The sequence below is a fragment of the Lepisma saccharinum genome, chromosome 14, assembly GCF_977018435.1.
Source record: "Lepisma saccharinum chromosome 14, izLepSacc3.1, whole genome shotgun sequence".
Classification (NCBI taxonomy): domain Eukaryota; kingdom Metazoa; phylum Arthropoda; class Insecta; order Zygentoma; family Lepismatidae; genus Lepisma; species Lepisma saccharinum.
Genome location: NC_139242.1, coordinates 13,876,870 through 13,948,958, shown reverse-complemented (window position 1 = coordinate 13,948,958; position 72,089 = coordinate 13,876,870). Strand labels below are relative to the sequence as shown.

The following is a 72,089-nucleotide window of genomic DNA, read 5'->3' as shown; positions in this document are numbered from 1 at the left end:
TCTGGAATTTATATAATGAACGAAATCTTGCATTTTGGTTCAATGATCGAGTGGATGGGGCCCGAAAAGTAACAACCGGAATACCACAGGGGTCCCCCCTCAGCCCCCTACTATTCAATATATATACACATCACATCCACCAATTAGATCTCGCTGAATTTAAAGTATTTACAATACGCCGACGATTTATGCTATTATTAACAAACTTCTGATGCCACTCAAGGCATACTTGCTCTAAAAAGAGCAATCACTGTATTTCGGGATAACCTCTGGAGTATTGGACTAACCTTCTCACCCTCCAAATCAAAAATCCTAATTTTCAATTACCGACAACCCTTTACTTATCCAAACAATATCCCAAGTATCCAAAATATACCTCTTGTAGACTCCTATAAATATCTCAGAGGTTTTTTTTTTTTTGACAGAAAACTAACGTGGAGACCCCCACATTGAATACTTCAAAGTAAAATGGGAAAAAATAACATATTACGAAGCATATCCACCACTAAGTGGGGGAGTCATCCATACATCATGCTCTTATTTTATAAAATTTGTTTTAGATCAATATACGATTACGCAGCCCCAGTATACGGTGGGCCAAACACAAAAACCATCAACTCGTTAGATATATTACAACGATAGGCTTTACGAACTTCACTCAACCCCCCGATGTTATTTCTTATACTGTTATTTCATAGACACAGAGGCCTATCAGCTGTCATTTACCTATGACCACCCACTCATACACCAATTAAATATACCCATAGAGCCAAATCAAGATATCCATTACGTCGACCGTGGTGAACATGGAAAATATCAATAAAGATGGGCGTGTGACAGTCAGATTTACCGTCGACCTGCCTCATTATTATTATTATTATTATTATTCTTCTAACCATTAGCCGTAAAAAATGTGCTTAATCAAGGTGTTGAGTGTCTTTATTTGTATGTATATATATTTGATATGCCAAGCCAACGGGAGAAAGAAAGGGAGTCGCGAGTCTGACGGGCGAGCACCTGAAAGGACACGTTATGCGTCTAAAGCTTAGGAAATTCGACCTTAACGACAGCCATTTAAATATCTCGGGTTCCAGCGGCCGGATTTATGTGAAACTTTTACTAGCGCAGCAACATATGTGCAAGGACGGATGTGTGGAGTTTCGTCGCAATCAAGCAACAATTACGGATGCCAGATCTCCTGACCACGGAGATGTTCGCCGATCCCGAGAGGAAGGGACGCCGAGCCCATTGACGTTCCCGAGCGACGCCGACGACCCATCGTCACTGATCCGCCGAGGAACCAGATGCATGAGCGCTCTTCGCATTCTCGTCGTCGCGATCGAGGAAGAATAGGAAAGCCTTTCGTGTGCATACTAAGTGATTTCAATCGCCCATGAAGACGCCAGGAGGCGCCGCGGAACCTGAGAGGTGGTAATGTATTCATCTGTATGAATGTCAACACGTACCGGCTCGATTGATATTTAGAGAACGCCCTAGAAATTCGTCAATATTTTGAAAACGCCCACACAACTCGAAACTTCTTACCAAACTCCCGTTGCGCTTATTATTTGTAATTTATTTGTCTCAGGTCAAGTTTACTTATTTCTTGTGATTTTCTTTAATGATCTTAAATTCGCTGTTGTTTGTGCTCCTTTGTATTTGTCTGAAGTGCGTATTGCTAGAGTTAAGCGCCGCCCGCTTAATTGTTTAATCTATTTGAGGTTTGTTCATTGTAGTATGGGTCAGCGCTGTGTCGCTGCTAGCTACGTCAGGTCGCGTATGTGATTATTTGTTAAAGTATTTGCCTGGTAATATCAATTGCTCGTCGCGGCGTAGTGTTGAAGTCCCGCCTGCTAGAGAGTATATGTTTGCGTCACTCAACGGAGGTTATTGTTGTGTTTGGAACCACGTGAGGTCAAGTAAAAGGAAAATGTCCTCCCACGTGAGCGTAATTGCTGTTGAGACGCTTTTGTTTATGCTGGACAAATAATGTATTGTCACCGCACCGACCTAATTGTTTTAAAGGTGAACTTAAGTAAGGGCTGGCTAGTGAGTTGAAGTAGCACTGGAGCAAAATTTCACAAATGACCTGAGTAGACAAAAGTTAATGTAAAAATTAAATGCGAATGCAATAATTAGGGCTCGTCGTCAAAACACCTGTACATTGTATGTGTTATTTTTTTTGATGCGCCCCAAAAAGATTGAATGTGTGAGTGAATGTGTGAGCGAGAGAGGGGGAGATGTACCAAATTGATTCTTGTTTTGTTATGAATAGAATATACTTTTTATTTTTCATGTTAATTTTGGGCAATATCATTTCGTACGCATGTCGCTACCCGTGATTTTCAGGTATGCAGCTAGCCGCTTCCCGGCTACAGGTAAAGAGGTGGTAATTGAAAGTATATATTTTTTTGTTTGATATGGCTAATCGCTATGCACTGTTGGTCACCGGTCCCTATACACGAACTCAACCTGGACCGTTACGCTATTTCACTTGTCCGAGGGAGATTTTGCCGCCCCTATCTAGGTAGTGGTAGCTTTTGTTTTCCCGGGCAAGGGAGGGCGTTTCGCAGGCGGAGTCTACATTAATGTATACGGATGGATCAAAAGACGATACCGCAGTAGGTTCTGCGTTTTATATCCCGTCCCAGAACATAATTAACAATTTAAATTACCTCCCGACGCTTCATTCATTTCGGCGGAATGTTATGCAATATATAGAGCATTACTTCATATCCTAGCATCGGGCCTTCCACAGTCTCTTATACTGACCGACGCCTTGAGCGTGCTCCAAACGTTGTCAAGAGCAGGCAAAGCAGCAGGGACGTCGTTAGGGGGGCCAAGTCAATCAATAATTTCTATTTCGTTATTTTACGCCGCTTTTCTACCTCTTGGGTTAAATGCGCCGATGAGATTGAATGATGATCTGAAGGAATCTCGATTATGTAAATGAACCGAATGATATTACTTTCAGTACTTGAAGAGCTGAACTCATTTTTTTCTTTTTTAATACAACACCCTATAGATGTCTGAAAAAATACCAAATACATGGCTTCTAAAAGGCATTGGATATGGTACACACCTGCCATAAATTGTTTAAAGATATTTTTATGCGTAGCTATGGGACTTTTAAAATTAGAAAGAACGGAACTGAAGTGGAACTCTATATAATGTAGTTTCTATATCCAGTGGGTGGGAGATGATTATTCCTTGTTGGGGTGGCTCAAGATCCCCCTCACTCCTGATTTTCTGTTCCGTGAAATCCAAATAAGCCCAAAATGAGGTCCAGAGCTTAGCCTTATATGTTTCAGAATTGTTATCTGATTTTAAAATCTGTTGTTTTTTTTTTAAAAAAAAACAACTTAAATTCTAACAAAAGCAATGAAAAATATGTATGCATATTTTGCATTAAATAACAGGACATTCGTGTGTGCTGTTCTAAAAGAGAATATTTCTCATGGCTTCACATTATACCTAGGTATCAAGGACGTTTTTGTGGAGGTCCAGGGGGTCCGGACCCCTTCCCCCCCAAAAGACTTACCAAGTAGTAAAAGTAATTTATCAAAATATAATTGTTTAGCATTTGTTATACTCAATTTTCATCAATGCCAATACCATGCTTGAACAGCGTAACAATTAAAAGTTAGGGTGCGGCAGAAATATCTCCCGGATTTCATTTGTGAATAACAAAGCAAGGATAGATGTTATGCAAAACTTTATTGCACAGTTGGAAAGAACAAGGTTTACCATTTTATTGCACATTTGCAAAGAACAAAATGTTCCAATTATTTTTTACAAAATTGCCACAAGTCACCATTTTGGGTGACATAGTTGACTTTGTTTTAAAATGATATCGTCCAAATGCCGATCTGAACGGTGTACGCATTTCTGAAGTCTCGCCCTGAAGTTCTGCATTACCCTCCTAGTCATGTCTGGTCGGTATTGCCGCTCTTTCCTGTCTGATACCATCTTTCAGATCATTGGCTGTCCTCGGCCTTCCTTGGTAAACTTTAGCCTGCAGGTACTCCCACAGAAAGAAGTCGCAGGGTGCGAGCTCGGGGGAACGAGTTGGCCATGGAAGGTGACTTAAAAGTGAGATCAGACGCCCTGGAAACATTTCACGTAGCACGTTCATCGATACGCGTGCTGTGGCACCATCCTGTTGGAACCACACAGCCAATTTGCCACGTTCGTTCGATTGCGGCTGCAGGAAGTTGCGTAACATCCATACATAACGGTCAGACGTTACATTAACTGCGTGCCGTCTTCCTCAAAAAAGTAGGGGCGTTCATGGAGTTGTCTCGGTACATATGGGAAACAAAATGGTAATCCTTGTTCTTTCCAACTGTGAAATAAAATTTTGCATAACATCTATCGTTGCTTTGTTATTCACGAATGAAATCCGGGAGTTATTTCTGCTGCACCCTGTATACTCGATGGTTTTATCCGCTGAACTTATTGGAAGGCAAGGAATTTGGCTCATACGGCTTTGAAGGATTCCAAAGATTTATGCACACTACTAATGATAATATCCATAAAATATTAATCAGGAACTTTACTTTTCGTTAATTGGATCTAACTCCTTTTTTGTTATTCAATAAATATTCAATTCTTTTTCTATCTGACATTAAATTCCTTGCCAGGGCAGTTGTTTTTGTGCAAATCTTGGCGATCTTAACTACACGTAAGCTATATAATGAATACTTGCTGTTATATTTCTATTCTTTTACTATCTTCTACCTATTCATGTAATAATAACAATACAATCTTAATTAATGTACATATTTAATTAATTAATATATTAATTTAATTAAATATAATTATCCTAATTATTATTATTGCGACACTTGATTGGACACACATATATATATGGGAGGCTGAATTTTGTACCCCCCCCAAATGAAAAACGTTCCTGCGCCACTGTACTCATAACAATGAGTATTTTTTCTTTAACGACTTTAACTATAATTTACTGTGAAAAGGTTGACTTTCTTTTGTTTAAAACATGTTTTTTAAACTCATGTTTAAAACTATGTTTAAAACAAAAAAAACATGTTTTAAACAAAAAACAGTTTGTTTTGTTCTTTTTAAAAAAAACACAAATTTTGCCAACCCTGATTGAAATTGACCTGTACTTGAAAAGCTGGGACAGGAGAAAATTGCGAACATATCGTTGCAGTTCTTTCTCAAAAGAGAAAGGCTGGTTTAATAATAATATTCACGATTTCATGACCAGGCTATACTCACTGAAAAAGGACATCGTACTGAATGAAATAGTAACAATAGCATGTCCACTTTCTTTCTGGTTACATTTGACATTAATTCATTCTCAAACTATTTTCATCTTCTCTCTTAATCGACTTGCACCTGTTCCAAATTTCACACATACGTAATACCGGTAATACGTGGACGCATTGGGTAAAACGCTTCATGATTTTTCGAAAAAAGAAAAAAAAAAGCTTCATTTAAAAAGTACAATTTAAAACTTTACTTTCATGGTAATATATATATTTATCTCTCGAAAAATAAGGCAAGCAGACTTGTGCATTCTTCGTAATTTCCTTGCCGAATTACAGTGTTATTTATATCTCCCATACCAATCTTCTGTCAATTACTTTTTCCCTGATTTATAAATAAATTTCATTTTATTGATTCCACGGGGTGGAAACACATGAAAACTTTTAATTTGTTCTGATCCATAAAACGATTTAGAGCAAAAAAAACTGAACAGTAGACCTTACTCTCTCGCATATTCCCCACACTTTAAACGACTTCAACACACCGTATCCTACTTAGAGTACTTCCTGAAAATCCCACCAGATGGCATATCGGTTAATTTTAATCGCGAATTGTAAACCGCAAAGGATAGGCGGTGTGAGCCACGACACGATAAAGCAAGCAAGCAAGAAAAAATAAAAATCCTATTCTCTTTGGTCTCAAACAAGGTCATTGGTCAACGCAGTGATGCCAAAAGCATGGAAATTTCCCGCGGCACAGGAAAATTTGAGGGTGAAAAGGAAAATTTAATGAAAAATAGCTCAAAACAGGGAAATTTAAACTCACAATATTTTTTTTTTCAGCGTGTACTATTTCCGAATTAATAGTTAGCAACAGTGACACTTTTCAGTAAGCTTTCTTTCTCCCTGTTATAAATTACCTTGACCGGTCAGGTATGTCTATGGGTCAGTCTTATATTTGTCGCGTTTCTTCAGAAAGGCCTCAAGGCAGGAGCCGCGCTGCACCTGGAAAGAATTTGGGACGCGATTTTCAACTTCTTTCCTTGTTGCATCCATCATTTCAGAAGCTACCTGCAACTCCCAAAAAGTTAGAAAACGTCGTGAGGATTTACCTGCGGATGAAAAGATATCTGGGAAACATGTAAAAAGGTGTTTCCCGAACTTGTGATTGTCTCAGAAATATTTGCACTGTGAGCGAAGCGAGTAAATTTTTTTCCTTAGAAAACTAGCAACATATTCGGTAATAATAATTGTTTCCTAAATCCTTGAATATCATAGAAATGTTTGTATCTCAATTGAGGCGAGTGGGAAAATTTTCTCTTTCTTTTTCCCCAGGAAAATTTGAAAAACGTAGAGTACCGGACCCCACTTCGGTGCGCTCCTGTTATCTTCTCTTGTTCGATAATATCTGTCCATTACTTCACACTTTTATGATTTTCATAAATATTTAATAATAATAATAAAGTTTGTTCCTCAGGCAAAACAGGCGTCAAGAGAAAAATATTAACAGCAGGCCCCTAAGCTTTGAGAATGGGTGGGTTTCAAAGTCCGACAATCATTGCGCCGCAGACGAATTTTTTTATGGTTTGGGGATTTTTTCAATACATTAGTGTTTTATTTTAAAATTCAAACGTTTATTTTAGGATAATTCTATTATGAAACTATGATCAGTTTCTAGTATTTTATTCAATGGGGTTTGAACCCACTAAACCCCCTTATATACGATCCTGATTAACAGTTATAGTAATAAAAAGATGGTAGTGTCTGCTGCCACGTTCTTTTTCTGCTTGAACCTCAAAAGAGATGCACGTGGCAGCAAACTCGGTCTTTTTTTTTTATCGTGATTTCATCATGCTATGTATGCAATTACGTCTGTTACACATACTGTGAAGTTGTAGCGATTACTTCCACATAAATGTTTTAATATTAGGTTCCTTAGCATTGTTCTAGTAATAAACCTAAATGCTCTCGTAGTTAGGTTAGGTTCCGTTAGCATTAAAATAATATCGCTAAATGCTTTCTAAAGAAGAAGGTTCTAAATTACCTGTACATTCATTCCCACTAATCATAAACTTGCATTTTTGCATTTTTCTCGTCTTCATCTGTTCTTAAGATTTGTAACGTCCTTTTAGCATACGAATTACGTGGCAGGAGCAAATTTGACGCTTATTCTTACTCAGTGGCGTACGCAAGGGGGGGTTACCGGGTTTAAACCCCCCTTGAGCTTTTGAAATATTATGGAAAATGTTGTAGAAAAAAATTAAAAATGGCTAATTTATCACAGTCAAAGATCTGCGACAGTAATAATAATACTAATACTAATAATAATAATTTGAATTATTATTCCAATGCAGCATGGAGAGAAAACAACATTCCAAACACAATCTAAGCGGCCACAAAGTTCAATTTTGCAATTCTTTTGCAAAAGGTCGCGCAGTCTCTCGCGAGAATTGTGAAAATTCCTTGCTTCGTCTCAGTGTGCCGGCGTTATTGCAAACGTTCTTCCCGGTACTGATTTTGCATCCCCTTGTGAACTCTCAAGTGATGCTGAGTCTACATCCACATCATTAAATAATGTTGAAGAAGTGTTGTGAATCACGTAGAAGTGATAAATGTGTTGGAATGTCTATAAACTTACTTTTGAACGAAAGCATAGACTCAGTGGAATTTGGCAACATGTATTCTCGCGCCTCATCATCATCCTGGGTGAGTTCCATAGGTAAAGGTATTGTAAATTTCCCCGTGCATATAGCACCGTGCCATGAAGGCACATGTAGCGGTGTGCTGGGGCCCACACATTCTCGATCTCGCCATTTTGCAGGGGATGTGATCAGCACCATGCTCCGGCAGCCTTTATCCCCCAGGGTTGTTCTCAGGTACCCATTGATATGAGGCTGGGTGCGGAGACAAGGCTGGATAAATTCCAACCAATTCCTGGAATCGAACCCGGATCTCTCACGAGATTGTCAGACTAGACCACCGCGGACCCTTGAATGAGTTTCATATTTTGATTATTTCAATAAATTTAATATATTTGCTTGTTTTTATGGATTTTCTTCACACTTAGAATGTCTCACCTATCATATACGAATAACAGTTGACTAGACAATTATTTCGTAACAAAGAAACAAAAAAAATGTAATTTTGTTCTACTACTTTCATAAATATATTTATGAAGATCTCTACTACTTAATAACAGTAGTGATATAAGTAGTAACAGCAGCTGCATTAGTAGTATTACTAGTAGTAATTAAACTAATTAATTAATTGTAAGTATTATTAATTTATTATTATTATTAATTATTATTGTTAATTAATTAAAGTATAATAAAACAATGGTAATGTGAATTAGTAGAAAGTTTTCGAAATAACCCCCCCTTGATGAAATCCTGCGTACGCTACTGTTCTTACTGCTGACACGTGCGTGGCTTCAGGTGTTTTGAAAATCGAGGGAAATTTAGGTCGAGAAAGGGAAATTTTACACTGGTAGAAGGGAACTCCTGCATTCGGAGCCTTGCATTCGGAGACGGGCAAACAGTGGGTTAACGCTCTTTGGCCAGACAGAGTTCAACTGGAACCTTGACAGGATCAAGACGTACGTACGCAGATCCTCGTGCAGTGGTTACACGTTCAACTAGTTCTCGCGATTTTGCTACCAAGTGATAGTGTAGTGAACAGGTATTGTATAGGAACACATACCGCGTGGTTTAATAGAACAGTGATACGCATACCTTCAACCGGGTAGCCGACCCGAACGGCCATGGACGGGAACGAATCCCCGGACACCGACATGGACACAATAGATCAACCCTCATCGCCACCCAAGACTAACCACATAACACCCTCTCAGATAAGTGCGGACAAAAACACCCAAAAACGTCACCGGGATGAAATGGAGGAATCGATCCAGCCCGACAAAGTTCCCCGCGGAGACACTATTTCCGAAATTCAACCCACTCTTCCCGAATACTGGTACGACAAAGACATGCCGGGACCATATGTCGTCCTTCTGGACGGCATGGAAAAAAACGCGAAAAGACTTGCCGCAGGTAGCGTCGGAAACATTCTCAGGAAAAAAAATGTGACCGTGAACTTGGTAGAACAATGTGGTATCAATCGGGTCCGGGTAACATTCAAAACAGCAAGGGCTGCTAATAATTTCATGCTGCAGACTGCTTTGCATCGGGAAATGCTGGTTCAATCGCGGGTGCCACTTTCATTAGTTCAAAGGGAGGGTCTGGTATTTGGTATTGAACATGATACCTCCGAACAAGATGTATTGGAAGGTATAGAAAGCCCCATCAGGGTTCTCACAGTCAAACGCTTGCCGAAAAAGATCTGGCGAGAAGATGGGACTTTCGACCTCGTTCCAACAAAACTTTTCTGTGTTACCTTCCGCGGGAACCAAATACCTGATAAAATCATCATTAATAGCCAAATACACGAAGTAACACCTCGAACAAGAGCAGTTTTGCAATGTTCCCAATGTTGGCGTTATTCGCACCACCACAAACAGTGCCGTTCGAAACCCGTGTGTGCCAATTGTGCTAAAGATAAACATGCAGACCAGTGCGACAGTTCACCCTTGTGTATTAACTGCAAAGAACCCCATTCCTCTTTATCAAAAAATTGCCCCCGACGTAGACTTGAATCAGCCATACAAAACAAAATGGCTGAAGAAAACATTTCATACCACGAGGCAAAAAACAAACTACAAGGGATTTTTATTCCCAGCCCCACCAGGGAGGAAGTTCTCCGCCCAAGATTCACAGGTGCTAATTTCCCCCCATTACGTCTTCCAAGGTCGGAACGTTCGGTGGACAACACTAGACTTGATTTGCCCCATTCTACACAAACGGTCACTAACTATCAGATATTGAATCATACGCAATCGGTGCTCCCAAGGGAAGAACCAGTATTAGAAAATACTTCCCCTACTGATGCCATTAAACCGCCCAGGCGACCCAAAACATCCAAAACAAAAAGAAAAGACGACCATCAACCCCGCAAAACGTACAATAGCAGGAACTGGTATGATGATGATGAAGGGTTAATCATGACCTCCAGTCCCACCTCCGACACAGAAAGTAATTATTCCAAACCGATAGGACAAAATGCCCGGCCCGCTGCTTTGACAAGTAAGAGGGAGATAGATAGAGCGAATCCTGTTCGGCCACCAACAAATGTGTTCTCAAATAACTCAACCCCAGAGCATATACCAATAGAGCACAATCTTATCTACAACTCGATTCTAGACATGATTCCCAATTTATGGGACGCGGTGCGGGAAACAGAAAACAAAAATCGTCGCATTCAACTCATCAAACAAATCCAATCTTTAACATCTAATCTCCTGGCTATCATAGAATCCACACATTGACAGAGCAAGGTTTCCGATGGATACCGGAAATGGAAACAATAGTACAATGGAATGTTAATAGCTTCTCCGCGAGAAAACTTGAATTACTAGACTTAATTGCCGAATATCAACCCCAAATTCTCTGTTTACAGGAAGTTAAAGGTACCAAACGCGAAAAATATCGTCTTGCGCATTATAATCTATACGGTACACCAACAACTAATAGGGGAACGGTAATATTCGTACACGAAAAAATTCAACATACAGAAGTCCGGATTCCGCATGACATAAGATTAAAACAAGATTTCCAAGCAGAAATAGTAGCTATCCGCGTTGCTATCTTCCTACGAACATTCACAGTCATATCGATGTACATCCCTTCCAATACTAACTCCCAACGCATACGAGCACGAGACCTTCAAGAAATGATACAACACGTTCCCGGACCTATTGCCCTTTTAGGTGACTTTAATGGACACCACTCAACGTGGGGGGACAAACATAACGACAGACTAGGTAACGCAATTGACACATGGATCACAGAGAATAACCTCATTCTCTGTAACGATGGCACCCCCACCCATTACCCTCTCAACGGAAATAACCCATCCTGCATCGACCTGACGATAACGTCTCCGGAAATTTTCCCTCAGTTCGCGTGGTATAAAGACGCAGACTTACGGGGAAGCGATCACACACCCATTCTCTTGATCAGACGTCGTCACAATCTCCGACCCCCAGGCTTAGCTAACAGCCAGACACCCCCAGTACGGCGATGGAATAAAGCATCCATTAACTGGGATGCGTTCAAAGCCACGTTCTCACGGATATACATGCCAATTTTATCATTCCGAAATATCAACCTCGTTTACTCCAATCTCATCGAAATGATTACGGTCGCTATGGACCACAGTGCTACTCGTACCCGCTTTAGCATCCCGGCCAGATATCCATCCATAAGTTGGTGGACGAGAGATTGCGAAACCATTAAAATCAGAAAACGACAACAACTCCGAAAATATGAACGCCGCCACCTCCGAGAAAATTTGATTGAACTAAAACGCCTACAAGCGAAAGCGAAAAAAACTTACCTCCAGGCGAAGAGAGCGGCATGGCAAAACTTTTGCAATACATTAGATCGCAGCGATAGCATAAGCTCCATTTGGCACAAATTTAACTCCATTCGCAAACCCACCCAAAGTAAGGTGAAAACGCTAGACCGAACCTGGGAAAACGACTTCATATCTTTATTAACACCCCCCTCGGTTAGCTCGGGTTATAAACACGACGAAAGATTAAACGCAACATTCACAGATGACTTTCCCGCGGTGACCGCATTAGAACTCTCAAATACCTTGGACTCCCTCAAAAATACCGCACCAGGATATGACGGCATTACATATGACGTACTTCGCCACTTGCCGGACGAAGGTATCCACCTCATTGTACAAATTTACAATGAAATATATCGCACCGGTATTATCCCCATAACCTGGAACAATCATGTCGTAATTCCTATCCTCAAACCATCCAAACCTCGCAACAACGCACAATCGTATCGACCCATAGTATTAATTCCGGTACTCACCAAACTTTTTGAAAAAACATTACAACATCGAATAAACTGGACCCTGGAAAAGCAACAATTTTTCCCCCCAACACAGATGGGATTCAGGCTCAATCACGGCAGCCAAGATGCCGTATCCACTCTCACAGTAGCAATACAAAATAGTCAGATAACTAAGGACTATTGTTTTAGCCTGTTTACAGACATTGAGAAAGCCTATGATTCGGTCTACGTCCCAATACTATGCAATGTCTTAGACAAATTATCAATACACCCTTCCGTTGCTAATATTATCTGGAATTTATATAATGAACGAAATCTTGTATTTTGGTTCGATGATCGAGTGGACGGGGCCAGAAAAGTACGAACCGGAATACCACAGGGGTCCCCCCTCAGCCCCCTACTATTCAATATATATACCCACCACATCCACCAATTAGATCTCGCTGACTTTAAAGTATTACAATACGCCGACGATTTATGTTGTTATAAACAAACTTCTGATGCCACTCAAGGCATACTTGCTCTAAAAAGGGCTATTACAGTACTTCGGGATAACCTCTGGAGTATAGGACTAACCTTCTCACCCTCCAAATCAAAAATCCTAATTTTCAATCACCGACAACCTTTAACTTATCCAAACAATATACCAAGTATCCAAAATATACCTCTTGTAGACTCCTATAAATATCTCGGAGTTTTTTTTGACAGAAAACTAACGTGGAGACCTCACATTGAATACCTCAAAGTAAAAGGAAAAAAAATTATTAACATATTACGAAGCATATCCACCACTAAGTGGGGGAGCCATCCATACATTATGCTCTTATTTTATAAAAATTGCTTTCGATCATTATACGATTACGCAGCCCCAGTATACGGTGGGGCAAACACAAAAACCCTGAACTCGTTAGATATCTTACAACGACAGGCTTTACGAACGTGCCTCGGCCTAATGCCTTCCAGCCCAAACGTGAGTGTCTATCTCGAGAGTAATGAACAATCACTTACTCACAGACGAAAAAAACTCACGGTACAATTTTTACTCAAAACATGGGCTATACACCCTCACCCTTTCAATAGAGAATTTGCCATCCAAAGACAATGGGAGATAATAAAGCGTATAGATCACTCAACCCCCCGATATTATTTCCTATACTGCTATTTCATAGACACAGAGGCCTATCAGCTGTCATTTACCCACGACCACCCACTCATATATCAATTAAATATCCCCATAGAGCCAAATCTAGATATTCATTACGCCGACCGTGGTGAACATGGAAAATATCAAGAAAGATGGCCTGAGTCGACATTAATATACACGGATGGATCAAAAGACGATACCGCAGTAGGTTCTGCATTTTATATCCCGTCCCAGAACATAATTAGACAATTTAAATTACCTCCCGACGCGTCAATTTTTTCGGCGGAATGCTATGCAATATATAGAGCATTACTTCATATCCTCGCGTCGGGCCTGCCACAAAGTCTTATACTGACCGACGCCTTGAGCGTGCTCCAAACGTTGTCAAGAGCAGGCACTGCAGCCTATAAACTTACGATTTTCCCATATCTTATTCAAAGTGCAGCGTTACGGCTCCGAAAACGGGGACAAAAAGTGACCTTTACCTACATCAAGGCACATTCCAATCAAAACAAATCTCACGACTTCGTAGACATCTACGCAAAGCAAGCTCGGACACTTGAACACGTAACCCCCTTACGCTTGCCTTACACAGACTTGCTCCCTCGCGTAAAAATGAAAATCCAACACGAATGGGATGAATTGTGTGCACACGAATTACAAAACACAACCACCTATAAGTGGAACACGCACATCGGCACAAAACAACCTTGGTATCAATCTTTGAAAATGCCTCGGGCCGTGATTGTGTTCACCTTGAGAATGCGCACGGGTCACGTTCTGGTGAATCAACATTTGGCAAGGATAAATGCGGTACCTATAACTTCCTGTCAATGCGGAGAACCCAGCCAAACAATAACTCATCTGTTTTTCCAATGCCCCTTACGACAAGCTCATCGGGAACAGTTGTATCAAACCCTACTTCGACTAGCTGTTCCATTTCCGGCGTCAATCCCAACGCTGATAAGTCAGCCTCGAGCTCCCATCATGTGGGCGCTATATAGCTTCGCACGAAAACACAACATCTCAATGTAAACAAAAACAATAAGGAAGATCACAGTGTAACATACCTAACAGGATACCCTCCCATAGTGAAAATCACGAGTGAAAGTGAAAGTGTATTGTGCAGGTGCCATAAGGAATAACGACAGGAGACAAGAAGAAGTCGGATCAAATCAAGCGGTCCCGATGGCTAGAAACCGCAAAGGATAGGCGGTGTGAGCCACGATAAAGCAAGCAAACGGCTGTTCGTAAACTCCAGCCAAGTCAGCCGAAGCTGGCTACATCTGTTCTTAAACTCAATCCAAGTACGGCTAGCTCCGCCCACTTCCGGCTCCCTGACGTCACGGTGACGTATCCGGCTTACTTGGCTCGTAAGATTCGTAAGCCGTTCTCGATGTGACTGAGTTGGCTGACTGCAGACGAAAACTAGCAGAAAGCACGACGCGACAGCTTTCAATGGCCGGCAATCATTTATTTGATGCCTTCGTAAGTCAGAAAGTCAGCTGAAGGAAAAGATGTAGTTAATATTATCTTATCATTCTTTCCGTAGATGTATATATATGTGAAAAATATGCAAAAACTGGTATCCGAAGAGAAAAAAGTATAAAACAATGAAAAAGTATTTTTTGATCTGAACTGTAATGAAATAACTATTTTTGTATTTTTTATTTCCCATAATTCAACGTTATAAGTTGGTATTAACACACGGTAAACTAAACTAAATTCACCAACCAATAAAATACTACAAAATAATTATTTTTGATGTGTAGGCATACGTATGACCATTTTTTTCGGTTATTTTTGTGTCAATTTCTAAATCTTGTCAAAATATTCTATTAATTTATATTAATGTAGCCGAGCTTTATATAGAAGTGAGATTTAGTGCCATTTACACCTAATACTACTTCCAAAGAAAGTCAACTGCTTTTAAACATGCTCAAGAGTCAAGCAGACGAGACGATCCACCACGCCATAATCCATGCTGTTCGTAAACGGCAGCGTGGAACAGCTTGGCTAGTGACGTCGACATGACGTTTCGTGTGACGTCTGCTTAATCCACTCGTAAGATCTGCGCTGAGTTGGCTGGAGTTTACGAACAGCCGTCAAGCAAGCAAGCAAGCTCTTTGGCCACAACAAAGATTTTCCCAAAGTTATTAGAAGATTTTGCGGCAGTGTTCGTTCTTATTTGATTACTTTGCTGATCGCACAATATAACTTTACGTTACCGTAGAATATGGAGAGCTCATCAGAATCCAAAGCAGCAAGCATATTATTTATTGAACCGTTTTATGGAGGGTCCCACAAGCAACTTATGGATATAATTCGAAATGGCAAGTATCATCATCTTCTAATTACACCTATGATTTCAGTGGCGGCTTGTTTGGGTTTATGGTACCAGTTAGATAAGCCGGAGACACATTTAACTCGTTTATTTTCAAATAAAATTAATTTCTACTTACCTCATATGCTTAGCGGAACATTTTTCAACTTTGGATCACTTTTTTTTCCCATGAAAAAAGCGTTATTTTTAACATAATTATTTATTGGTCGTTGCTAATTCGGCGGGCAAATCTTGACGCACGTTGTCTATCGTCAGCTGATATGCAGTGTTTCCAAACTTATGAACCGATAAATGCCGCACAAACTATTCACAAAAGGTTTTTAATAGAAAATTGATCCACAAACCATTCACGAAAGGTTAGGTTAGGCAAACATAGAAAATTGATTTGGAAAAAAATCCCGCTCACACGTCATCTTGTAAAACTACCGCGTGGTCGTTACACTAACACTTATTAACTGAAAAATGATTGTTATTAATCCACAAACCACTCACGGAAGGTTAGGTTAGGCGGTACTACTTTACTATACCGGAGACACCTATCAATGATTTATTTCGCAATTTTTTACATTGCTAATGTACTATTCTGCATTGCGGAACATTTCTTTAGGTGAAATAATGAATTTCTAACGAAAATAATGTCTATTTCTTACATTAACGAGTACTTACTGTTGTTCCTTATTTCCCACAAACTATCCACGGGTAGCCCCAAAATTCACGATAGCCCAACGAACCATCACGGGGATGAGGTATGCCTACTATGTTAGGTTAGGCCTGTTAGGTTAGGTTCCATTAGCACTCCTTTCGTTCAATTTAGCATATTCGGACAATACGAGAGCGTATTGTGCTCTCATGCAGAAAGCAAATGGTGGCAGCAGCAATAGCGCATCTGAGAGAGATTTCCGTAGAAAACCACATGCATTAGCATTAAAATGGATCAAAACTACATTCCCGAACATCAACAACGCTACAGAAAATGATTTACGTAAGTACTTTCTCCTGTAAATTTGAAGAAATCCGTCTCTGGTATAGTAAAGTGTTACCAGTTAGGCAAACAGAAAATTAAATTTAAAAAAAAAAATCCCGCTCACACATAATCTTGTAAAACTACTGTCAATTGCTGCACTGACAGGAGGTTACGTAATCGAATGCATGGAACATTTGATTCACGTAGTCGACGGTAATGGTGGCACGAGCTATCGTACAACGGAAATGCATGAATGACGAAAAATACCTTACTTACAGGCCAAATAAGTTCGAAAAAACAATTTCTACGGCTTCAGAAAGTCCACAAGTACTTTCTCGTCTTTTCTCCTGTAAATTTCAAGAAATGTGTCTCTGGCTTATCTAATCGTTACCGGGTTTATTTGTAAGTCCACTTCATGCACAGAAAAGATACTCTGAACTGGACCTACAGTTTAGAGAGAGAGAGAGAGAGTTAAAGTTTATTAAATGGTTTATTAATTAATTGGAAGTTTTTGATGCATAACATAATAAGTATGTTGCAAAATTATGTAGAAATTTAAGCTTAGAGATTACTGTTATTTTGATGTCAATTTACTGCTATTTTGATGTAAATTAACATGTTCTTTAACTGTAACACTTACTGTAACATGGTCATTTTTTTATTGGAGAAAGGTGGAAAGTTGACCAGGTGAATTTTTTATCTTGAATCTCCCTTGCCTAATTTCATGTCTACGTCCAGTCAAGATCTCCCACTGGCCATATGCATGTATGTGTGTTCCTTTTTTCTAGCAATTTCATCTAATCACCATTCATCCTCATCCATGCAATTAACCTAATGAGACAGTAAGGCAATATGAAATTTAAATTGAAAGTATGAATCTTTTCAATGGCCGTAGTTATAGATCAAGAATGGTAGACTTGAGGGTGCAAGTTCCGGTTGTTTAATTCATAATGAGTCATGACGCACAGGCATTTCTTCACATGGTTCGATTTCAGGCATGTCACGTGATAATATTCGCATGAGCACGTGAACACTCATGTGTGTGTCTTAAATTATGCACATATTAAATGCACACACACACACATACATATATTTATTCAAGAAAATACTATGTTTGATGTACGAGTATACATAGACAATTTACTCTGACAGGACTTCTTTCATATCTGGTAACTTGGGTAAATATGCATATTGCCCGAACGGATTTCTTCAAATTTACAGAACAAACTACTTACTGAAATCAGTTTCTGTAGCATTGTCGAAGTTCTTCGAGATATTTTCTTTCGCGGAAACTGAAATTGTGTTTCCATTATGTACCTGCAGATGGTGCAAGCGTCGAAAGTCACGCTGTCTTGCCAGTGTTTCCAAACGTGCCTTTTTTTTACGAGAATTTTTTTTTTTTTAACTGTGCTTACCTAACCGAACTATGGTTTTTGTTGCTATCCGTCAATGGTTTTTGTTGCTATCCGTCAATGGTTTTTGAGTCTATCCATCAATGGTTCGTGGGGCTATCGTCAATGGTTTTTGGGGCTATCCATCAATGGTTTGTGGGGCTATCAATCAATGGTTTTTTGGAGCTATCCGTCAATGGTTTGTGATGACATAATGAACACGAAAGTAGGTATTTTTCGGTGAAGAAGGTTGAAACACTGCATACCTACTCCAAATCGACAAAACACAAGCACGACGTGCGATGATCCACGATGAGTGAACGCCATATTGTCTGTTACCCAAGCGGAACAAGGAAGACAAATAATGACTCGTAATATGAAAAGTTGACACTATTTTATGGAAAAAGGCATAGCTTCACCTTAAGAATCTTCCGCAATGCAGAATAGGTAAGTAGCAATGCTAAAATTAACAAAATAAAGGAGTGAGGGGTGTTCAGGCGATATCACATAATTACCGTAACTTTTCTAGATATTTGGTAACACTGACTCCCACGGAGGGCGTTGAACGCAATTGATGTGCATGTTGCATAGAGCTGACAGGTAAGGGGCTGTTGGCCACTATACCCAGAAGATGTTCAGTTCCCTGTGCGAACACTGAAACAAGTGGCAATACTTCTTACATTCGGCACCAGAGTGCAGCATGTTCAAGGCATGTCTAGGGCACTTGAAAAGGTCTGTGGTACATAGTTGCAAACTTTAGCGAGGATTTGCTAAACCTCACAGATTTTTAAGGGGGACAGGGACAATTTCTCCTTGGTCCTTCTTGTATTACTTCAAATATAGCGTGATTTTGGAAGGAAATTGTTGAAAATAAATTGAACTGTTATTCTCACTTTTTCAATTGAAGATGAAGTTACAAGAGAGGAGTAAATTGCATTCAGTACAAAACCATTATTGTGAACACTCGTATGCGAACCGTACGGGATGCCACTGTTCAATTTGTATTTATGTTCACTAGTCCACTAACACACTTCAGTGACATTTACTGCATCTGGTCTGGAGAACGATTTTTCATTCCATACATTCCTATATGTTATTTGCAAGACACTTATTGATGTCTTGCATATGAACAGTTGCTGCCATCTACTTGAAGTGGATGGGATTCAATGGTCACTAAATGCTTTCATTGTTAGCTTAGGCAGCCAACACCTGATCACGTAAGATCTGGTCCATGAGTGCCCACAGGATTTTTTCCAGGGGGCAAGATTCATACACAAGCCCAGTTGTGAACACACACACAACTTGATTAATTAAAACAATTAATATTATCTATATTAATAATAATATTCATCTTTATTTTTTAATGTTATGAGTGATTTAGCTCACAAAACATTGACAATTTGTGAAATAAGGTGATACAGGTATTTGAAAAGAAAAATGCTGGTGAAAACAGCTCAATCTGCATGTCCATCACCAGGAGACAGTAATTCAATTCTAAATTTATAATATATTTGAGTTACTCAAATCTTCCATTCATAATCGTGACAAGTCAGTGATGGTTCAGATTGTGTAATGACGTTTTGCAAGTTTTCGTATGGCAATAAGATGGCACGAACACGATTTGGACATTATAAATTTAAATGCACGAATGGGTATGTCAGCTCACATCATTGAGGAGAAGCACATGATTAAATAGAGAAGGGTTTTGAAAAGTGTGATGGGAAACACATTTGAATATCTAGGATGCTTCATTCATTTCGGAAGAAGACGGGAATAAATTAAATAATGAAAATGGTTACATAGACCCCCTATGCAGTTTTCTTTTCACAAGTGGAGTAGGCCACCATCTTTAAAATTCAATGTAATTGAAAACATCAGGAATTCCTGTTAAAAGGGATATTTGGAATTTATAAATTTCAAAAAATGTGATAAAAAATTTTCATCTTAAATAATAATAAAACAGACTGCTTGTTTCACAGTTAAGTTGCTACATTCGAACAATGTGACATTGACAAGATCCATTGTATAACTGATCCTTTTTTAAAGATTTGTAACCATTGTTATAACTGTATCTTTAATCAGACTAAAAATAAATGTCTGATGAAGGGAGCGTGTGTTCTCCTGAAATGTCACAACAGAAAACTTGTAACAACAGTAGAGAGAAATAATCAAACAAGCAGTTCAAATAAATTAAATATCTTACAAGAATGTGCATGTTCTATAAAATGAATCCCCACACATGGTGAAAATAGCACAAGAGCTAGGTTCACCACCTGGTTAAAGTAGTCACTCTGATTAATTAATTTAACCTGCCCAAAAAACAGGTAAAACTGGGTTTTATAGTACTTTTCAGGTTATGTTTAAAAATATAAATTTTAAAAATGAAATACATTGTGATGAAATACATTTTTTCATGGTAGAATGTGTCTGATCTTTCAGTTTGTATTGAATTAGTTGAATGAATCAAAAACTGTTTAATATTTTTTGTTAACATACAACCTTGGTAACAATGAAGTTCGACCAGAAAGGAATACATGATTAAATGCACAGAGACATAGGCGGTGGAATGGGTGACCCGCAGAAGTGACGCATGTGTGTAAGAGGAGGCGTGTGAGCAGGCAAGAATTGTGATCCCAGCATGTTGCACCCAAGGTCACGTAAAGAACGAAAACGGGGAACTATACGCGTGACATTGAACTTCGACCAGGCACCAGACCCATATGGAAAATTCCCGATAGTGGCGCATTCGACGGAAGCATGACGTCACGGACACGATAAGGGAGTCCACCGTATATAAGTGCGTGCTGTGCACCGAGGAACCGCAGTGCATCATCACCATGGCCAGGGGCAAACCTATTGACAACACCGTGAGGAGAAGAGTGGTGGAGTTGCAACGGGATGGACTCAGTGAACGGGAAATAGGGCACCAACTGAACTTACCCAAGTCAACCGTCCACTGCATCATCAAACACCACCAAAATACGGGTACTACAGAGCCAGGTAAGGCCCCGGTCGAAAACACCTGCTGAGCGTGTGTGACCTACGGATATTTAGGCGCTATATCCAGACCAACAATCATGTTTCTGTGGCCGAATTACGACTGTGGACTCGAGAATGCTTCCACATTGAAGTGTCAACCAGAACCATTCGCCGTTACCTACAGCGATGCGGTTACCGACTGTACAAGGCGAAACGTAAACCCTTCCTTTCCATGTTGAACAAAGGCAATCGACTACGGTGGGCACGAATGTACGGGGGATGGACATTTTGGCAGTGGAACAGGGTTTTGTGGAGGGACGAATCCATTTTCAATGTTGTGTACGGGAAAATACGGAAAACAGTCATTTGTCGGAAGGAGTAACAGAATGAAGCAAAATGTTATGCACGTCGGGTACAGAAACCTGCGTCAGTGATAGTATGGAGATGCATGATGGCATCTGGGTTGGCCCACTACATGTCTGTGAGGGCATTGTGAATGCACACGCCTATACACGCATACTGGAGAGGCATCTTCCCACAGTGCGAAGGCACCTGTTCCACAGGCGGCGTCTCATCTTTCAACACGACAATGCCAGGCCCCATACAGCGCGGCTGACAAGAGAATGGTTGACTCGCCATCATGTGCGAACTCTGCCATGGCCACCATCGAGTCCCGACCTCTTGCCCATTGAGAATGTGTGGCATGTTCTTAAGCGACGTGTGCAACAGAGGGGACCCACGACAGTGGCTGCTCTTATCGCCTGCCTGCAGGAGGAATGGCACCGCATCGATGTGGAATACCTTGAACGACTCGTCCGCAGCATGCCCCAACGCATTGCCACAGTTATTCACCGACGGGGCGGCGTCACACCATGGTAAACAGGATCCCCTCTAACAGTGGCCGAACTTCAATGTCACGTGTAGATGGACGAAAATGTTTTATTTTGTGTGGACACCATACATTGCTGCGTTGCAGCAGAAATTTATGTTTTCCTTTGTTCCATGTAGCCTGCTGAATAAAACATGTTAAGCATATGCATGTGTTCTCCTTCTTTCACAACGCACTCCTATATTTGTGACTGGTCGAACTTCATTGTCACTAAGGTTGTAGTTAGGAATTGATAATGAAGGTTTCACATGTTCAAGTAAATAAAATGCATTAACTAAAAATGTTCTCTTCTAAGATATTTGACGAGTAGTTTGATTCTACTCTTCCTGGATGGTGGCCTCTGTAGCGGAATGGTTAGCACATCATGACCTGGGCATGAGCATTTTTTGTGAGTGCCACTTCATTAATATCATCACTATCTCCCATCTTCGCGATTAGCCAAAAGAGTCAGAAAAGTGAAGTAAAATAAACCAAATCAATCAATCTTCGTGGATGGTGTATGGGCAATGAGAGATTTAACTTCTTGAGAAGAGGTTTTGATGGTGGAGAGAGAGTGTGAACAGGCAGACTGCACGTCCGGGAGTGGGTTGTTAATATCATGCGAGATAAAGTTTTCATGAAAGAAATTATTGAATAAGTGCATTCTTTTTTTTTCCGCAGGCTATTTTCGATTTGTACATGATTTCCAATGAAATTTATCCTATCCTGTAAAACCTAAATTTTGTACTGTTAATAGAGTAGCCATGATAGTAGATGTTTTGTGAGGTTATCACTTTCCTTTGCTCACTGCAAAATATTTTGTTACGCAAAAAATGTATTGCGAGGTTTTTCTTTTTTACAGATTTTAAACATGATGAAACAGAACTTGTTACCATGTCTGCAAAAAAATGGCACTGGAGAGCTAGAAGTAGCGCACTGTGGCTCTCTCAAGCTATCCCATGGAATGGAAATTTCAGGTAGGTTCAGTAGATATTCAGTCTGAATCAGTCTGGTATGAATTTGGTTGATTTTAGAATTAAGCTTAAAATCAATAACTACTCCTTACACTTTCATACCTTTAGAGGTACTCTCTGTCCAGAAACTAAATGCTCGGTTGATGATGGCATTGGAAGTGAAAATTTAAATATGCAATATGTTACGACCAAATTGTATGACACATGTCCTTCCCATTTGAAATTCTTGGAGATTTCTATGCTGCCTTTCCTTAAGTTCATATCTAAGTAATGTGTGCTAGAAAGATTTCAGTATGCAGCAGAAAGAAAAAGTTATAGCAGTCTTAAAATCAGCACATCAGCAAGACAAAATACCCATCACCAGTGATGAAACGCTCAAAGTACCTTACATGACAGTGAACCCACACTGTGACATAACTTTTATTTATTGCTTTACGTAACTGTAAAATTCCTTGAATATTCAATGCACGAGTTATACATGCCATTTTTTAAAATCAATGATGCCACTCGCACAGTGACACATAACTTTTATTTTATTTTACATAACTGTAAAGATCCTTGAATATCTAATCCATATTTGTATTTTTTTAAAATATCTTTCACTGTGGGATTTTGCCACACTGATACAGCTTTCGTTGTGTAGTTTTTTTGTTTTGGTGGGGGGGGGGGATATTTTCAGAATTGCGTAAATTTGTAAAAGGTATTTTAAAGTACTGATATAAATACCACCACTATTCTTTGAACAAAGCACCACAACGAATAGTGAACACTGTTGCTCTATCAGTGTGTGACCTCACATTGTCGTGGAGGGGAGAGAGACACACACTTTTCGTAACTTTAGCTCGTCGTGAATGATAACGTGGGCTGATCAAATGCTTAATTGTGATGCCACCTCCTTGACTGTGATGTGCCGCTTTTCCCGTATCACGTTCTCCACAGCTGCAATGTTGTCTTTCATGACTGCCGTGAATGTTTGACCTGGGTGGGAAGTCCACACTGGTGATGCAATTTTTTAACTTCTCAGTTCATTCATACACTTTTGTAGGACTCATACCCTGGTCACAGTACTGAATTCTCATCAGACGATGAATCTCTATAGGTTTCACACCTTCGCTAAACAAAAATCTCACTACACTTTGCTGCTCTTGCTTGTTGCACTATGGGAAGAACGTCTCTACTTCCACAATTCATGTCTGAACCGGCCAATGTTCCATGGCAGACTAATTTTCTGACATCTGCCTAAGCATGGAAGACTTCTGTGCATGCGCACCTGCATTCCGACTGGGTTCCGAAATGATATTGGTAGATACAATATGCATCACCCTGTATAAGTGACAGACACACTGTTGAATTTCTGACATTATCAAATAAAATTTCAAGAGAACATAGGCATTGAGTTGGGGAAAAAAACAATTTTTTTGCAGTTTTTTTCTCAAAAGTGTTACCTATCAATGATAATAAATTAGCTGGCAACATTTTTATTGTTCCACAACTTTCATTTATCTTTTTAGGGTAGAAAGACACTCATTTCTAAATTTAAAGTAAAGCTTTTTATAATTCATAGCCAGTCATAACCAGTGGTATTTTTTCATTTACTTCAGTGCAAATGCCAGAAAAGAGACATAATGAGAATACTAGAAGGTATTAAATTAAAAATTGTCCAAAGATTATTTATGTAGATTATATTTTTTATGAAAATTTTATGTAACTTATTTTGATTCATTCATGTTTCAGAGTTCTGTTTGCTAGCTCAGTATTGAACCTAGCTGAACTTGTTGCACTTCGTCCAGATTTAAATTCTTTGAAAAAGATAATTTACTTTCATGAAAATCAACTTGTTTATCCAGTTCGAAAGCACCAAGATAGAGATTTTCAGTATGGATACAATCAAATTTTAACTTGGTAAGGACATTTTTTTTCTTGTACTTTGTTGTCATTTTCTTACTGTAATATTTATATGTTAATATTCATTTTCTCAGTTGTGTAGAGGGCCCTCAGTAAATTTTAAACCTGTACCTCCAAGACTTTGGGATCGAAATTATTATAGTAAAATCTAGACACATCATGGATGCAGCGTTTGAATTCTGAAGGAGCCATGCATGTTTATCTTACACAAATATACAATATTTTAATTTAACTCACAAATAAGCATAATGCTTTCACCGATCAGTTTTGGTGATGAATTGGCAATTTTTTTTTAGTTACTCTGCTTATCAGTACACAATAAACATGTTCTCTCCTTCAGATAAAATCATGTGATTTGAACTAAACCAATGATACAGAATTGAAGTGTGGAAACCGTCTTGTTCTATTATGTACTATGTTTATTGGACAGCCACCTAATGCATTGCTACAAGCAGGCATGTAAGCCGGGCTTACACTTCATTAGTTCTACAAAAATGTATGTAATTATCTGCCAAAAATTTGTAAACAACTTCAAAGTTCAAATCGGGTTGACACCAGTGTTCGAGATCCTGTTTGTTAGATTGCAACACTTCAGCGCCAGATAGCACATGGGATCTCCCGCCTTTTGCTTGTGGAAAGCTGTAAGCCTTCTGGATTTTGCCTTACAAATTTCTGACCGCAAACAAGCAGTGCCTACCGTATCTGGATGGAGAAGAGCGGCCAAAACCCTACGCTGTGTAAACCTACGGCCATAGGCTTACAGCATCATTGCAAACCTCATGTTTAGAAAAAGTGTTGTTCATGAATGTTAGCATCCCGGGTTCGATCCCTGGCCGGTTCAAATCCGGGAACTTTTCTAACGTTGGAAGCGGCTCTGGCACCCACCCAGCGTCGAATAACATGGGTACCTGGTGGAAACCCTGGGGGGTAAAGGTGGTCAGGAGCGTGATGCTGATCACATCATCCCCACTCACGACCGGATCAAGAAAGTGTGGGGCGTTACCCCCACACCCCCTATATGCCTTCATGGCGTAGTGCTAAGCACAGGTGAGTACTTTACTTTACTTTACATGAATGTTCGCAGTATGTCTTTCCACGAGGGAGGATTAAGCATAGTAATTTTTCCAGGGGTAGGGGTAAACTAGGTATATTTCTCCCATAATAAAGTTGCCTCCTCAAAAGATACAAATTCAACATTTTTCTGCAATGCTCTTATATTAATAACATAATTTGATGTGACTGAAATGAAATTATATGTGTGAAATATATTCTTTTATGGTTGACATTAATTTTCCAGGAAGGGCTTCCTCCCCTTGCCCCTTCTGGACATCCATGGTGTCGTTTAAACTTCGTAATTATGCTACATACTACTAAATTGTTCTACATATTATTAATATTAATTTGTAACAAAACATAAATATAAATTAGAATGGTTCAACCAACGGGATGAGTTTGACGTTATACGTGAAAAGTTTGAGAAAATTCAACTACCACGAACAGCGGCTCTCTTGTTTTATTTATATCCCCAACTTCCAAACGACTTTTTAAACTTGTGCGAGATTTAGCACTATTATGCTTGGGTTGGCTTCACTGGCTAACCATGAATACGTGCCAGCGAGACCCAGGTCCTGCAAGAGGAGGGTTCTCCAGCGTTCGGGTATGAATGAATGGTTGTTGTCTGCAAAGGAAATTTGAGCCAGTGGTGTTTTATGGAGGTTTTTGTCCAGAAACAGGGAATTCTGAAGCAATAAACTAGCAGGAAGGGGAAAATGGAGAAACACCTAAAAATGAGCGAGAAATGGGAAAATTAGATATACATTAATGTGCTAAACGCTTGTTTCTGTTTTTCACTTGTAGGAGAGCATAAACATTGGAAATATAAGATCTCTGTTTTTTTGTTTATATTTGAACTCAGCTGGTAGTAATTGAGCTAAAAAGTGCAATAACTTTTCAAAAATTAAACTGTTTAATTAAAACTGAATATTGAACCAGTTCTACAAATCTCATGTCAAATGTGAACAAAATATTATTAATTACATTTAATTACATAGTCCGTGGTTTAAACACTCTTCGAATAACATACGAAAAGCCTGTTTATAGTCTTTCAGGTGCTAGATTTTATTTTACACTACCCTAAGAAAGCACTTACATCTCCTTTCACAGAAATTTCTGGATAAATCCTTAGAATTAGCGAGCATTTGTTTTATATTTTATTTTGTTGTTCTTTTTTTTTTTTTTTTTTTTTACGAAATATAAGAGCATTTTAAGGCAAGAGAGGGAATTTATTTATGTCCAAAAGGGATGTTCCCCTCTGAGTCAGAAACATCACTGCTTCGAGCAGTGACCGCTTTTGGATGTGTTTGTTTGTGTGTTGTGTCTCGCGGAATTTCTTTGCAACTTCCATCCATTGAAAAGCGGGCTGTCATCCCTCTACTGTGGTGTGATAGTGAACAACAACAACAACAACTGCATTACGGAAGAAAACAAGTGTGATTGTGCGGTGGGGTGGAGAATTTGTTGAAGATGCCGTTTTCAAGCAAGGATTTTTCTGCCAAGAAGAACTTGTGGATGTATTTAGGCCCACCACTTCTCTAGCAGGCACAGTAACAGAAACGAAAAATAAAGTGCGCCAATTTTGTGATTCATGGTATGAGCTGATACTTGGTTACGCGGTTGTAAAAAGTATTCAGCACTTTTCTGTTTCTTTCTGTTTTCGTTTCTTTATTATCATTATTCTTCATTTTATCTAACTTTGCATTTTATATGGTTACGTTACTCATTGTGATAGGAATAAAACTGACGTAATTATCAATTGAAATGTACGAGATATACAGCCTAGCAAAGAAAACACCAGGCTCAGGTATTTATCAACAATATTTAATCTGATGTAGTGTAACTTCGTTTTTAAGGGGTGTAAGGTTAAATTTAGTGCCAAAATTAGGGAAGTGTTCTGAAAAAATGGGGTGGGGGAGGGGTCGATGTGTGTGGATAAATCACTGATCATGCCAGCCCAAAAATAAGCACAACGGGAAGTAGCCTTCATAGACTTACACTGTTGGAAAGATCACTCTCCGCCACTGGCTACAAGTATGTCTGAAAGGCATATTACAATCACTGTACAGCAAGAAAACATGGTAACAGATGTGGAGCATTTACGCTTGTACATATTTGCAGCAGTCTTTTTGATGGTAGACCAACAGTAGTCAGGAAGCATACTGCTATTCCAATGTCCACTGAAGCACTTTTCAAACACAGCATTTGTCCTGGAGGAACCTTTGCCCATGTTCATCACTGACTGCTCCCAGGTTTTGCGGAGCCCACATGCGAATCCAGAAAGTATAATTTGAGGGACATATAACAACACCCTATGACATGAAAGCAGTGTACCATGTCATGAACAATAACTTCATAATTGTGTGCTTTGACATTAACCAGGAAACTAGAACATACCAACTTAAATGCCTGCCATGCTACCTTCTCTGGATCAGAAAGTGTAGAATCAAATGCTCCATCATGAAGAATGGCTCTCTAATTTGTATGCCAATAAACGCATCTTCTTCCTTAACCTTTGCCTCACTTAAGCATGAGAATTTCATCCTGAGATATCTGAAAGCCTGACCTTCTCGGTCTAGTGCTTTGACGAAGATTTTCTTCAAACCAAGCTTGATGTGCGATGGGGGCAGAAAGGCATTTTGGGGGTTCACAAGTGGTTCTCGTGATATGTTCTCGGTGCCAGGAATGTACGTGGTGGCCAGTACATTTACAGACATAAGGATTAGCTCTGTCCCAGTTGTCCTACTCTCCGAGGCCAAGAGTATTTCTTGTAACCTTGTTGCATGCCTGTTAGAATTCCAGTAACTTTCAGGTCTCCAGAAACTCGCCATTGGAATGTATGGTATTGAATGTACTGAAATAAAGCACACATTCCGTACATCATGTTTCCTTTGTGTGAACAGCATATGCCACTGGAACAGATGGTTGCATGTTGCCAATATGGAGAAGCACCTCTTTCAGACTTAGTTGCAATGAACAAATGCCAATCTGTTGGATTATGTTCGTGCCCCAATGCCTGAAATAAGCCAGTCACATCATTACAATCCACAATTCCGCCACTCTCTGCGAAATAGCCTGCAAATTGCTTTTGCCGCTTTCTAAACTAACTAATTTCACATCTTTTTCTATTTTGTCCTTGTAGTCAGTTTCTCAAATCCTGGAACATGAATTGCAATAGATGTATGGTGCTCAGGACTTTTCATGGTATCCCACGTAACAGCCGAAGTACAGTTCATATCCCTTTTTCAGTATAGGTGTTATGCCACATTATTTACTCTTCAGTGTAAGTTCACCAGATGCATAACAAAATACATCTGGTTTATGTTTACACTGCAGGGACATTTTCAACACACTGAATTCAGTCTTTTTCATCACACACTTCACATGCAGCACACACGAACATTCTGTAACCACCTTCCACAGCACCACCAAACACCTGCAATGACATAGCAATATGCTATGCACTTAATAAGCTAGCATAGATGGCAGCATATGTTAGGCAGTGGTGACAGTACACGTTAGGAAGTGCTTGTTTCATATGCAGATTTATAACTGGATTTCTATGCATATCTTATCCTGTCACAAATACATTAAAAACACACAATTTCATGTAAGAGACAAATTTCTTGTTGTACGGTGTTATTGTATAATTTGTACCTGAGCTTATGCCCATTCGAAAGCAAATTCTTACTAATTCCCACTGATACCGATCCTTGAACATTTTTACAATTAAAAGTTGACTAAGTAGCAGAAGTCCAGTTTAGGCATGTACTTACTTTTCAGTTACTCCAGCTACTACTACATCATGTGACTTCCTCAGGAGTTAGGACAAGAATAGTCAAAGTTTAAAAACATGTGAAGGTGAGTGGATTACAAAAGGTTAAAAATGGAGAAGGTAAAAAACAATGCAGAGTGCCCAAATGTTTCAAAAGTGCAAATGATTCTATTGAACTTAACACAAAATAATCATTTGTCATCTTAAAAACATCAGCAATGCATAAATCAGGTGACAAACATAATGATTGTTATTATCGTCCCATATCACTCCTGCCTATTTTTGCCAAGCTATTGGAATCGCTTATATGCAACTACCTCAAATTGTATCTGAGGGATGTAATTGTACCTCAGCAGCATGGCTTTGTAGGCAGGAGAACAATGGTTACAAACTTAGCTGTAATAAAACAGAATATTGCTGATAGCTTTAATATCCAACTATAAATTAATGTTATTTACATGGATATGAGCAAAGCATTTGACAAGATGAATCACATAATTCTTATACAAACACTACGTTCATTGAGGTATTGGGTCAGCTGTGAGAACAGTTGACTATTTATATATCAAACTGTATGCAAACTGTTGTGTTGAATGGTTTTTCATCTTTTGAAAGGGAAGTGTCATCTGAGGCCCCAAGGTTTCAACTTAGACCCATATTTTATTATTTGCAATGAACCATATTTCATTATTTTCAAATGATGTGCCCCTCAAAATACAAAAAGCTAAAGTCATAATATACGCAGATGACACAAAGTTGGACCACCAGATTTGGTCAGTAGATGACTACTTAAAACTGCAAGCTGATTTGAATAACTTTGCCAAGTGGTGTAAAGAAACAGGAATGATCCTGATGTGCAAGAGTGTATCTTATATTAATAAGAAATGAGTTGTCTCTTACAACTATAGCATAGACAATAGGATAGTTCAAGGAACAAACAATGTCATAGATTTAGGCATTAGGCATTACTTTTACATCTGACTTTAACATTCAGTTGTCATCAAGCGATCATGAAAAGAAGTCTGAAACTTGTAGGTTTTATCAAGAGAAACCTTTTGCATAAATTTTCAGTCTCAGCGGTAACCAGAATATACATCACACTAATTCACCTGATATTAGAATATTGAAGTCCAATCTGAAATCCTCAGCATAGGACTTGGGGAGGATGCGTTGGAAAAGGTACAAATGGCTGAAATGGCTGTGTTTTAAAAGCAATATTGAATATCGTAATATAAATTATTATATAACTTTATGTAGCTCTTTTGGTCTCAATACCTTGAAAGACAGAACAGTTTTTAATGACCTAATATTTTTACGTAAATTACTAAGACAAATTGGCTATGCTTTGAGGTGTTAGAGAAAATAAACTTCTATGTAACACCTTTTACAGAGAGAAACAGAACACCTTTTTACACACCATTCTCAAGGTTAAATGTACACAAAAACTCTCCAATAGTAAGAGTTCAGGAATCGTTTAAACTTTTGACTATTTTTATCCTAACTCCTGAAGATGGCACATGATGTAGTGAAAGTTGGAGTAACTGCAAAGTAAGTATATGTCTAAACTGAATTTCTGCTAACTAACTAACTAACGAACTCTCTAGCCTTCTTAAACCCGAAGGTTCATGGCTGCAGCAACACAGGCCTTCCATCTTTCCCTATCTTGAGCAAGTTCTATATACTCTTTTCCATCCCTACCGATTTCCCTTAGGTCCATCTCAACGTTGTCCCTCCATCTTCGTCTTGGCCTTCCTACAGGTCTCCTACCATCAGGTTTCCCAACAAGAATCCTGTAAACTCCTCTTTCCTCTCCCATTCGTGCCACATGGCCTGCCCACCTAAGTCTTCTTGATTTAATTATTCTAATAATATCTGGACATGAATACAAATTATGTAGTTCTAAATTATGTAACCTTCTCCACTCACCTGTCTCCTCATCCCTTTTAGGTCCAAATATTTTCCTAAGGATCTTATTTTCAAATACTCTCAATTTATGTTCCTCTTTCAATGTAAGGGACCAAGTTTCACATCCATATAATACTACAGGCAAAATTACTGTTTTGTATATTTTAACTTTTAGTTTCTTAGATATTAAACGAGAAGACAAAAGTTTATGAAGAGAGAAGTAACATGCATTTCCTGAATTAAGCCTACTTTTTATTTCCTCTTTAATATAATTTTCATTTGTTAATATTACTCCTAAGTATTTGAATTTGGAAACTCGTTCAAACGAGTTGTTATCAATAATTAGATTTTGATTATTACCTAACACTTGGTTTCGGCCTGTAAGCATATATTTAGTTTTCTCTTTGTTAACTTCCAAACCTATCTCTTTAGCAGTTTTGAAAAATATTTTAGCATTATTCTTAATTGTATTCACATCATCCCCCAGTAAGTCTACATCATCTGCATATGCTAACAACTGAGTCACACCATTTAATTTTAGTCCTTCTTTAGTTTCTTTTACCTTCCTTACAGCATATTCTAAGGCAAAATTAAAGAGCAATGGAGATAATGCATCTCCTTGTTTTAACCCATCATGAATTGTAAATTTGTCAGACATATTAATACCCACACGTATTTGACTTTCTGTTTCACTGGTGCATATTTTTATCATACTAACAAGCTTCTTAGGTATTCCAAACTCTACTAATACATTATATAATTTCTCTCTTTTGACCGAATCATATGCTTTTTTGAAATCAATGAATAGCTGTTGGACATTTTGATTATATTCCCACTTTATTACAAGTGTCTGTCTGATGTGAAAAATTTGATCTGTAGTTGATCTGTTATGTTTAAATCCACATTGATAATCACCTATAATTTCATTAGCATATGGGGTTAGTCTTGTTAAAAGAATGTTAGATAATATTTTATATGTTGTTGAGAGTAGAGAAATTCCACGGTAATTATTGCAGTTCATTTTATCACCTTTTTTAAACACAGGAACAATTATGGATTCTTTCCACTGTTGAGGGATTTCTTCTTTATTCCATATTAAACAAATTAATTTATGAATTTGACATATTAATGAATTTCCACCATATTTAATTAACTCAGCTGGTATTAAATCAATGCCAGGTGCTTTGTTATTCTTTAGCCTTTTAATAGCATCTTTAACTTCAGTCAAGTTAGGTTCTGGAACGAAAGGTTCTGCTGTGTGGACTTCATTCACTTCTGATTTATCTCCTACATGAACATTTAAAAGGTCATTAAAGTAGTTCTTCCATCTATTTAGAATATCGCTTGGGTCAGCTAGAAAATCACCGTCTTTATCTTTTATCAAGTTTACTTTAGGTTGCCACCCCTTTCTAAACTCATTTACACCTTTATATAAATCTCTGATATTTTAATTTTTGCTGTTTGTTTCAATTTCATTAATTTTGCTTTTCAAGTAATCTCTTTTTTTACTTCTACACGTGCGGTTAACTTCTCGCTTTATTCTATTATAATTGTTTAGATTTGTATCATCAGAGTTATTTAACCACCTAAGTCTAGCCTGATTTCTTATTTCTATTAGATTATGACATTCATTATCAAACCATGGCTTACTTTTCCTCGGTTTATGGTATCCTATACTTTCTTTAGTTTATCCTAACTCCTGAAGATGGCACATGATGTAGTGAAAGTTGGAGTAACTGCAAAGTAAGTATATGTCTAAACTGAACTTCTGCTACTTATTGAAATGATGGGTGCCTTGTGACTTTTCTAAATTAAAAGTTGTATATTATTGCCCTGTTGCAAAACAACAGATATTCCTAAATAAGAACTGTTCAGTAATATGGTTATTGTAGAGATATGGAGGTTATTAAACTGAGAAAACCTCGTCATGGTAATATTCACGCTTGTTTATTTCCTGGAATTGTCCGACCAGCGGGCGATCCCAAGAATGCGCTAGCTTTGTAACTTCCGTTAAACAAGGAACTGAAAGGCAAACGCGCGGATCTAAACAAGATCTGGCGTGTTCGAAAGGTTTAACAACCTTTCGAAGCCTAAGATTATAAAAGGGAGCTCACTCCCGGAGCTGGCTCTCATTTGAACTACGCTTATCATCGACGCTCTTCTCTTTGGATTTTGACGCTCATTCGACGCTCATATGGATAATTAGTCTCTGATTACATTTCACTCTACAACACATTAACACTACTGAACTACGACGACGGAACACGGAGTTACGGCTGCCTAGCATGCAGCGAGTCGCAAGGGATTGCTCGGTTTGGTGAGCCAAGGGTCGCAGGATAGAACCTTGGCACCAGTCACAATTCGGTCTGCAAGAAGCATCTGGACAAGAACATCACACACCTACCAGGTATGAACAAGCGTAAATAACCTTTACATTCACATTCCATATCTCTACCCTCTTAATCGGAGCAGGTTCAGCCAACAGATACAATTAAGCTCTACCTAAAATGTATAATTGAAACATCCCTGTGACCTCAGATCCAAGGTAAAACGGGATTACAACATTATATACCTATTTTTATAAGTCAATTCCTCATGCATGTGTAAATACGAGAGGATATCAAAATGTAATTGAGTAAATTTTTTACACCCAAACATAACTGTATTCACAAAAACTGGAACATAAATTTTGAAGGTTGAACATTCCTCTACTTTTCCACAAAACATCCATTTACATTTATACATTTCTGCCACCGTGACACCAATTTTTCGATGCCCATGCGGTAGAAATCGTTCGGCGGAATGAGTAACCAATGACTCACAGCTGTCACCCTTCAGCTCGCAGCTGAAGGGTTTGCCGGCAAAGTGTTCCTTCAGTGGGCTGAACAGGCAAAAGTCTGATGGGGCCAGGTATGGACTGTATGCTGGATGCTTGAGAATTTCCCAGTGCCAGGAATTGACTTTTTGCATCATTGATGCAGCCACATGGGGACGAGCATTGTCATGGAGAATGATGACCTCCTCCAGAGATTTTGCTGGACGTTTACAGCGCAAAGCATCTTGTAGACAATCCGGTGTGGCACAATATGCAGCAGCATTTACAGTTGCTCATTTTACCCCAAAATCAACAAGAATGACACCCTGGCTGTACCAGAAAATGGTAAGCAAAACTTTTCCTGCAGATGGGGTTGTCCTGAATTTTTTGGGTGGGGGCGAATTTGTGTCTTTCCATAAGAGTTGGAAGTGGTTGGAAAAACTGACTTTTTTCGGCTTTTGTCACAAAAGTGTCTTAAATCGATGAAAATACAGGAGTTGGTAGTATTTTTCATGTTCCATGGTTTTTGTTTTTCTCCCTACTGTAAAATAGCCACTCATTTCTAAATATAAAATTCAATTTACAATATGAAATTCGTAGCTAGACATAAACAGTATTTTCAAGAAAGCTGGCTTTTTTTTTGAATTGGCGGTTCTTTCCAAATGTCATCTTCATATTTCAGTAGGCTTATTAAATATATCTTTGTAGTATAAATATATTTACGTAACTAGAGTAGTTTTGCATACATTTTTAATAGAATCTAATAGTATATGATTTTCAACATTTGAATTTGTTATATGAACGCGTACTACATGAAGAAAAAAAGAAAATACTGCTCTACCTTTTGAAAATCTAGTAGTAGTAACACACCCATGTTCACCAGTTTTTGAGTCCTGGGGGCAAATTTACTTTTCTTTGAATTGGCATGTTTCCGGTGACGTTAAGAAGTTGAAATTCTTGGAATTGTGGGTGCGGTTTTCTAATGACTTTGTTGTCGAGGAATTTGCGTGTTTCCGGTGATGTTAATGGGTTGAAATTCTTGGAATTTTGTATGAGTATGGTTTCTGGGGTGGGGAATGTGGAAAACATGTTTAATGCGTAAAACGTTGTTCTTTTTTCTTATTTTTTAGTAGTTCCTGGAAACCGTGAGAGTTTTGTCGGTCGTTAATTGAAAACAAGATGACTGTTGAGAAGCTAAGGGAAACGTTATAAAAATTCTCGGAACCGGTGAACTGTATGTTTGAAATGGGTAGAGGTTAAATTGCTTAAATATGCTTAACGGAAAACGTGATGTAGAAAAAAGGAAGGTATAAATAGAAGGGACACAAGATAATAGGAACATGTGAGGATGGATGTGTGCTGTACAAGATTGTCTGATAATGGCATGAATTTCTACGAGAGCAGCTATGAGGAGTTCTGGGAACTTGTTCAATCTTGCGGCGATCTGGATAACGATCGAACGGCCCTGCATCGGCTGCTGAGTTATTTCCTGTTTATGTATGTAGCGATACCTGAATCTCCCTGGTGTGGATGTTACCTGTTCAATGAATTAGGAAAAGGAGTTCATTATCACTGTGAGACAAGATAGAAAAGAGAAAAAGAAGAGCGGACGAGAGAACAGGATTTCCAAGTCACGTGTGTATGTGCGAACTACGTCACAGGAAGGAGGAGGACAAGATCAACAAAGTTTTGAAGGAGAGAGTGAAAGAGTGGCTTTCCTTGTTGGCAAACAGAAATTCCTTGTGGTGTTCTGGCTGTGATCGTTCGTTGTTAGGTAAATTAGAAGGACATCCCTGTTTCCATGTGGTTCCTCCCGAAGGTTTTGGTGTTCGCAGACGTCTGTTTCCCGACGATCCTCTGGCTGTACCTTTATTGCCGTTACCAGGGATGCCATCACCTACAGTATCCGATTGTTTTACCTTTTACGACATATGAGAGTGTTTACTTACCACGATTGCTGGACTTGTGCCGAACCGTATGTCATCAATTACGTATCAGTGAATTCGAGATACAGAACGTACAGAAAGTGGCCTATAGGATTATGTCAGACTCCGGAAGAATTAGTTACTTCAGGATTTTACTATTCAGGACTGGGTATTGTGCTTTTATTGTTTGCATGGACTTTGCGATTGGACATACAAAGATTGTCCGATTCTAGGACATTACCTGTTGATACTCCGTTGTCCTTTTATACGGAGTGTTGCAGTGTTACATCGTAACTCCAAGAGTTGCAAGTATTGCGACAGTGTAGAAACTCAGATGACAATGTGCAAAATATGTTTTGAGAATCCATGCAATGTTGTAATTCTTCCGTGTCGACATTTTGTTTCCTGCGGATCCTGTCCTTCTCAATTGGACAAGTGTGCCATGTACCAGGGCAGCATTGAAGATACATTGACTGTTTTCACCTGTTGAACAAAATGGATGTTTGTTTTTTGGACGTTCAGGGTCTTTGAGAAGCAGAAGGAGAATTTGTGTGGAAAGAAGTCGGAACTTTAAAATTTCCTTTCAACAATGCATTTGACCATATGGTTTACACTTTTTGAGTGAAAAGTATAGCAGAGTGAATTACTGGCTCCGTGCCAAGAAACACTGTCTCAACTGGGGAGATGGGTGGCTACCGTATGAGAAATTAGGAGACTTTTTATATTTTGTGCTTCTGAATCAGGAAGTGTACGTCAAAGGTACGGAGAAAGTAAAATGGTTGGAAATTTTTTTTGGAGAAAAACTTATGGTTAAAATATCTGTACGTAACATCGAAGAACTTGAATGTCCAAAATTGGATAGTGTGAAAAAGACTTCAGGAAGATGCAAAGAACATAGTAAATGTGAAAATGTTAAAAAAAACCTGTGCAGTTGAAAATGTCTGGAAGATATACAGTTTCTATTGTAATAAGTTCAAGAAATAAAATATTTTTTTTAAAATATACAAATGTTTTATTTACAATCGATAATATAGGTTTACAAGTTCAGAATGGTTATTTTACAATTGATAATATGGAAGGTTTACAATACCTGAGGGGTTATATTACAGTAGATAAAATAACAATGGTTGATTTACAAGACATAAAATAACAATGGTTAATTTTCAATATGAAATACAAATGGATAATTGACAACATCAAATACATAAAAGTAACAGAACTTATTTGCAATGTCAATGTGTGACCAAGATTGTTCTGAAGATATATTTCAATCAATGTACCAAAGAGCATAGAAATAGCTCATTAAATCAGGTACTTCTTTTATTTCTGAAACCATTTTTTTTTATATAATATACCTTCTGTCAAAAAAGGTACCAGGAATTTGTAATTTAAATGGCCCGCACAAATGATTTTAAAAAAATCTTTTTTTCCGTAAGTTGGTAGCTTTATACTTAATTACTATGCCAAACATGAGTGTGATCTGTCAACCAATTTGTGTACAGCAGCAGGTTGAATCAGTCCACTTCAGTAGTGCATCACGATTTTTACATTGAACGAAATTATTGAACAAGGAGTTTGCCTTAAATTTTGTGTTGGGAATGGAATTTCGTGTGCCGACTCGCTAAAAATGTTAGAAAAGACTTATGGTGAATCAGTTTTATCAAAAACATGGGTTTATGAGTGGTACAAAGCGTTCAAGGAGAGCCGAGAAATCATCGAAGACATGCCTCGTTCTGGATGACCTTCGACCTCTTCAACCGATGAAAACATTGAAAAAGTGAAGGAAATTGTGCTCGATAATCGCCATTCCAGCTTAAGAGAGATAGCTAGTGACCTTAACATCTCTCACGAGTCTGTTCATTCGATTTTGGTGGCTATTTTGTGCATGAGACACGTTGCCGCACAGCTTGTTCCAAAAGAGCTGAATTTTCTTCAAAAACAGTACCGTGAGCAGTTCTCTTTAGACATGCTGGATCGCACAAATTCTGATCCCACATTCATGGAACGCATCATAACTGGTGATGAGACATGGGTCTATAAGTTTGACATGCAAACAAGTCAACAGTCATCAGAATGGAGGACAAAAGACGAGCCGAAACCGAAAAAACCACGTCAAAGTCGCTCAAAAGTCAAGATGATGCTCATTGTTTTCTTCGATATTCGTGGTTTGGTGCATCATGAATTCGTTCCAGAGGGAGAGACGGTCAATAAAGAATACTATTTGTCTGTATTGAAGCGTTTGTGTGAGAAAATCCGTCAGAAACGGCCAGATTTGTGGAAGATCAATTCGTGGATTTTACATGACGATAATGCGCCATCGCATAGAGCGACAGTTGTGACCGAATTAAAGGACAAAAACACAATAAATACCATCGAACAACCACCGTATTCACCAGATCTGGCCCTGTGTGACTTCTTTATGTTTCCAAAACTAAAATTGCCGCTCCGGGGTACCCGTTTTGACTCGATTGAAGCCATAAAGCAAAATTCGTGGAAGGAGCTGAAGGCCATACCGGAAAGCGCCTATAAAAAGTGTTTCCAAGACTGGAAAAAATGCTGGCATATGTGTGTTGCATCAAATGGGGCCTACTTTGAAGACGACAAAATAAATAGTGATGAATAAATGAAAATTGTGCGTTTTATTTAACAATTCCCAGTACTTTTTTGACAGAATATACAAAAGCAAATTTATGATACCGTTCATTCATTAATTTTGGCAGAGGTCTAAAAAGTTTACACAAAAGTAAGTGTAGTTCAAGAGGCTGTGAAAATAAAGGCATCCGGTGAATAATGTTGATACATCGAGATAAACCATTTTCTGAAAAAATTTACACCACTGACGGTGATATTTCCTGTAACCATATAAGAGAATCATCGACCGGTTTCGACATAATTTAGCAAGTCAGATTTCAAAGCACACAGTTCTCTAATTTGTTTAAAATCGATGCGTATGGATGATCTCCCCTGTTGCGAAAACTCCCACACCAAATTGAAAGGGGATTCCTTTTCGAATTCTTTTGCCACGTACTTGTTTTTATCTTAGTTCAGAAAATATGTGTTTGCAAGATAGAGATCTAAACATGCATCTACGTCGTGTAGTTCAGGACATTCGATTGCATCTGTAGAAAAACCTATTTCCCTATGTCTTTTTATGAAATCACAGTCCGTAGTCACATCCATTTCTTCGACCACCGCTTCGTTCTTGATATTGACAGTTTTGATTTTGATTTGTTCCACACGTTTGCGAGTTTTACGTTTGGAAGCATCATCCTGTTGGGTCATACGTTTCACAAGTTTGTTGTGTTTTTCCATTGTAGAATCCGCAGTAGGTTCCATGATGTTTTCACTAGAGCTGTCTCTAGTTGACACTGAGAGAAAGATAGAGCAGCACACATTTTATATAGCTTTTTTCATGACACGAGCCCTGATCACGTGGATAGAACAATACACTTGTTTCCCTCTGGGGTACTTGGAATGTGGTAAACATTTGAAGATCTGACGGAAACGGTGTAGGATATATCCATCTTTACTGACACCTGGTGGAAATGTTTGAATGAAATCCTTGGTTGTAACATGACGTGCTTTGTAATACCAGGTGTGCCGGTTAATAATTCTTAATTCATCTGAAAGAAAACAAGTGTATCTGGAGAGAAAGGTAACACATGCTTTATTCAAAGTATGCGCCATCGCTAGCTATACATTGTGCCCATCTGTCTGTTAAATTGTGGATGCCCTTCCAGAAAAATCGTTCACATTTTGAGGTGATCCAGTCAGCAAGTCATTCTTCGACATCTTCGTAATTGTTGAAGTGTTGCTGGGAAAGTGAGTGAGACATCGATGAAAACAAGTGGTAGTCCGAAGGGGCTAAGGCTGGTGAGTATGGCAGGTGGGGCAAGAATTCCCAGCCAAGTGCAGAAATGGTGTCTCGGATGCCTTTCGCCGTGTGTGATAAGGTGTTGTCAAGCTGCAAAATCACTTTTATGTGTCTTGTCGCCCAATCTGGGCACTTTTCGATCAATGCATGGTTCAAATTGATGAATGCGAATGGCATTCACTGTTTCACCTGGTTTCAGAAGCTCATGGTACAGCACACCCCTCTGATTCCAGCATTGTCTTCCTTCCGAAGCGATTCGGTTTTGCGGTCGATGTTGAAGGTTGTCCTGGGTCAACCCATGACTTTTTGCATTTTGGGTTCTCGAAGTAGATCCATTTTTCGTCCCCAGTCACTATCCGATGCAAGAAAGACTTTCTTTCGTGCCGAGAAAGCAACACTTCAGACAACGTTTTTCGCTTTTCCATTTGTCTGTCGTTCAGATGATGTGGGACCCATTTTCCTGCTCTTGGATCTTTCCCATGACATGAAGACGATCAGATATGGTTTGACGACCAACATTAACTTCTCTGCCAGTTGTTGTTGCATTTGCGTATCGTCTTCGTCCAACAGTGCTTGCAATTCAGCATCTTGGAATTTTTTCGGCTGGCCCGGGCGACCTTTGTCTTTCAAGTCCAAATCACCACTTTTGAATTGTCGAAACCAACGCACACACGCATCTTGCGTCAGAACATTGTCACCGTACGTTTCCACAAGGATATGATGGCTTTCACTCGCATTTTTCTTTTGATTGAACAAGAAAAGCAGGACATGCCGCACATGCTCCTTTTTTGGTTTAAGGTCAACATGTTTCCCACACAAACCCAATATCTCGATCACTTGCACTCGGTTGCACATCCACGGCATTTTGATAGGTACTGTCCTGGCAACCACTGACGTAACAGTTGAGACTGTGCACCAACCCTTGCTTCCAGCACCATCCAGGGACGAAATTAAGAATTATTAACTGGCACACCTGGTAAGCATATACGCAACAGTAATGTTCGCATGTCGTGGCCAATACCCCCTGTAAGGGAATGTTGTTGTAAGTCCAAACTGAGGAAAGTTACGAATTCTTGATAGAAAGGATGAAATCCGTATGAATCGAAATATTCAGCCACATTTTTTTTGTCAAAATAGAAGGCCACCCAGTGTGTACCCCGGGAGTCGGAATTGTCAGTGTTTGCAATTATCAAGGCAGGGGTAGGAAACGTCCGAGGTAGAAGATCTCTCGGGTAAACACCGTAGAAAATGTTTTTGGTGGAACAGTTACGAGGTAGAATCGGTCTTGATCTGCAACGTGTTCATGCTGCTTATGTATTCGAAAACGTATAATAATACGGTAGTCTTCGGTTATTTTTATATTCTCAGGGTGAAATCAGTCTTACATTTGGGGGGGGGGACGAATGCGTGTCAACAGCTTTGGCAGTTGCTACGCTCAAAGAAACACTATTATGAATAATATCACTTATCAGTTCGATGAGTTTTCCCATCACATGTAGTATAATGCGTGCATCAGAGCTGCTTCGATAACACTGCGAGCTAGAAACACAAGCACACACATTTATAGAAAACTCTGCCTCACTGATGGACAATAACACTTCTGTCTTTTGGTATATCTACTGCAGATTCGAATTCAGCATATGAAAGGCATGTTATATTTTCCGATAGCTGGGGAGAAAATTGCATCTCTGCTCCGATGATACCCTGTTCCTGGAGACGTGTGCATGTCATTTCCTGAAGAGTCTGGTGTTATGTCGTAAATCAGGAAAAAGGATCCATTCTCGATCATTTTCCGTGTGATCTGGTGTCTGTAGTTGCTGTGGTGAATGCCTGTACTGGAAAATAGAGTTTGATAGGCATGTGTTATCAATCTGCTATTTCCTCCTGTGTTGATCCGCAATGGTTCGGAAGGTACAAGTTTTCCATTTTTCACAAGGTGGAAAGGAGATAGGTTATAACTTCTAAAGTCGAACGGATTTTTCCTACATTCTCTGAGAAAGCTGGCGGTGGATACCATAGCAAAAAGAACAATATTCGGAAAAGGACCTTGAAAAGCATTATCGATCAAAGAATAAACTTTGATGATGCTTCTGGTGAACGGATAATGAGCAGGAGCGTGAGAGAGTGCTCTGTCTATTGTCAAACTGGTGGTAGGAGTAAGAATGACGTGATTTATTTTGAGAACAGCCTTTAACATTTTGATTCTGACTGTAGGTGAAGTCTGGTCTCCCCAGATGTAAAAATCGTCACGTGACCTGGCAAGATCAATATGTACTTCAACACCGTTGATCAGGTATTTAGGCTGGTGGAAGAAATCTATGTGAAGTTTTCCCATAAGTTCGACTACGGCTGACACTTTCGTAGGATTTCCGGTTGTCGGAACATACTGGAAAAAGTTTTTCCTGGTGGTGAAACCTTTGTTGTCGGCTGTGATTTTTTCTTGATGTTCATTTGTGTCCAAATACCACAAGGCCTTTGTGAGGTGCGTGTTTGCAGCATCGGTACCGTAATTGATAGCTGCTTCGAAGTATGATTTATATGGATAATTGTTATCGGCTGTTGTTACAGCAATGCCGTTTAGAGTCACTGTACATTGTGAAAATAGTGAATGGAGATGATAATTTACGACCCCACAGTTTTTTGTCGCATTTTCGGTTTCCGAGGCACTCATGGGACTTCCATCCTGTTGGACCATTTGCGTTTGCAGACTGGGATAGGCAGATGCAAGATCGAGAAAATCGGTTCCTGCCCCCGGTATGACAAACTGAATTAATTATACTCTGATTATCGATGGAAGCAATAGGTTTGTACGCGACTGTGTAAGTTTTTTCGACATTTTGCTGAATAGTTTTTTTCCGGAAGAGGTCGAACTGCGAGATCATGCACGTGTTATCCTCCATCATTATCCAAAAATATCTTTTCCTGCAGCCTTCTGTTTGATTTTTGTTTTACGTGTTTTCCTAGATTTTGTAGATTTTTTCCTTGGTGTTTTGGATGCATGTTTTTTACGGATCATCGATGTTCTAATATGGGTGGATGAACGTTTTAACATCAACTGAGCAATTTTTGTTGCAGGTTTTGTTCTTATACCGGAACCTTCCAGAGAGTGGTTTCCATTGTGCTTTACTTTGAAGATTTATACCCGTTGACGAATAATACTTTTCGGAGCTTGTTGGGTTGTTGCAATATCCGTGATAATGTTAGCGCCTGTTTTTAAAGCTTCTTTTCCGATTGTTTTTGCACCGCTCCAGAGAAGAGGTTTCACCATTCTAAAGAGTCCTGCAAAAAGAGAACCCAATCCTCTCCCTTTTTGAATTCTAGTTGAACGGTAGATGGTTCCAATCCCTCCTCGGATTTGATTACTGTACTATTCGATCTGCGAATTCATGGTGATTCATCCGCTTTTTGGTATTGACTGAGAAAAATAACGCCCTACTGTTTTTTAAAAGGACTTTGCTTTTTCTACGAAAATGTAAAACAGCAATGGTGGGTACGGAGCTGTTTCTCAAAGGCAGGAAATTTCCTTTTCTATCGCACAAAGCAATTTCTATTGTTTCAAAAGAATGTTTCTCCAGAGAAACGTAATGAATTGGGCTGAATGTATGATGGGCTACGGGTACTGTGCAAGATGAATCTGTTTCCGAATATCGTTATCGGGTAAGACGGAAAAGACGTATCATTTCTCCTTCGACCAATTGCTGTTTCACGAGATCGAAGTAAATGAATATATGCGGGTTTTTATCCACGACGTTATTGGACACTGCGTGCGTAGAATAAATAGATTTCAATATGTCATATCGAAATTTAGTATAGTCACCAGTCTTGTCTATGGGTGTAACAGTATTTGTTGGAGCATTGTCAGGCTTTGAAACCCCTATCACGTAAAGATGTTTGTACACAGCCTCTTTAAAGAAAAACCTGAGACTAGTAGGAACAGTGACGTTAGCAGGGTTTGTTTTCAGGAAATGAATCAAATCCTCTATTGTATATGTTGCTGCAGGAAAATAAAATGGTTGTTCGTTAATATAGAGTGTATTATCCATATAAATAGAAGATCCCGACGATCCTCATTGCGGTTCCAACAAAAAATGCCAGAATTTCTCGAATGGTTCTCTGTATTTTCAGGTTGTCAGGGAGGGATTCATCGATGGAAGAGATCAGGTTCTCAGCATTTGCATTTGTCCGAACAGGAAAAGTTAACATTCAAGAATCTGTTTCCAAAACATTGTGTTATAGAGTTGAATAATGCAGTTCTGCTAATCCAACTTTCCACAATTCTGGAGAGATCGATCCGTTTTGCAAGTTTTACGGTAAAATGGGTGAGCGTGTTGCTTGGAAAATAGTCCTCCGATGCAGATGATGAGAGGTAAACTTAGAAATTATTGTCCATTCTCGCTGAATACAAAGAACTCACTGGATCGCAGTAACGTTACATTTTGATATAAATATGTTTTGAAAATTATTTTTCCGATAACTGTTTTACGGAAGATGCCTTGATCCACGAATCGAAACTTGGTGGATATCCGAGCCAGCGAACCAGGTATTCCAAATTTTTACCTTTTCCCCGGCTGTTCAAAATCTTATGAATTTTATACTCTTCCTCAGGATCCGAATAAACTTTTTGCAGTTCATGTTTGTAAAATGTACCTTTTACTGGTTCTTCATTTTAGTTGTCTAATATGTATACAGGTACAGGTGTTCGCTGAACAAGGGAATGGATTTTGAAAAGTTCTCGTGACCACGATTGTTCGTATCCCTTCTCGAAATGTCCTTTGATGACGGAAATTCGTACCATATCACCAACATTCAGATCTGAAGATGTGTGTGAAATACACCGTGTCCATAAATGTTTACCCTGATTTCAGGATTATATAACTATTATATTTATGATTCTAACATTGGTATTTTATTACAGGTTTACTTGGGAACCCATGAAGTTTCTGTACAGGTGTGTCTCATTCAACACTTTCCCCGTTCCTCCTGTTTTCTTATTTTCTGCTCTCTCATCTCTCACACCTTTAAATAGTTCCATCAACTCAAAGCAGATTCTTAAACATAAATGCGAAGGTACATATTACACTTTCTGTATGTTTTCTACAAAATCACCAAACACTGCCACATTTCTTTTCTTCTCAATAATAAAGCTGAATATCTTAACCAATGTGTCCACCTGTACTTCAAAACCTTTACACGTTTCTTCTAATTGCTGCAATAAATCTTTAGCCAACCCTTTTCTTTGCAGAACGTGACATAGCTAGTGACGTGCTTTTCTACTTGCCGGCTGTGGACCTTACTCCATAAATTTCTTCTGTCTGCTACACTCTCTGTTTTCTCTTTTACGTCACCATACAATAAACTGAATCCTAGTGGAAGTGTAGCCATCTGAAAATAGAAAATATATTAGTTATATTTCACGATATTATTTATACTTATATATTCATACACATATTTATTTTCAGCAACAGCTGGTACAAAACGGGGTAACTCTTTTTACCGCATTCATTGAACAACAAGCACATATGCAAAATGAAGCAACCTCCAGAGAATTTACGATGATCATGAACGAGTTCCTGAAGGAACAGGGGCTGCTGGACCAGGAGCAACGAAATTACTTCGTTGGATTCGGCGACGAGCTAGCCAAATTTCTCCGTCGAGGTTATGCCCGAGCGGACGAATTTCTCGCGTGGCATAACCAGATCCGACGTTGGTTCCTGGCAGCCGTTGAAGAGCAGCAGGAAAGGTAATCATCATTCTCTTCCTAATTATATACTTTTTTAACATATACTTTTAAAACCGCAACCTGCCATTTTACTGATTCCTTACATCATTATTTTCAGAATTATATGTAGATATCATATACTATCATTTCAACTGTTATCATTTTTTCAGAATAAGGCGTAGAAATGAGGAGAGGGCAGAAGGCCTGCGGCTCTTGGTGGCCCCTGATGTCCTCCGGAATGTGGCTGGGGATCCTCCTCCATCTCCTCCCTTAATAGACCTAGATGCAGAGGAGGTAGGGGAGGAGGGAGAAGAGCAAGAAGAGGAAGCGGATGAACTACATCTCAATGCAGAGGAGGTGGAAGAAGAATTACCCTATGTACCTGTATCTCCAGGATCAGCCGAAAATAAATAAAAATATATGGTAACACAGGTAATATTTTATTTTCTTACCTTTCACGTTGACCTTCACGTTGACCCATTCTCGGCTTCTGATGTATCCGTTTCCTCTATTATATCAGGATAACCTAACAGGTACTTCTGCTGGCAAAGCTGTAGATGTACTACGTACACGTTATGTTCATCTTTTATATACCTTCCTCCTGACTGTCGTTAATGCTATATTCTATGAGCATTTTTTCGCGCAGAGCATCCAACGCCCACATTCCTCTCCTCTCTCTTCTTCCTTTCCAGGTACACTGTATACCGCCGTCTCTTTTGAGAAATAAATTTTTTTTACTATATTCCCTTTCTTTGAATCCGGCTTCTCCGACACCTTTTGTTCTTCCTCCATCACATCCTACACAGAAAACATCTTTCTTCAGTCTTCTTTTTTTAACCACTCACGGTCAATACGTTCAACGAATCTCTTCTAAGAATTCTGTCGCACTACAACACCCACCCACCTCTCCTATCTTCTTCCTTTTCCTGTACATTGTATACCCCGTCTTTTCTGAGAAATACACTTTCTTTACTCCATTCCTTTTCTTTACACCCGGCTTTCCCGATGCCTTTTTTCCTTTTGTTCTTCCTCCATCGCATCCTACACAGGAAACATCTTTCTCAAGTCTTCTCCACTCAAGGTCAACATGTTTAGCGAGATGCCCCATCTCTTTTCTCATAAAGCAATTCCTCTACCGACCACTCTTCACTCACACCCTTTCCCAGAATTCATCTCCTTTTATCCACTCAAGGTCAACACGTTCAACAAAATGCCATTCTGTTATCCCTTAATGCAATTCATCTACCGACCATTCTTCTCTCGCACCCTCCCCAGAATCCATTCCAGTCTCTGACATCAAAGCCATAAGAAAACCGCACCCACAATTCCAAGAATTTCAACTCGCTAACGTCACCGGAAACATGCAAATTCAAAGAAAAACAAATTTGCCCCCAGGGCTCAAAAAGTGGTGAACGCGGGTGTGTTACTACTCTAGTATTAAATCTCTCTACATTGAATTTTGCGTTCAGTAAAATATATTTGTATTCTGGCTTTCCAGTACATCTTGTATAATTTTGTTAAATGGCCGCTAAACCTGGTCACGGACCACCAGTGATGTATTTTGGCTGCTTCTTGCAGTGGTTCTGAACCTTTGTGAGACCACACTTTTTTCATCACTAAAATTCAAGAAACCATTTTATTATTGAATCTGTGCTTCATCTGCTGATTATATATATGCAGTTATTTATGAATTATAATAATAACAAAAATTACTATCATTAATAGAAAATAATAACAAATTATTGCATGAGTGTCTCTCATATATAATTTATCATTCAGTAAAACTCGCAAAATCCATAATATTTTTTATAAATTATTTTTTGTTTGTAGAAGTGCAGTTGTTTATTAAATATAATAATTACCATCATTACCAACCAATTGCAATTGTACACTGTCATTGGCATGAAAGTCTCGAATGAGACGCATTCAAGATGACACCCGATATGCCCACGAAGTGCCTTTTACCTCCTAATTACATTGCATTCATGTTTTTATGAACAAATGTAGAACAGAAATATTGGAGACATCCTAGGGAACAATGGAATTTATTTTCAAACAGTTCAAAAATCTATGAAAATAGAGGTGGTGTGCCTGCAAACCCCCCCTCCGGTAAGCTAGGGTTAAAATTGTATTTGAACCACTATGGAATACATGTCCAGTGGACTTTGTCCACTGGGATTGGCCAATATCTGTCTTTTGGCTTCTACATCATGCAATTTTTTTTTAGCTAGTTATAAAATATGTTACTACAAACTCATAACAGTAACTTTCAAGTGTAATAGGTTAGCTGTAATTGGTAAAAAGCCAAAATTTCCAGTTTTTTCCAAAAAAGCTGGCTTTTTATCGGAAGAAAACCATCCATTCAAAAAAGCCGGCTTTTTTGAAACTCTAGTTTCCATACCATACTCTGTCGCTTTCGTTCTGGGGTGTACTGAAAAACCCATGATTCGTCCCGTTAACAATGCAGTCGAGGAATGCGTTTCCAGCCCTATGGTACCAGAGCAAATGTTCAAGACTGTATCCCATACGATCCTCCATATGATGTGGTGTGAGCTGTCTGGGGACCCATCTCGCTGACACTTTGCGATACCAAAGTTCTTCATGGATGATGAAATGCCATATGAAATGCCCACTCCATCCGCTGTTGTTTGGATTGTTGACCGCCGGTCCTCCTGAATCAATACATCTGCAGCGTCAACATTACTCTGTGTGTGCAATGTGCGACGTCGTCCAGAACATTGTTCATTGCATACATTTACATGCCCTGCGTTGAACTTTGCACACCAGTTACAGACATTTGTGAATGTCATGTATGTGTCATCGTACACTGCACACAACTCACGATAGATTTCAGGTGGTTTCTGTCCCTTTGACCACAGAAACCGAATCACACTTCGCAGCTCAACTGTGTGAAACGTCTCAAGTGTAGCTGCCATTTTGAAACAACTGCCTCTCGGCATGCGCTAGGTGCACACACCTGCCATTTCGTGGAAAGGTGGTGAAATATATGTACTTCCAAATGTGTATATTTCAGTTTTTGTGAATACATTTCCATTGGGCTGTAAAAATTTACTCAATTACTTTTTGATATCCCCTCGTACATTATTGTGTAGCTCTCAATAATGTAAGAAATCTGGTGAAATCATGAACTGTTAAGAAAAGCAAGTAAGATTTCAGAGGATACCAATATTTGCAGATGTGGCTTTTGCCCGGCTTGTGTAACAATCAGCAACATCCAGATTTTTACAGAGTTTGATATGCAAGAAGGTTTGGCTGAACTTTTCCTATCCCATCACCACAGGTGTCAGCAACAACCCCGGAAGAGTGTTCTTCCTGTACCTAAAGTTTCCCTTATTATAGCCTCAAAATCCCTTTGCAATCTTCAAATTCCCTGTTTCTCAAATGAAAACATCTATAATGCTAAAATTCAAGTGACCAGACTTTCATAGAGAAACCTGGTGTTACCAGTCTGAAAATCTTGGAAAACTCAGGGAATTTTTTTTTCTAAAAAAGTCATGGAAATGTCAGGCAAATTTACTGTTTTTCTGAAAAATCAACATTTTTGTAGTAGTGTACTAAAAATAGGTTTTTAAGCAAAGGAAAAATAGGACAATCAAGAAATTTTAAATTGATTGTGGCAAACTATACTTCAGTTTGATGTACTGATTATTATCAGTAGTTAGTAAAAGGGATCATGATTGGATTCATTTGAAGTAATAGAAATCTACTATACTAAGTGGCTATTGGAATTTACCATTTTCTTATTTCAGTTTTTGGGTTGTGTTTCATAGATATTACGATTAATACATACGAGTATATTACTAAATTTTACTATATTTTTATGTAGTATGTATTATTTATACTATAATTGGTTTGATTTTTTGTAAAAAAAAATCTTTGTTAACCATTAGTCATTATGTGGCAAGTATAAAAGCTCACACCTGATACTCACTCCTATCAAACAGTCAGTTTATGTTCAATTTCTCTTCTCATTATTAATTTGAACATGTGAAGTTAATATTATAAAAACTTGGTTAAGTAGAATTCTATGTGCAATTTTTTTCTAAAGTGTTTTAACCATCTTATACACATATGTAAATACAAGAATTGTCCTAATGACTTGGTCTGGAAAATTTTGCTTCTTGTTCTGGAAAACCTGAAAAGTCATGGAATTTTGTTTTTATGAAATGGTAGACGCTCTGAGAAAGGGCAATCAAATGTCCAGTGTATAAATTTCTCCATCTCTTGCACATTTTATATTTCCCCTTTCCACACCTATTTACTTCAAAATTTCCCATATCTGGTAAATTTTTCTGCTGCAGACATCAATCAGTAGTGTCTAGCAGGACAGACCTGCAAACCCCAATGTCAATTCTCCCTGCTCCCCCTCCCCATTTTGGATCATGGAAGAAGAAGAGAGGAACAAAGAGGCCCTTGATTTTCGTTCTCTTCTTTTATCTTCAAGAAACCTTTTTCAACACTTGCTGATTTTAGGTTTTGGAGTTAAAAAAAAAAAAAAAAAAAAGGTCCCTGTGCATATAGCATTTTGCCATGAAGACACATTTAGGAGGTGATGTGATCAGCACCATGTTTCAGCCACCTTTACCCCACAGGGTTTCCCCCTGGTACCCATTGATTTGAGCCAAGGTGAACCCCACAGCCAGTTTGTACACAAATAAGGCTGGAAAAATTCTAACCTTAGATCACCCACCTGGATTTGAACCCGGATCTCCCCCATGGCAGTCAGACACCCAACTGACTAGACCAGGTTTTAGTTTTGGAGTAGAACACTAAAGGCTAGAAGGTTTAAACTGGCACAGTTGGCGCCAAACCATAGATTTCCTTCTGCTAGCCAACTTACCCGGCCATTATGTGTGTCTTTTCATCCATTGGCAGAAGCCTTTCTGACAGCACCTACCAGGAGTAGCCATTTTTTTTTTTTCGCATGGGGAATCTGTTGCCACATTGTCATAGATGTGAATATTCTGGTGGTGGAAAAGTCTGTCCTAGGACTCCCTAATAGGTGCTCGCAGCACGACCTGTTGCTGTGTTTGTGCGTCTGCTTCAAATTCAGTGGCAACAACGCCCTGCAGACGAGACAGAAGGCTATTGGTGTTAGCTGTGCCAGGCTAAACCTTCTGGCCTTTATAATATGTTTCAGCCATTATGATTTATTCACACAAGTTAATTGATTTTTTATATTTTTATAAGTCTTGTTGCAGATGTGGTAGTCTTCAACTCTGAATTCAATAGAAGCTCTTTTATCGAAATGATTCCTAAGTTCTTAAAACTTCAACCAGATTATCGCCCTAAGGGACTAGGAGACCAGATTCAGTCAAAATCAGTGGTTCTGTATTTTCCTATATATTTTCCAATGTACAAGAAAAAAGACCACTGCTCTCAGATTCTTCATATTATTTGGCCTCATCGATGGTAAGTAAATGCTGAGCACATGCTTTTCCAGTAATAAAGATACAACATAATAATATAATATAATAAAATTTGCCACAGCGTACAAAAAAATCATAGTTCAAGAACTAATTGTCATAGAGAGATGATATATTTTTTTTAATGACAGGGGATGAAATTTATACACTGCTCCACAAAACTTAGGAACACCAAGGGAAGAGAAGGAAACAAACACAAAAACAGGGTTCACTCTGTGTACCATTTTGCAATATTGCTGTTCATTTTCATAGCATGTTGCATCTGTACCTTATTGGTGTTCATAAGCCCTGATCAAGAGCATCCCAAACATGTTCGATAGGATTGAGATCCGGTGAGCATTCAGGCCACTCAATATGGGTGACGTCTTTTGTTTCCAGGAATTCCGACAGAATATGTGTGCGGTGCGGGCGAGGATTGTCATCCACAAACAGCAACTCCAAACCAAGTGTTCCATGGAAATTGCGAACATATGAACGCAAAATGTTGTTTTTCTTAATTTTGGCTGGGGCTGAAGCCTCATGAACCCCTCTCTATGTATGCCAGTGTAGCGTGACAAAGCTTAAATAAACTTGGGACGATTATGTGCAAAAGAGATACTTTATTGTAATGTTATTCTAAAGATTTAAAATATTCTCTAATACTCTGCTGCTCTCATAATCCCTTGGTGTTCCTTAAGTTATGTGGAGCAGTGTATATTATACCTCCAAATAATGAAAGTTAATGAAAGAAGAAGAAACCCCTGTGGCCACCATAATAGATCGAAGTGAGCAGTGGTACAGTCCTACAACCGTGCAATGTTTTGTTGAAAATAGGCTGACACTTCTTGGAGGAAAAAGTAATAAGAATGTATAAGAGCGACAGGGTGCTTGTATAAGAGCGACAGGTTGCCAGCTTATGGTAATAAACATTTCTGGAACTTTCCTTCCAGCATGGGCCTATTGATGTTGGATGGAGCATGTCAAAAGACCGCTCTTTAGAGGACACCTAATTTTGGGTAAAAAAAAACAAAATAAGAAATTATGCAACATTTTTGAAAGTCATAATTTTGTGGAAGTTTTGAAAATCGACCCTTTGCCTTTGGACCCCTAATTGTTCTCATTATTACATGTAAAAATGAAATACTATATCAGAAAAAAGCAATGGCTGAGGAGTTATAGCCCATTTTATAAGATATATCCCATAATACTCAGAGGGGAAACAAAATACTTTTTTGATCTCCACTTATTTATAGTAGTAGCAATGGATATATTGTTTTGTAATTCGAGTATGTCATACCTTCATATGTATACAAATGAACAAAAAAGACAACTGAAATATGTGTAGTTTTCGGAAAATAATGTGTTAATTTCTGCCATGCAGTGTTGATTTTGTTTGAACATAAACATTTCAGAACACTTTTTATCAACACAAAATATACTATCAGGGAAACACTGGTGGTACATATCTGCCTCTGAAAGGTCGACAATGGGCTATAGGAGATAATTATTGCATAATAATTTCTTGGGGAAAAAAAATCGATATTTTCAAAATGAACTTTGTAAAAATAATACCAATATTTTTTCTTGTTTGCACGCATTGTTTGCATTGTAGAATTATTTATCTTTTAGTCTATGGTTGTAACATAGATTTGAATGTCTGGGAAGCATTGTTCATTGCAGAAGAACAATGGAATAAATTAAATAATGAAAATGGTAACATAGACCCTCTATGGAGTTTTCTTTTCTGCAAGTGGAGTAGGCCACCATCTTTAAAATTCAATGTAACTGCAAACATCAAGAATCTCTGTAAAAGGGATGATGATTTTGAATTGTCTGATGATATTTGAGGTTTATATATATTTTTTAAATTTGATAAAAAAATTTCATCTTAAATAATAATAAAACAAACTCCTTGTTTCGCAGTTAAGTTGCTACATTCCAACAATGTTACATTGACAAGATCCATTGTATAACAGATTCTTTTTTAAAGATTTGTAACCATTGTTATAACTGTATCTTTAATCAAACTAAAAATAAATGTCTGATGAAGGGAGTGTGTGTTCTGAAATGTCACAATATATCATCTGTAGTTTTCACAAAATGGTGTGTTAATTTAATTCCATGTTGGTTTTGTTTGGAACTAGCCATCCTGACTCATAATTTTGGGTGGTTTTGTTAACCAGCCATTCCTTAAAAGTTAAAAGAGTCGTTTTTTACATATCAATAGTATTGAGACTTTTAATGGTGGTTTGATTGAACATGAAATATGTGGGAGATAGTATCAAGCACTTTGCTAGACAATTACTAACTGCATTTCTCTCAGATGTTGGTGGGAGAGTGCAGATATATTTCAAATTGTACACAGTCACTTAACCTGGTTATCTTTTTTAAGAGCAGAGAATAAAACCCATTTTTAACATTAAAAGAAAGGCAAACCTTATGCACTGTATTCACAACAGTGATTCATGCAGTGTATCGAAATTACAGAATATCAAATAGCCATCCCAGTAGCCACCCGCATTATATGTTCAACTCACATTCCGTCTGTGAAGGTTCCATGTTCAAAATCTGGTCTTAGGAAAGAGAAAAAGAAATCAAGGCGTGCCTACCACAGCACACCACAAAGAAGAAATTCAATCAATGACTTTGTTCCTTGCTTATCAAAACATATTTTAAATTTAAAGGAGTACATCTTTTGTTACATAATAATCACGATATATGGATGAAATAGCATAACTTTGTGCAAATAACTTATTTCAAAGGATTATAGTTATTTTTGTATGTGTTGGAGAGGATCATTTTAGCAATGTCAAAAAAGTGAGACTGAGTTGGTTAGGTAGTTTGTTTGTATTTATTTACTAAGGTTGGAACACACGTATCAGTACTTTTCTGGCATGTGTCAATATAGACATGCATGGGTTTATAAGTAAATTGAACAATAATTTTACTGCTCCAATATATCTGTAAACAGTTTGTAATTTAGTGCAAAATTTTGCCATTGTGTTATTTCTTTTATGAATATAAAGGTATGATTTGTATATATGCTAGTTTTGTAAAGTAAATGTCTTTTTCTAAGGCAAAACCAACTACAGTTAATGATTCATTTATTTTCTTCATGGAACAAAGAATTTCAACATGTAGATGGTGGTTATCTTATTTCTTTCTATTTTGATTATTTTATGTAATCTTCAATTTCCTGGGTTAATTATATTAAGTCAGGATGAATGATGTCTGGTGAAGTAAATGATGAGACAGCCACAGTGAAACATACCTGCCTTCCCTAGGGTTTGAACCTGGGACCTCTGGGTTTTGTGGCATGTTATGTTGATCGCTCCATCAGTTGAGGGAGCATGACATCTGATATTATTATCTCCTATTTTTTGTATCAATACATAGTCAGTATCAGTTAGTCAAGTTTTGGTATTAGTCCAAAACACATTTAAAATACAAGTGTTTGTAAAAATTCTTGTGACATGAATATTTTACTGTTTTTACATACTGCACAAAGTCATTCCGTAAGGGCATGAGGAACAGTTTCCGTGAGGCTCTTTCGTGCATTTGTTTGGCTGTAAACTGGCACGGCCAGCCTCACTATGATGCCATCATTGGCTGAGGCCCACATAGACAGACTTTTGCCATGATTATATATTTTGCACATGATGCTGTAACTTGAAGTTGAAGTTAATTACCCATAAGGAATACATGGGATTTAAAAAAACTGCTTTCAGTTGCAATGTGGAGAGAAATTCATACACTGTTGTCCAGTCAAGTTTTTTTTTCCCGATGATACTGAAATAAATGCACAACTGGTGCGAAACTGTCACTCTTCCCCTTAAGTGCTTTGCAGAACAAGCATATTAAATGCAACGTTCAATTTATTTTCTTCACAGGGAACATGACAAAGATCCTGAAACTTTCTTTGATTGCTTATTTGCCATAGCTGGTAAGGGATGTACATTCACTGTTTCTGTGTTGGGGGAAGTGTTCAAAGATATTCCCCAGATATTCCATGAAGCTAAGGACAAGCTGAAGGAGCTTATTTTGAATTGGGGATTTGTACCTTCCAAGGAAGAATACTTCAACATTCTCACATCTGGAGACATTGTGGTATCAACTGCTAAACATGAATTTTTTGGTGTTGCCATGTAAGTACACTTTTAGAGTTTTTCATTGGTTTTCCATTTATGACACTGTTACCTGCTGCAGGACCATTTGATATCTTTTGCTGCCCAATTGTCCTTTTAGCACTAATCCCTTGTGTGCACGCAGACCAAGCCTAATTTATTGAAATCATAGCAGGCCTGCGGAGAAAAAAGCTGTTCATTGTGTTTTAATGGTAGTCTGTATTTTTCTTATTTTACATCTCTTTTCTACCAGTGATCAGGGTGGATGATTACATGAAATTGACAAAGAGACAGTCACAAAGAACACCCAGGCTTCCCCGATGGCATAGTGGTAACATTGTCGCCTTGTAATCAAGGGGTCCAGTGTTCGATATTCGGTGGAGGCACATTGCACAGTGGTTTGGATCCTACTTTAAACTGTAGGTCCAGTCCCAATTAACCGTTCTGTGCATAAAGTGGACTTAAACAACAATTCAATCAATAAACAAAGGGCACCCATGCTAGCTCAGATCTGGACTTGAACTGAAAACCAAAGATGGCTAGATTGAGTCAGCCTCCCAATGCTCTTTAACCAGTGAGTGGCATTCTAATGATAGCAGAGATGAAGATAGAGGCTCTTTTTGTTTGCAAAAACCTCTACTTTGTAAAGAAAAAAAGAGAGCTATAAGTTAGGGATAAAATAGATTAATTGGTAGCATATTGGTAACTGCTGATATCAGTGTATTTGTTTATTGGTAAATTCCTGAGAAATTTACTTTGATTAGCCTGTAAAGTTTTCCATTTCATACTATTTTTATCTATGTGATAGAATGTGCCTTAGTTTGTAAAACAAGTGTTTAAATACAAATAAATTCGTGTTTTTTTCTAAAGCAAACCCATTGCAGTCACCTGGTTACACTTGTTAATTGAAGAGGCATATGAAACATTTCATGATGAGATATTTGTAGTTTTATATTGAATCTGTAAATTTTACATTTATTGGTGTTGGTTAAAATGTCATATTAGTTGAATTAGAATTTTATCCTCAATTTAGGTGTAATATATTACTTATTCAACAATTACATTTGTGACTTCACATGATACTGAACACTAAGGCACGGGGGTCCATAAAGGATATCACAAAATCAGTATTTATACTGCAAAAGATTTCTGCATATTTTCATCTATTTCAACAAATCGTTGTTATCCCACGTTGTTGCGAGTTATCTAGTTCTACAGACCTCAATGATAGTAACACAATGTAAAGTAATTGTTAGTATCTTGAGACAGGTGTAAATAGCCGGCAGTGTTGCCCCACACATTTTAACAAAACAAGTGACATAAAAATGAAACCGAGAAGATTTACGATTTCAAGATCGGAAAAGTGATATAAATTGAACATAACACACAAAAGTTTCAAGACCCTCAAACAAATTTGGAGAATATGTTGTTGTTGGTTCGTCGTAATAATGAAACATTCTTTTGTAAAAATATTAATTTGAGAAATTACAAAATCTAACAGTTATACAACTTCAAGGCCCCCTACGACTAACGTAAATTCAAACGTCTCCATGTGTAGTGAAATTTAATTGCCATTTGGTGCTTGTGTCAGACTGAAGCAAGTACGTTGTGTTTCACGTGACTATGTCGTGCCCGGGTAAAGAGAAAAACCTGACAGGCCTCAAAGCCTGTGGATTCTTGTTCAGGGAAGCTAGCTTGCACAATGTCCCAACACCTGGTTTGACACGTGTGTTGCATATTATTGACTCCTTGCAGATGGGTTTCTTCTGGGTCTTTTTCTAAGCCTCTGTCAATACCTCTCTTGTGTCATTTTCAAGCAGATTCTTTGATATAATGACATTATACCCATTTTGTTATGCTTCCTGGATTAATGTTATGAAAACACAATATAAACTCATAATATTGCAAAGAAAGCTTCATCTAATTTATACAGGTACAATCTGCAATAATGATTGAAGCCTCGAGGAATTAACTATTTTTTCTTAATTTCTTTTTAGGTTAGAAGCAACTTATTTTGGGTGTTTCCCATTGTGCCCAAATCGACTTGTATATCCTGAGCTATTCCCTCGAGATTGCTTATATAATAATCCAGAGGAATTGAGTAAAAAACTTGAAGACTTTGTCATCAATCCAGATAAATTACGAAGTCGTAAAAAAAATCTTGATATTGATTTGCAAAAATTTTGTGCTGATAGACTTTTACCACAATATAAAGAACTTCTCTGCAGTTGACACCTTAGAAGTATCTGTGTATTGCAACATATATAAAGTGCCTCACATCAGACTTCTATGGCTGACAGATATCTAGTATTATGTACAGTACATACAGTACTATGTTTTATTACTTAAGTGAAGAGCTAGTATTGTGATGTACAATAATTCAACCATTTTTTTAAAGGAGAAAAAACTATGGGAAGCAGTAGATCACATTTCCTTGCCAAGTTTATCTCATTATGTTGGCTGGCATAGTTAAGAACCTAGTGCTTCTTACATGTAGCACCAATATAACACACGTCTTGGTTTAAATCCTACATTATATGACAAGGGAGTCTTAGGGGAACATGAACTGACGGATCAAAGTTTTGTGATGTCATATTCAAATTGCAGAATGTTATTATTTTAGTACATCGAAGCAGATTGTTGTTGGTGTGGATCTGCTGAAAGAATTTTCTGCATTTGTGTGGGTGTTCAAACCTGCCAACATGGTGCAGTATTGAACATGGAAGAGTGGAACACTTTGATGAATGTACCTAGTCGTATCATAAATACTGACAGAACGTTTGAGGCAGTGTGTACAACCGGTTTTAAGGTCACAGCCAACCTTCCTGTGCAAGAGGCTGGAGTGGGCCATTGCGAGTTGAGCTGTCCTAGAGGAAGTGTGTTCGTAAAAGTGTAGCTATGGAGTGGGGCGATTATGAAAATCGTGTGGTAGTAATAGCGCTTCATAAAGTGGGTCAAACAGCCCCCATGATATTCAGAACACTTAAAAAGTTGAATATCAGCAAATCTTTCGTGTATCAGACCATCAAGCGATTCACGGAGACTGGGACAGTTGATGATCGCCCAAGGCAAGGCCGCCCACACAGCATACGAACCAAAAAGTTAGTGCAAGCAGTGGCAGCCCATATTCGGAGAAATCCTGTACGAAAGCAGGCAGTGCTTGCTTGTGAGCTGAACATTCCCAAAATGTCAGTGTCTCGTGTGTTAAGAAGTGACTTGGGGTTGAAGGCTTACCGGCGAAGTACAGGTCACTTCCTCAATGCACGTCTGAAAGAGCAGAGGGTGATAAAAGCAAAACGCCTCCTGCAGCGTTATGCCAACAATGGCCACAGATGAAAAGATATTCAACATTGAGGAAACTTTCAATCGCCAAAATGACCGGGTGTATGCATCAACATCCCACGAAGCTCGGGAGAAAGCCCCGAAGATCCAGAGGGGTCATCATCCGGCCTCAGTCATGGTTTGGTGGGGCGTGGCGTATGATGGCACCACCAAGCTGCATTTTTGTGAAAAAGGGGTGAAAACGTCAGCCAGAGTGTACGAAAATACTGTGTTGAACTCTGTTGTGAAGCCTTTGAGTGACACTTTGTTCAGGAACCAACATTGGACCTTCCAACAGGATTCCGCAACAGCCCATAAGGCACACTCTACCCAGGAGTGGCTCAAGAGCAATGTCCCGGACTTCATTGCTCCAGCTGATTGGCCTGCTAGCAGCCCTGACCTCAACCCGTTAGACTACAAATTGTGGTCAGTGCTTGAGGGCATGGTCTGTACGAGGAGGCATGCCAATATTGACAGTCTGAAATGGTCCCTGGTGAAGGCAGTGGCGACTTTCTTTACGGAGACAGAGCGTAATGCTGTAGATGAGTGGCCGCAGAGACTTCAGGCCTGTGTGATTGGTGTTGTGTGTTCGTTAGACCTGTAAGTAACCTATACAATCAGGACATTAAAGTATCTTTAACACTTTCGTCATAATTCACTTTCAATGTTGTGTCAGTATTTATTATATGACTAGGTACATGTGATTATTAATAACTATTGTGAAAATGAGAGCGACCTGAAAAGGGTGCCTACTATGTTGCTGTAATGTGCAAAGACATTTGAAATCCCAATTTTTTTAAAATTTCATCTAGAAACCCCTGTAAATTACATGTAATAAGGATTATGAAGAGAGTAAATTATAACATTTCAAGTGTGTGTTTTCTCTGTTCGCCTGATTCAAATATTGTAATGTAATTTACTTGTTGTTGCTATTTCATATACATATAGAAGATAGTATTTTGTAGAGTAACTTTCTCACATCGACAATCTTTGCTTCATTGCATGAGAGCTTTGCTACAAAATGCAATGTGCGGGCTTGACTTTGTATTTGCATTAGCGACCCAAGTAAATGTTGGAAGTAATTTCTTTTGAGAGTATGTTTTCTAGAAAGATAACAACAGTGTGTTTTAGAGCAGTGGTTCCTAAAGTGTGCACCACGGTGCCCTGGTGCACCATGAATGTCTCACAGGGGTGCCACGAAGTGTTCCAATATTTTCACTGAATGACACTTATTCCAAATATGTGCTTATTTAGTACTTTTTACACATAAAACGTTTCTGAATTTGAAATATGTGTATATTTTTTTAACTTAAGGAAAGCAACCTAACCACACGAACTGAGCTTTGCAAGTGTTAGATAGGCCTACATTCTGACTTGGTCATCGCAGGAAAATCTTGTAACACTAAGGGCACCATGAAACGCAAAAGTTTGGGAACCCCTGTTTTAGAATATGATGGTAGGAAACTGCAAATTTAAGAGCCAGCTAAACTTAAGCATTACTTCCCTGCATGAATTGTAGAAGCAAGACAAGTTTTTCTGTGCAGTATAAATCATTGTTTTAATAGTTCAAACTTCTGTAGTTCCTTATTCAGCAGCTGAATTATTCTTTGACCAGAGAAATTTGAATAAGTTTGGTAATATACGTAAATATTATTTTGTTAAAATTGGGTGTTTTTTGTACGTACTTTTGTGGTTCACTGGTAATGTGGTAATGACGGGTGATAAAAATGTTGCATGGATATGATGAATAATATGACTGATGGTGTCAGGAATAAATAATTTTTGAAGGAATGAAAAATCCAGCAACTATGCATTTATATATGTAGTGCAGTGGGCAGCTTGACATGCTGCAATGTAGGAGATTCTAGGTTTGAACCTTGATCAGACATGGATATATCTCAGTGTTTCAAGTGGTCGTTTCATCATTTATCCTTATAGTCGCAATTAAGCTAATTGGTAGAAAAATAACATAAAATAACACAAACGTAAAACACAAAAGAAAGCAGAAAGTTAAATTGGAAGGTTCTATCTCTGGTTAATTGTGGCAATGAAGATGAAGTTATGATGTGCACACACACACACACACACACACACACACACAGGCAAGTCACACTATTTGAACGTTGGAGCATCAAAATAGTAACATGCTGCGCCATTTACCTGACTGATTTTATCCCGTATTTTTAATTTTGTGGTGATGATAGCGAAGGCGATGTTTAGTTTTCTATGCTCACCCCACCACCACAGAGGCTAATGTAAATTCTTTAGGTGAAAATGGTCTGAACCTGAACGTGAGAACTCCTAATTATGTAAAAGATTTATTTTCTTTTTATTCTTGTTTTTAAATGTGTCTTTGTGACAAGTACTGTAAATTCTTCATCTTTCTGATATATTTTCTGTTTTGTTTTTTTTGTTTTGAATAATGTACAGAGATAGATTTGAAGAAATAGAAGTAAGGAAATAACAGTTAATTGAATAGAATTGTTTCTATTTGGAACAAGAAATTTTGTAATATTTCACTGTATTTATAAGTTGAAATTTCGACACTTAACCCTGCATTAGGCTCTTCATTTTCTGTAACATGCATAGGCCTGTGGGATACATCTGTCCCCCAACCCTTTAACTATCTTTAAGGTGTGAAATACATTTGAATTGAACTACACATGCATGCTGAATGTTCTTTCTTTCTCCTTCCTCCAAGATCTGCTGCAATTTTCTGCTCCAGTTTCCAAATGATGCAACATTACAAAGCCAACGTAAGTTTCATGCTTAGGAGACAGTCATCCTCCAAGTGCATAAATACATAACAACTGAAGCAGTGTCATGTTCATTTTTGGTCACGTGGTCATTTTCATGTTCAGTTTTGTCATTAACACACACTACATGTCCTCCCCTTCCTCACTAACCCGCTCCGTATAAAATTTCAATCTGCTGTGTGCTCTGTCTTTCTCGCTTTGATATTTTTCTTACTATGTATTTAGTTCCCCATGTATGCAACCGACACCAATTCCACAATAATATATGGCTTAGAAGTGCAACAGAAGAACACAGTTGAGCCTAGAACAAAGGCAGTGAAAGAGCTTTCAGCTTCACAGAAGCACCCATGTATAGTATAGTTCAGAGTGTTGCAATCTCACCATGAGTATCAATGGAGGACACTTGTACTCCATGCACCTAAGGAAGGGTTAACATAAGTAAAATACAATTACATTTTAGTTTAGTTTTAGTTCTTGTGCTACTTTTATTTTTTGGGTTGATTTGGACTGTTAAGGTGAATAAGGCAGTGATGGGACACACATTTGTACCTTACCTGGGGATAGAAGCTAGGTTTTGTAAATTTTGGTGATGCATCATGCAGAGTCTGAAATTTCTGTTAGGCAGAATTCACACCGAAGAAACATGCGACATGCAACATGCTGCAAGAGACACATGTCGCTTGAAGTGAACATTCAGTAATCAATTGAACCTTTCGAACCGAAGAAACACTGCAAGCTGCAGATGTCGCATGTCTCTTACGTGCCTCTCGGACTATGCCGTTTTCTCAATACCGTGCATCATGTCACCTCAGTTTGTTGTTCGCGAATGTGCAGTGAATACATCACCCCAACGAGCTATGTATTTTCAGAGAGCCCAGCTGGAGGCCTTAGAACATGTTTGAACCTCTAATTTGTTGATATAATAAAGTATCGATATGTACAATGTTTTAAGATAAACCCAACATTCTTTTCACTTCATCAAGTTTTGGGCATGACTGCTTTTATTTTAAGAAGCCAGCACATGGAGGCACTTAGTCCAAAATAGATAAGTCAACATGGTAAAGTACTCTAGTGTATTGTTTCTCAACTGACGGGCCCTTGTATCAACTATACTGAGCTCTGAAAGGTTCTGATGAAATTGGTTGACAAATAACAATCCTAATATCATATTTGATTTGTGAGTTTTCTTTTTTTTAAGTCAATTTGATGCAGAAATAGACTAATCAGGACTGGACCTACAGTTTAAAGTGGATCCCATGCCACTATATGCCTCCACTGGGTATCGAACCCAGGATCACTTAATTACAAGGAGACGACGTTACTGCTTCGTCATTCATATTTTTATATTTGTCAACAATCCTACACATAATCCAACTACCTATTATTACTCTTTTGATGCCAGAATTTAGTTACCAATATTTAATTTCATGGGTACATGTTAATTCATACATAAAATCTTAAATACTGGAAAGGTATTTACGAAGAAAATTCTGGGGCTAAGGACATTGACTTAAAAAAAAAAAATACCAGGACATGGTTTCACGAAGGTTGAGAACCATTTCTCTAGTGTTTAGGTCTTCACTTTATCCAGGCTGGAAACATAGTGTACTTAGTTTGAGGTCAGTATGTATTATTTCTCCGTTTTTTTGTGCACAACATGCATCTACCAAGTTTCAATAACTTGGACAAATTTGAAAATGTGATTTACATGTAACAATGTCTTTTGTTACGCTTTTTCGGGTAACTAATAAACTGATTAATGCAATTATATCGGTACCATCATGTGAAGTGAGCAAAGAAACAAGTGTACCTTGCCATGTGTCACGTGCACCTTGTCTCTTCAGTGTGAACTCTCGTGTCATGTCTCTCTTTGGTCTCTCCCTTACATAACTTCAGTAAGAGCACACATCAGATTAAAAAAAAAAATAAACCGGTGGGACTATGAAAACTCCACTTTTAATGTCTATTTGTGTATTTCATGCTTGGTAAATATTACATCGTCCATAGTTTTATTTACAGATTACGTACGTATTTGATACTGACTCATAATATTGCTGGAGATGTTGAGGGGAAGGGTAGTAGATAGTAAGCAGATACACTGCGTGGTTCATAACATAGAGAACTGTATAATGCAGTAGACTCTTCACTTGATGATAACAACAAATGGGATAGTCTATATGTAGAGGCTTGAGAGTTGGGAACTCTGTCCAGAGAGCATTTAGACATAATTGTGAACACTAAAAAGTTTCTCAATGCCATTGAAAATTTGTCTTCGGTTACAGACTTACAGTGGTTGAGAGGGAAAAGCTACAACCATGGAAAAACAATATTTGTGAGATTGTGGTAGGTATTACGGGGAAGACTTTAGAGCCATCTATGCCAGATTATGCTGTGCTTTGAACTTCACACAAAACAATTATGAAATAATGGAAAATTAGTCACCAATGTTTCAGTATGAGACGAAGGATGAAGTTTTGCTTCAACATAAATTAGAAACGATTGAGGTTGATCATTTTCAAGTGGTGCAACAAGATCATTGTTTGACAAGCAACCCCGCTGTTAGTACAGTGCATTTGTGTATTGTTTTGGCTCTGGGTCAAGTTAGCACGTGACATGGTGCAGATGCCAGCATTTTCGTCCTGTAGTCGCTTAAATACGCACATATCTTTAGCATGTAGACAACTATATTTATATTGCGTAACAAGTACTATACTGAATGCAACTCCAATTGGTGGTTGACCTTGAGCTATTTCTGGCATTTTCTTTCCTCCAATCATTTTTGGGGGTCTGTGGTTCAATGGGTGGTCAACAAACTCAGTTGCGACGTAAAAGCTGAAGGGATCGCATCGCTCTCCCAAAGCAAAGTTGGCAAGCGTACTTTTGTTTTTGCCAGTTGTCTGTGCGTGTTTTGTGGGTGGTCGTTGCGGAAACTTCATTGTGCAGGACCACGTGTGCAGTTGTACCATCAATCCCCGCTGATTTCTGGTCTTGACAATATGCGTGTTATTCCAATGTTTTCCAAAGCAATGTTGATCTTCTACCAGTGGTTTCTTCAGGAACTTTGCTTTTCGTCAACTGGATCTAAAATTCTTCTTTTGTTATTCAATAAATATTCAATTCTTTATTAATTTCCTTAATTTTGGTGATCCACACTACATGTTTGAGAAGTGTCACACCAGTCACAATTACAAAAAATGTATTTTCTGTATTTGAAAATTGAGATGAGGGAGGAATATTCTGAAATTAAATAACTTTCATCAGGGACAATGGAATTACGTGAATTGATAGAATTACATATTTGAAGGTGCTAAGAAACTATTTAAAAAATGAATGTAAATTTGTCTGAATTTCATACCCGTCACAATAAAATTGTCCTTAACAGGATACAAACTGATAATTCAAAAGCAATTATCAACAAGATAATAAAGTACAATAACTTGTTCTACTGTAGCCTTCATGTTCAAACGCAATCATTAAAATGTGAGTTTGATTTAAAAAAAAAAAAAATGCCTTCCATCCCTCTTTCATTCCAATCATGTGTATATATGATCGTTATCATAATTCTACTATTAACTACATTTTTTTGCAATGTTAAATGATTTCATCCAACTTATTTAAGGAAAATATAATTAGAAGTTAATAGAAATATGGTCTTCAGTTAAGGTTTCATAAAACTTAGCAGATATCCTGTGAAAATTTTGGGTCTACAGAACTGCCTAGGTACACGAAGTTAGTGTATTACACGTTTTTACAACATTTTAACATCCAAGTATTAATAGGAATACAACGTAGTCAAAAATATATGAAATCGAACTAATTCTATTCAAAACTTATTAAGTGTATTTAATGCTTAACCCTTGACTTTCCGAATTATTTCTATTTACAAATAGCTGTAGCTACAACACAGGTAACTTCATGACTTTTCTTTATCACCACATAAAATCGATAGTGTCTGACTATGTTGCACACATGGCACCGCGATGGTAAGAAACTAAATTAAATCCTCGGCAAAAATTTTCCGCCTAACCATCAATGGCATTGCAACTGTTCCCATATGGCAGTTAAGTTTAAGTGTGTGGGACAGGTTGAGCTATACTGTATCGATAACAGATTAAAAGGTTATGTGAGTTCATTATGAGGCAAGGGCTCCCGCATGGGGGATACTTGCCCACCCTGAGATATCTGGAAAAAAGTTCATATGATTCTAATGGTGAAATTGTAGCAATATTTTATTACAAATGTTAATGTTTTCTGCAATTTACAGGCTGTCAGTTACAGCACTTAACTGCCAAAAAGACAAGAGACTTTTTCACAAGAGACATTAGAATCATGTTGACTGCCGTAACTAGAGGTGTGCGGGAGGGGATGGGGAAGGAAATATTAGTAATCCTGCCATTCAGGACTGAAAAAATGCTCCATTTCTAGACTACGTCTGGAAATTTTCGGAACGGGAAGTTTTCGGAATTTCCCGATTTGATCTACTATCTGGGAATGAAGTAAATTTACACTCCTGTCATGTTGTAGCTACAAAACTAATTTGCCATTAATTGATCTTAGATCAAAGTATTACGTTTGGCAGTGTGGCAAACGATTGCAATGATCAATATCTCGACGTATGCTAGGCATGCCTGTGAAGTGAAGTTACCAATTTTCGTCCGTGCTTCCTAAGTAAGTGTTGCAACTTATATTGTTTTGAAGGGTACATCATTGTATTGTATTTTGTGAATTGTGTGAATTTATAATATTCCATAGTTAAATTCTAACAATTTGCCGATTAATGTACAAATACTGAACGCAACAGTTTTGTTCGTGATCACAGGCACTGCATGTTATCACTAGAGAACGGATTTCTAGTTCCATACCTATTTCTTTGCTACATCCTAGATGTATGCTATTTAGAGATCTTTGCGTTTCTACTGAACTTTTATAGAACCTTAAATGCATAAATGAACCATAAATTCCTAAAAATGCCTAAGAGTCATGTTTATACCTAAAAAATACCTTGGAAACGTTTTGTGTACATTTAAAAACTTTTAAACGATGCTTAATTTCCACGAAAAAGGTTTGGGGCCCTTCAACCTTGAACCAATCCGAGCGGAAAAAAGAAGCAATGCAATAGCAAGGGGTATTGAATTCCAACAGTAGAAAAAGCACTGGAGGCTCTGTATTAGCATCAGAGGATGCTACTTTGAATGTGATAAATACGATTAAGTTGTGTACAAGGTATAAATTTATTTCGAAAAAGTTTGGTTTCTTTTTGGACAAACCTCGTAAATCAATTTGTAATTGCATGGCTTACTGGAATACGTTACGCTAAACCTAAATGTGTCAAGACAATTGAAATGGGTGAAAAGAAACAATTGAACCCAAATTTTTGTCATACATAAAAGGCTTCCAAGTACTTGAAGAAAATAATTTAAATTTTACTTTCGTAAACCCTTATAAGTAACGTAACTCCAAAAGTAACATTTAACAAGATTTCAAATGTCATGAGCCATCTACGTCAATAATTTACAATTTAGCAAAGCAATGCCTTTATATATTTTATGATTATCAATACTGTATAAGGCATATCACTGCTTTATTCTCACTTTCCCTTCAATTTGAAGTTTCAATAACCTGTAGTGGCTCTAGAACCATTTATTCATTTAATGGTATTTGTAATTACACTTCATTAGTCATATTGTTTTTAAAATTATAAAGATAATGTATGCTTTGAAATATGTCGACTGCTAGTTAGAAAATAGAAATATTTGAAAAACTGATCGAGAGTCTATAAATACAGCGCTGGAGACATTCAAAGAGCAAGAACTTTCTTCAGAAAGATTTGTCATGAATATAACATTTTCAGTAATTAATTTTAAGCTTACGCGGAATTGTACTTCATTAAATGAGGATACTTACCGATAAAATTCGATATTTGGGCGATTTTTATTCTACCTACTGATACATCCATACCCCAAGTTGGAACATGCACATATTAAATTTGTGGAAATATTACCTGACATGGTTATGATAGTTGGTAACCAATACACACACTTAAAAATCTGCTTACATTTAATGGCTAAATTAAAATTATTTATGCCTTTTAAGCAAATAGACATGCTAGTCAACTTCTCTAGGTCCTACAGTAGCTGCAGTTTTGTTCCACTCATCGAATTTCACTTTTTCTCTGAAAATCCTTGAGAACTCGTGGCAAATTTTTTTAAAGCCAATTAACACCGAGCCAAGCTATCGTCAAGTTTAAGAGTTCAGTGGTCTAAAGCAATAAATATCGAAACTATAAAGTAATCATATCCATATTCTTTAAAGTATTTATTGGTTGCTATTCCAAAGTGTACACCTTCCGCACCTGATGAGTTCAAAATCAGGACATTTTATTGTTGTGGGTGTTCTATCTTGACACTGAAAGAATAACAACAATACACATTAAATTGATTTCAGCATGTGCTGTAGTGAGAAATGCACTTTCAAGAATTAACTTCCAATAAAGAAATATGGTTATAGAGTAAACAATGTCCAGAGGTATTGGCCTAAACCCGGTCTTCTCTGGTCAGAAAAAAATAAGGGGATCGCAAAAGTAGATATGCGGTTGTTATTTGTACGTATACACTGCTGTATGTTACTCTGCTCCAACCACTGTATTTATAGTGATCGACACACGATCATGCCAACCAAAGGTTCCCGATCGAGTTTCAGCCTGAACAAAGGTAGACTCCATCGTTCGTTCTCGTCTTGGTGATTTCTTGAAAAGGCAGCCAGTACTTCATCTACTCGGGCATTGGACTTAACGAAAAAAAAGTGGTTTAAGGATGTGTTAAGGGAAACACACAATGTAAGAAAATTGAATGTATAGAAGCCTGCAAGTTCTCATATTCCTAAGAATTATTCTGATTATTGTAACAATCATAGCGTTAGAAAAATCAAGAACAAATTAACGATATGAAGGGTTAGGTAAGGTAGGGAAAAGTTCGCCATGCATATACCGTGCATGAAGGCACATTTAGGAGTGGGGGTAGGGCCCCACACATTCTCGATCTCGGCCATATTTTGAAGGTATGTGATCAGCACCATGCTTCGGCCACCTTTACCACCCAGGGTTACCCCAAGGTACAAATTGATTTGAGGCTGGGTGAGCCCCAGAGCAGCTTTATGCGAAGATAAGGCCAGAAAAATTCCGACCTCAGATCACCCACCCAGGGAATCGAAGAAATTTCCAGTGATTATTTACAATACTGGGAATGACCAGTTAAAAATCGTATTACAAGAACCTCTCTCACTGTTTCTTTCTATACCATAAACTACCATAGTGGCTCATTTCAAAATGTTATATTCGTGATGTTAAATCAAGAAATGTAACTGTATACCTACTTTTGCATCCCCCCTCCCCATATACCCTTTGCAGCTGGGACCAACCCAATTGACCATGTGCTACTTCGCTCGTGTCCAACAATAATACATGTACACATAGTTGTGTGGATGGGTGTTCTATGTAATTGATTTTCTATCCAATTCTAATTGTATCAAGTGAAGGTTAGAAAACTCTTTAAATAGAACACTACTTGTACAAAGTAGAATGTTTCGGGGTGTAAAGGATTTTTGTAGCGAATGCTAATGTTACTCTAAAATATAAATGAATCGAATGTTAATGAAAACTCAGCTGACATTAATATCAATGAGACTACTTCTATTTCTACGAGCTGTTTTACTTCCATTGAATGTATACACGGTTTATATAAATATTCCAAAAACAACTTGACTTACCTGTTCATGCTGCTTCCCAGTGGCGTCGCGTGCGGTTCACATACGGGTGTTCACAATAATTTTTTTATACTGAATGGAGATTTACTCCTCTCCCTTGTAACTTCATCTTCAATTGAAAAAGTAAGAATAACAGTTCAACTTATTTTCAACTATTTCCCACAAAAATCACGCTATATTTGAAATAATACATTTTTTTATTCAATTAACACCCTTTTAATTACGCAATTTACAATTAGTAATGGTTAGTGCAAACTAATTAGTATAACATGCAATCTCAGGTATGTACAATGCAAGACTTCCATACTTCGCAATCTACATTCTATTACACCGACCATATGTTAACCAACCACATTCATTCAGCATTGAAAGCACGTGCATCGTTAGCGGGACAGAGGGGAGGACGCGTCCAGTCCAGAAAAAAAAAAATTGTATGTAAGATATTTGGGAATTATACAGAATGACCTCGCCCCGCCCACAATAACTCCGTTGGGATGCTTATGATTGACGTATTAGTCAATGTGACATTCCATATGTTCCTTCTACCCTCGTGTTTCGTATTTTCCCTCCTAGCATCATTTTGCCATGGTTCAGAGAGATTGATTTTTGACCATTTAATGCAAGGGTTCTAAAATTTCTTTGCTTCACGGCGCCCTTAGCGTTTCAAGATTTTTCCGCAGCGCCCTGAATGTAGCCCTCTCTAACACTTGCATCAATCAGTTACTTGTAAGATTACATGCCTTAAGTTAAAAATTAAACACGTATTTCAAATTCAGAAACATTTCATATGTAAAAAAGTACTAAATAAGCACATATTTGAAACATTCATAGCATTGACTAACAATTCAGTGAAAATATTGGAACATTTCGCAGCGCCCCTGTGCCCCTTAGGATGCCGCGGCACACTCTTATTATTAACATATTCAGTGACGTGCGGTGACGTCGACACTTGGGGTAGCAGTCAGTGGCGTGCTCAAGGGGGGGTGTGGGTCACACCCCTCCTCCCTTTAGGGCCAGTATTCCTACAAAAAAGAAGAATGTCAATAACAGGAAAATATTGGAAAATTATGAATGAGTACTAGAAAAAAGTACACGTAACCCCCACCCACATTCGAAAATAAAAAAAACTATTTGATTTGACTCTAAGCCAGAGATCCTGGGTTCGAATCTCGGATTGGCCATTTGTGTTCTTTGTGTGTGTCCCTTCATCAATTTTGTCGTACCAAAGGTGGCGGAAAAGCGAAGTAAAATAAACCAAATTGAGCAATCAATCAATGATTTGATTTCATTTTTGTTACTTAACGTCGCTTTTTTGTCACATTTGGTTAATTGCGAAGATACGATGAAATTGATGAAGGGACGAGCACAGGGAACGCCCATGCCTGGGTCGGGGTTCGAACCCGGAAATCCTGGTGTCGTAGCGCGCTGTGATAACCACTCCCCCACGCTTGGTTGATTTGGTGACAGGTAACAAAACACAACATACTTTTTTGTAGTTTCTTCAATGATATTCATTTGACTTTTTGAGTTCTGAGATACATTTTTTATTCCAAATTATTTCATTATTCACTGCAACACATAGGACAAGAATGCGCACTCATCACGGGTTCGAATCCTGGCCTGGATTGTTCATATGAGGTCCCTTAACCAATTTCATCATATTATCACTCAATCCTCATTTTCGCGATAACCAAATGTGGCAGAAAAGCGAAGTAAAATAAACCAAACCAGCAACAATATGAACACGCGTTCTCTTGCCCAAATAAATACATCCGTATTTATGACTGTTAGAGACCAAGAGTAGTATATTTAAATAAAACACTACTAAAACGAGAGTCAGAGAGAGCCTGAGCACATATTTGTAATTTAATCATTATATATTCCATATTTGAAAAAGAAAAAAGAAAGAAAGCATAACATTATTGTCTGCACATAACACGTTCCCATTTCATAAATAATAGAACTACATCCCATATTATACATACGCACATATTGTACAACGTGTAAAAGGTTGTGTAAATACAGAGAACATAAGTACTGCAGAAAATTTTACCTTGTGTTCTTTAGAGGATTTACAAAAAAAATATGAGAAACCAATCCCCTATCTGTCCTATAGGAGATAGACTGGGGGACCTGAAAGCCTGGGCTTTCAACCATCGCAGCGGGGGGCGAGGGGACAAGGGAGGTAGAGGTAGAAATCTTCCTTTTCCTTGGGCCGGCCGTTTCTACCTGGAAACTGGAAGGCAGGGAAAGGTTTTGGGCGGAGAATCAATGGTTTGGGCGATGCTTGTAAACAGTTCTTCACTACGCGATATCCTCATACTAAATCACGATGGGGTTGTAGTGCAATGACAACAGTGAAAGACGGTGGATTTCCCCAGTATATTGTTCACAAATGGGAAGGGCTGATTGCACAGACTGAAGTACACCTTTACAAAAGGTTTGCCCGCGAAAGAAAAATTGTGCCAAATTATAACTTTTTTTTTTGTGAGAACACGAAAGTCCATTACCAAGGGATTTTTTTTTAGGGTGAAGGTGACTTTACCCAAAGTTTTTAGGTAAATATTGTGTAAATTCTATCTGGTGGTGGATTATCATCCAGTCATGCAAATGAATGACTTTTTAGCTGTCGATCATAAATAAGTTCAATGAACGTTCATTGTAAGTTTGAGATATTCCTGAGGGTCAATGGTAAAAAATACTTGATGATCTGTTATGGAAATAGTGCTATTTTTAAAAATTTTGAACGTCCGTTCAATTTAATTTCGAATTTGACTCCTTTCATGATTTGTAAGTAGGGGGATAAAATATATTTACTTAATACTTTACTGCGTTATTTTATCACCAATTACACATATATATATATATTACAGTCAGAAATCACAACATAAGATAGTTCT

General features: G+C 38.2%; 2 protein-coding genes across 2 annotated transcripts; both read left to right on the top strand.

Annotated features, from left to right (window-relative positions):
• The first annotated feature begins 15,475 nt into the window (after positions 1-15,475).
• Positions 15,476-58,075, top strand: LOC145998429 (tRNA-queuosine alpha-mannosyltransferase). Its single transcript, XM_083134836.1, has 6 exons — positions 15,476-15,643; positions 22,719-22,833; positions 24,565-24,732; positions 51,013-51,234; positions 55,118-55,372; positions 57,349-58,075. Exons 1-6 carry the CDS (start codon positions 15,547-15,549, stop codon positions 57,581-57,583), a joined length of 1,092 nt encoding a protein of 363 aa, XP_082990962.1. The 5' UTR covers positions 15,476-15,546; the 3' UTR covers positions 57,584-58,075.
• A 174-nt stretch (positions 58,076-58,249) lies between these two features.
• LOC145998294 (uncharacterized) lies at positions 58,250-58,687 on the top strand. The gene has a single exon (XM_083134696.1). It carries the CDS (start codon positions 58,250-58,252, stop codon positions 58,685-58,687), a length of 438 nt encoding a protein of 145 aa, XP_082990822.1.
• Positions 58,688-72,089: the final 13,402 nt, after the last annotated feature.

What these genes read in the sequence shown, in the direction of transcription:
- LOC145998429 (XM_083134836.1), top strand. Translation starts at nt 15,547, where the DNA reads ATGGAGAGCTCATCAGAATCCAAAGCAGCAAGCATATTATTTATTGAA. An exon ending in CCATGGAATGGAAATTTCAG is followed by an intron (nt 22,834 to 24,564) that starts GTAGGTTCAGTA and finishes TTCATGTTTCAG; the next exon opens with AGTTCTGTTTGCTAGCTCAG. An exon ending in ATTATTTGGCCTCATCGATG is followed by an intron (nt 51,235 to 55,117) that starts GTAAGTAAATGC and finishes TTTTCTTCACAG; the next exon opens with GGAACATGACAAAGATCCTG.
- LOC145998294 (XM_083134696.1), top strand. Translation starts at nt 58,250, where the DNA reads ATGGAGTGGGGCGATTATGAAAATCGTGTGGTAGTAATAGCGCTTCAT.